This window comes from Rhipicephalus microplus, chromosome 5 (genome assembly GCF_043290135.1).
Source record: "Rhipicephalus microplus isolate Deutch F79 chromosome 5, USDA_Rmic, whole genome shotgun sequence".
In the NCBI taxonomy this organism is placed as follows: Eukaryota; Metazoa; Arthropoda; class Arachnida; order Ixodida; family Ixodidae; genus Rhipicephalus; species Rhipicephalus microplus.
This window is the reverse complement of record NC_134704.1, coordinates 160,958,488-161,030,576: the sequence shown is the minus strand read 5'-3', so window position 1 is coordinate 161,030,576 and position 72,089 is coordinate 160,958,488. Positions and strand designations below refer to the sequence as shown.

Here is a 72,089-nt window from a genome sequence, read left to right as displayed (position 1 = left end):
GCTGATTGATATTCTTCAGAAGTTTCTTGAATAATGGAGGCCATGAAGAAAGATTTATTTATTCAATAAATACTAGTTTGCCTTTGTAATTGTGCATTTCTTAAGGGATACAGTATGAGTATTAGGCAGCACTGATTTCCGTGCAGCCTAATAAAAGAGCCCTGCTACTATATTTTAATAGTCTCCAAACTTCTGAATCGCAACTTACACCTTACATGACGTTGAAGTGAATGCAAAAAAAAAAAAAATCAAAATTATGGAAGGCAAACGAGGTCTATCGAGCTCATGAAATCAAAATAAAAGCCGGTGACATAAATTCGCACACCGATTCCTTGCATGTCGCAATAACCTAGAGTCCTCCTACCATGTTTTTAATGGTGCCCTCACACCTACACTAATGCTGTTACCCTGACATTTGACAGCGAATAATACCGCTTTGCTGGCTGCAGTTTAGTATGCACTTTTCCCACCGAGAAATTAAGATGTCCTGGTGCAGAAACCGAAGGCTTGGCATATTGAAACCACTGCGCTTATGTATGCTTCTGAAGACTTCTCACTGGGCAACACTAAAATAAAATTGTAATGCACAAATTTGTGCATTCTTATTCCCATAAACAGCACAAAACACATTTAATAACTCAAACATAATATGATTGTGCAACTCTTTATGAACTCAACTAGTCAAACTTTCAATTTTTTATAAGAACAATGAGACTGACAAAAAAAAGCCATAAAGTACAGATTGACAAACTTTTGGCAAGTGAGTCAGAATAAACCTACTAAATAAATATATGGGCAGCAAGCAACGAAACACTGAGGTCATGCTCATGGACGAAATGTACATCAAATGTGACTAAAAGACAGAAAACGGTTGTATACTAAATGAAAACAAAGGTTCGAGATAAACCATTAAAATATATACAAGAATTTGAAAAATGCACACTTCACTATAAAATATATTTACATTAATTATTAAAATCTTACAACAACAACACATTATTGTGAAGATAATCTGTAAAGACTATAATATTACATAGAAATGAAATGCAATGCACAACCGCCCGCCAAAATGTGAAGGTGATATAGGTGTCATTTTAAAAAAGCCATTTGGATGGTAAAAACTTATAGAGTTCGCTGCGTTATTTGTTTCTTTTGAAGCACAATAAAGGTAAATGACCTCGCCTTATAAAATACAAAATTATGAGCAAAAGAATTATGTATGGTATACAAGTTGGTTGAAAAATATTTGGAGCAATTAAAAAAACACCCACTGACCTGAAGGCAAAATCTCACATTTTCAACGCTTTTGTGAAGTAAAAAACACGTGCTGTAAATAGCAAATAATGAAAACATGGGGTGCTTGGTAATGCTGTGAAATCAGCGAAGCAAGTACAGGTGAGCATTGAGCAATGTGTTTGCAGTTATTAAAGAAAAAACTTCAGCTGACTAACAGACCTAGGGGTATGAATTTCCGGAGCCCTGTACTACGGCGTCCCTCACGATCATATTGTGGTTTTGGGACATTAAACTCCAAGTATTATTATTGTGTACCAAACACAAACATACTACAGCTTTGATGCAGTATATGAAGGCCGAAAATGGTGCATATATTCTTCAAAAATAGTTTCACTGCTGCAGGCACAAGATTACCTCAGGTACCTGAGACTGATAATGACTGCTGAGTTCTATCAAAAAAGTATTTTACTAACGCTTTCCTGCCGTCTTCACCGTTTTTGCTAGACGCGTTCGATGTACAACTTGGCTGCTCGTAAGCAGCATTCCACAATGCCACTTCCTGTTCCCAATGTGGTTCTACGTGTTCCTGAAAACCTTCACAGATGTTACGAAGAGCACAACATGTCTTAGTAACCAAGGTAGTGGTGGCGAGCTTGCACTCGATGCGTTTCATAATGAAAGGAAACTTGGCTTTCAAATGGCCAAATGCATTTTTTAAAACTCTTCTGTTCTTTGAAAGATTATAGCTGTACGCCCTCTCTTGAGTGTCAGGCTGTGCATTCACATATGGTTTATGCAGGTTTGGAAACAAAGCAAATGCCTGGTCACACAGCACTATTGGAGGCACACAAACTCCTTCGATTGTTGCTGTTGGGCGCTTGAAAGATCCGCTTTCAGTAGCTTTGCAGAGTACTTATCTTCCGTACACAAACGAGTCGTGGTACCACCCTGGGGAGCCGTCGTTTGTAAACCTGAAGTGGTACCGGTGGTTCACTAGGGCCAGCAGGATCATGCTATACCTGCAAATATAACAGTAATATTGCAGACTGCTAATTATCGAGAAAACTTTCACTCACAAGCCAACCTATTTCATTTGAAACACGTAGCATCGACTGTTAATAAATAAATGCACTAAACATAAACATAAAAGGTTAATACAATTTAATGAACAATGAAAAGCCCTTCCCAACTTACCAACCTTTGTTATTGTAGTAGTCCGAAGCATATTTTTTCGGTGGTGGCACTGGAAAGTGGCAGCCGTCGAGCGCCCCTACACCTTGTGGGAATCCTGTGACCGCAAAAAATTCTCTCATATGCTCCTCCATGTCGGTTGGCGAAGGCATCTTCACCCAGTCGTCCTCCAGGTTTTTCAGTACGGTCGTACAGAACTCTTTGTAGAGCAAGTTCACAGTAGAGCGGCCAACCGCGAACAATTCGGTGATGGTGCGGTCTTCGGCAGCAGAGCACAAGTGGTAGAGTGAGACGGCTACTCTTTTTTCGACTGATATAGCCTCTCTCATCGTTGTGTCCACCCGCTGCATGTCGATACGACACGACTCCACAATGTAACGAAACGTGGCAGCCGAGATGCAAAAGCACCTCTTGAAGTATGCTTTCCCAAGATTTGGTAGCGTTTCTTCAAACCAGTGCTGGCTACAACGAAACACCAGCGAGATCGAGGCGTTGTACTCAGCAAAGACGTTGCGGCGATCAGGTTGAGATGGTTTGAAATTATTTGAAGTTCAATGTCCTGAAGTTGGCGCATAATAACTCGCCTCTGCTCCAGAATTATTCGCTCTTGAGCACGATGCTTTGCACGGAAACACATAAGTGCGGCCGCGAAAAAATGAACTCTGCGAACATCATCTTCTGAGAGATGCAACAAGTGCGATGCGACAGGCGCCATTTTCTATTTATGCTGTGGATCTGACCAAGGAGGATACATAAAACTTGCTGGAGTGGAAGCCGCCTACGCGCCGCTACGGGAGAGAGTGAAGCCGCGCCGAGCATGCGGCGGCCATGTTGCCAGTGGCAGAAAAGAGCCGAGCGCTGCAAGTTTAATGCTTCACCGCGCTGCGGGTGAAGTGACTCGTGTGTTTATAAAGCAACGAAAACAAGTAACTCTGGTTGTAAATGTTTATTGCGACTTGTACGCAGCCAAGTGGCATGTAGAGAACTCAATTAAAGTGCATATGCATCAAATCGCGATGCCTAAAGCAAACACATAATCGAAAACATAGGTGTCCTACTGGTGGTTGAAAATTATTGCCCTTGTCAAAAGTGGTCCCACCTTACTTTGACCGATTCTCGTTTTTTTTCCTTCGTCATGTGTTGTATCCTCACTTTTACGTATTGTTCAGCGATTTGCCTGCACAAACTGTAAACCTGATTATCAAGCGTATCAAAGTCTAGGACGTGCTGCTCTAGTTTATGGAACCAGTTTTTCTCGGAGGAAGCTCATAGATTTTTCAGGATGAGGTGTTTTGCTCTTGACTTCATCGTTGTGATGGAATCACATTCAGCTTGTAGCCACCTCAGTCCTCGACTTCTTTACAGGGGCTTATGACATCTTGCGACAGTAAAACAAGACCATCTCGCCTCTTACATTTAATTAAAGGTGTCAGCTCATCTGAGTGCATGGCTGCTATGCACTCTTCACAGGTAGTTGCAGTTTGACCTTTCGAACAATGAAGCCTGCTATCTATGGCACCACGGAATTGACAAAAGCAGAAAAGCTTTCGGGCTAGTAAATGCGATGCGTATTGTCGTGGTCATCGAGCTGCAGGACTGGGGCCTAGCGCATGTCAGTGAGATTGCTTCTTGGTTGTACCATGGCTGCAGGAGTCGTTGCATTCAATACGGAAAGAACATCTTGGGAGCAGTGTCCAGAACTTGAAGACGTGACTTCCGTCTGAACCAATAGACGCTTGTATGCAGCTATAAACTGCGAAGCTGTTGGGTTGTTATGGCCGCCTCATCCACGCATTGATTCAAAGAAGTTTTTGGCATAGTCTTGACTGAGTTTGTGTGTCAGTGTCAGTAAGTATTTCAGCTGACCCTGGCTGACAAGTCTGTCAAACATTCTTTCGGGGCTTGCCATGCATATCCAAAAACCAATGAATCCATTTTTTTCAGTCCTTCTGTCACTGCCGGATCTCTCAGCCCGTTTATGTACGTTCGAATCTCCACACACACAAAAAAAAAACGACTTCCAGAATGCTTCGTTCCCCTGCCGAAGGGGCGCTTTGTACGACCTTGCCAGCGGGTTCCTGGAGTTTAAGATGTCAAAAAAGCCATCAAAAGTTCTAATAAACGTAGATCTTGTGCTGGCACCCTTGAATTGCGGCAGCTTTAGCTTTTGTTCGCAGAAGTCCAAAGTGTCGGCAACTGAGGCACTCGTTCAGTTGTACAGCATATCACACCTTTATTTTCTTGCTTTTCCCATTGGACGTGGACTTTCGTAAGTTTGTTTCCGAGCCACAACCCTTCTTCACGTTGAAGTGCCGTCAATGCCACTTCATAACCCCATTTCACATGCTTCCCTTCAATGTCAAAGAGGTGGTCAAAGCACTCTGGCGCGAAGTGCACAGAGCGAAGTGATCTCAGTCTTTCGCATTCTACTTCTCACGGCGAACGGCCCACTCGAAGTGATCTCAGTCTTTCGCATTCTACTTCTCACGGCAAACGGCCCACTCCCAGAGGCTCTGCGTTACGGGATTTTTAGTAAACCTGTAAAACAAATCCGGACTGCTATGTTTTGCACGCTTAGATCGCGTCAGCTATAGCTCCCTTTAGTAACGAGCGCGGAATGGCTATGTCGAAGACGTTTTCGTGTACGTACAGGTGGAATGTGAGGCCACAACCTTTTTTGAACCTGTTGGCACATCCGTAAATGACGCAAGAGGCAACCATTGTAAACCATTTGTCTTTACAAGCCGACAAGGTGAAACAACAACGGACGAAATCAGCAGCTCGCGAGGGCGCTGAGCACGCTTTTTGCCACTGGCAAGATGGCGGCGGCTGGCTTCACTCGCACAGCATCCCTTCCACTCCAGCAAGTTTTATGTATCCTCCTCCTCCTTGGATCTGACTAGTGTTGGCTTAGGTTGCTACGGCCGACTGCAACGTCGTAAAACAAAGCAAGAAACTAAACTTAGGGCAGGGTAATATGCTGATTTCTACATTTAACGGTTATCTGATGTGTATGAAGCTTATAAATGCTTGTTTAATTTTTTATTTCTATTCACCTAATGCTCACTTGGAAGGTGCTGTGATCGACATCATCAAGTCAAATGTCATTCACTTTGTTTGTGTGGCAGCACCGCCGACAAAAATGTCATTCGGGAACTGAATGCCTTCGCCACCGAATGTCATTTTCTATGCCCGTGTGGCACGGGTATTAGATGTCCATACTGTGCTTAAAGAAAAGTTGCGCCACAAAAATGGCGGCGCTCATGGCTTCTTTTCACTCGAAAAAATAAGTTTTCTGAAGACTAATTACTCAAAATTAATGACTCTTTTGCCAAAAATTATAGTTGTACTATGTCCTCTGAAGATCAGACTTTATGTTCCAATAGTTATTTTCCCTACTTACACAAGATTTAAAAGGTATACACTGGCCCTTCCAGAACCTTTCTAGTTTGGTTATGTTTTTTAATTGCCCAAAATACGCTTAAATATGACGAGTTAACGAAAACTAATGTTAGATTTAAGTTCTCTGAGATCCAAGGAGTCTGCCCACACCTAGTTTTAGTTGATTAAAAGAGTTTTAGTTCTCGATTTGTTTAGATTTATTTAAGGTATGTCGTCTATTGAGCAAATGCCACGTATGGCCCCACACGTGGTCGCACGCAAATGTGCCTGTAATTAGGCTAAATTAGTACCTAATAGTTCGAAACTGGTGTGTACAGAATCCTCTGAAGTTCCAATGAAAGTTATGACTGAGAAAATTGAAATGAACTGAAGTAAAGCTCACATTTAGGGGCAATAACTGCGGAGCTCGTACACCGTGAACCGCACCCTTGGCCGCCTGGTGGTGGACCCAGGTGATTCAAACAGCGTTGCTATGGTAATAAGACAGGTCAAGGGTCATGGGCACCTGTCTGTACACTTACCTTGAGTGCGAGAGACGCCATGATGTCCTCCAGCAAACCTGGTGTGAGCTTGTACCCTTCCAAGTGACGATGTAGGCTGCGTTCTGTTTGCAGAGGTTGTCCAAGCTCCCTGACTGAGTCATAGCCACGTACTCCACAGAAAAATATCATTTTTAATGCCTTTATAACAGTCTTAGTCCATCGAGTCTCCTGCATTGTTGCCATCTTCAGACATTTAACTTGGTCTTCATTCAAGTATTTCTTTAGCCGTTTGCGACGCGCATTATTATGCGGCCATCAGAAAATTTTCACACTGCTCATGTTTGCTTCTGATAGCACCAATTTAATTTAAAAACCATAATCAACTCGATCGCGTAAGTATTAAAAAAATTACGTCATGTCCTCATATGTACACAGCGTGGCTCCATACAACCAAACTTGTACAAGACAAGCAGATGGTTTATTGCATAAAAATATTACAGCTACTGCGATACAAAACAAGTTTTGGGGTCCAAGGTGGTAAGAGAGACATTTTTTATCAACATTCTTCCTTACTTGAAGTGGTATTCACAAAAACAGTCAGAAAGGCACAAGAAAACTTCACATTTTCTGCATCGAACTCGCGACTTGGAATTGCATCCAGGTTTCCGGCAACGCTGTGGGAATGTTGCCGCTACGTGTTGTGGCCAGTGCTCTCTACCATCTAGCTGAACAGAGTTGGTAGGAAGTGGTCCACTATTGTGGCATCCTTTTGGGACGTCCTGCAGATTTTTCGCACTTGGTCGCCCGTGCTTCCGCTCCAAAGTTTTGTTGGAGACAAGAAGGCTCATTGCAATGTCAATTTGAAACTGAAGCATGTCTTTTGTGTTTTCCCTGACCAGGCCTTCTGCAAAAGCATCTCTTAGATACTCGAGCCATGAGTTTGCAAGTGCATGAGAGGTGAGGTGTGAAATGAGCCTTACCAGCCATTTTTTTGTCCTTGCTCGGATGTGGTAAAGCGACATGATAAAATCCAGCTTGTCAAGCCCACCCATGTGGCGGTTGTACTCAAGTATAGCCTGTGGGCACTCCACTTCAATGCGCTCCTTTTTTGAAGAGCTCCAGCTGCTAACAGCCTTAGTTTCCCTAGTGGAAACTTGTGTTGAGGGCACTTTCACAAGATTGTTCTTTAATCGCACAAGAGTGACGTCTCTCGCTTCCATCACCTTGATGTCGGTGCTCCCACGCTCGTACTTTCGCATTTTTCTCCCTTCAGCTGACAACCCATCAGCCTGTTGAACCTAATTGTACCAGTGGCAAGGATTTCAATTGACTTTAGCTCCCTCAGAAGCAACGCAGACGTAAAATAATTGTCAAAGAACAGTTTGAGGTTGCGGTGCTGCGGTAATGACTCCACAAGTCTCATTACTACACATTCCCCTAGCCCAAGGTAGGAAAATTCCCGGTCGATGCCTGTGTCTTTGCCCTGATACAGCTCAAAATAATGTGCCAGGCCATCCGTGCTGCACCGCACAAAAATCTTGACCCCTACAGGGTTCGGGTTGCTCTTCACGACCTGCTTGGCTGGGACCCTCCCTGAAAATGCTACCATGTGCTCATCAATGCAGTTCTGCTCAAGCTCCTCAAGCTGAAGGCACCGGGACCTAATGACATCAAGGAGCGGCCTCACCTTCCAGAACTTGTCATCGCTGGAAGTGTCCCTTGGCTCATTCTGGTCGGTTATGTGCAATGCGCATCGCAGATTTAAAAAATCTGCTTACCCTCATTGCATCTGCAATTGCAGAAATTCGGGTACCGCTTTGCCACTACATGCGGGCACGTGGGAATTTCAGAACTCCTATGTAAATTAAAATCCCAAAGAACACCTTCATCTCTTGAACAGAGCACGAAAGTTCCGTTCCTGTGTTCTGCAAGGCATAGATATTTGTGTACTTGGTTAAGTCCTCAAACACGTCTTTGGTGAAGTACTTCGCGAAATACTTTAGCGGTTCCACTGGCGTGCACCCACCATGCGGCTGGTAGGCGCAGCGTGTACCCCTGGATCGAAAGCCTTTGCGAGCCACTTGACTTGGTTTACTTTTTTCGGTCACGGCTTATCGCTGTCACTGTGATGAGTCTCAGATTCTGCCAGATGCATTGTAGGGCCCTACAGTAGGGTTTTGTAAACGCAAAATGATGCAGCAGCTAGCAAAACTTTTCTCCACATTCTGCTTACCGTTTCAACAAATTGTGCATCGGCGACTTTATCATCTGAAAGCTCAGCGTCTGATACGTCTCCATTCATGATAGCTTTAAGAAGCTGATGAACCGCCGAGTTTACAGTTTTTGGCCTTGTTCGGGCATGATTGCGGATATCTAGAAACAGAAAACAACCAACAAAAGCAGATAAGCTACATTCGCAGCAGTAACAGAAGGTTGACAGGGCGGCCAGGTCCGTGACATGTCCATAGAGCCAATGGGGACAGCAATTTGGAGGTGATGGTAGCGCCGTCTGGGTTCTGTAGGGAAATGCACATTGAAAAAAAAAAATGTATACGATTTGCAACAGTAACAAATATTACAACAAAATTATGAAAATAATACTTTTTGTTTAAAACTGCGTGTTATACTTTTATTGATTTGAATAAGTTTTGTGTGTAAAGAAATCATAGTGCAGAAGATTTCGTTGGTTCCAGCAGCTACCATCTGTTCGCCAGTCGCATCCTACCGATCCACAAATAATCCAACAAGGCTGCTTGCAATCGGCAGCTCAGTGGTGGCTTATGGTAGGTTGGCCATGCTTGTAGAGCGTTTTAAATGGTTTGTAATCGTTTTCATTACCTTCATTTTCTTGAAATCTGCTCGCTCCATGTAGTATGACGTTTGTAGATTGTCATAGTTGCGCGATCACAGAACGAGAATAGTGCACATTGCAGATACACTATAATCTTTATTGCAGCAGCATTTCCATGGTTTCGTCAGGTTCCGTTAATGCGCACACAGTTTGCACACTCAGCAAATCATACTGACAGTATTTGCAGACTGCAGCTCAAATCACTTGTGTATGCCTGCACCATGTTCATTTGAGTAGCACGTCATGCAATATGCACGGGTGTCATACGAACACTGCTCTGGCTGTAATCTGAATGGAGGCTCTCTCAGTATCGAATTTCATGACTGCTATTGGACTTCTTTTGTGGTTTGTGCTACTAAGGCACTCGTGATCGAGAAACCAAATTTCATGCTGGAGAATGAGTCATGTGACACCCATCTGCACGCACAAACAGTCGTAATATGCACATACGTTCTGACAAGGGTATATCAACAAAGAAGTTCTAATAGATTGAGTGTGTTGACTACATGTACATTGTACGATATAGTTAGTCATATTTGCATTATGGAGGCACACCTGGATTAGCGAAAGTGTTCCAAAAAGTTTTCACACAACGAGACGAGACCTGCGTCGAGTGATAGTGCAAGTATAACATGACAGCATTAAAGTGCGGGTCGTGGTCACATTGCAAAAACAAAAAGTGGCCGTGTCATTATCGTATACTTGTTTTACATATTGTCACGTGCGTCGTCACTAGAAGCCACAGAAGACGAGGGTGCGGCAGACAAGGTTTATTAGTAAGGAGGCGTACTTGTGCCTCACGCTTAGGACACAAAAGGAAAACTAACAGGATCGGAGCGGCGTGCCTATGCACAGTTGCCGTTCCACCAAAAGAACAACCCACAGCTTATGCGCTGCCAGTTATTTAAGCGCTGAAAAGACAACACAGAACATGCGCACATCTATCATCAGATACTGCACTGCCTGATACGATGGGCCCATCGGAAGTTAATCGCAGTCCGCTCTAGCCTATCTAAATGACGCGACGGCTGTCGCTCTGTAGTGGCAGCTGCGCAGAACGGCATGGCACGTGGCATTGCTCCCCCCTTCAAAAAACATCACCTCGATGTTGAAAGCAAGCACTGAAGTCATGAGGCACTGAAGTTTTCACAAAAAATAGAGGAACAAGCGCACATGTCTGCTAGCGCGCATAATAGGGTTTCAAACGCACGACGTGAACAATTTCGGACCGCACACGTCGACGCTGTGAGTCTGTCACACTATCCGGGACGATTTCATAGATCAGTGGCCCTACGCGACGAACAATTTTGTAAGGGCCAAAATAACGCCGCAGAAGCTTTTCGCTGAGGCCTCGTCGGCGAACTGGTGCCCATAGCCAAACTTGTTCGCCGGGTGTGTATTCCTGATGGTGGTGTCGCAGGTTGTAGTGTCGGGCATCCGTCGCTTGCTTGGTTGCCGTTCGCAGTCGAGCCAGCTGCCTGGCCTCTTCAGCGCAATGTTGAAATATCGCTACGTCCGAGTTCGGGTCGCCTTCGTTTAGGTGCGGCAACATTGCGTCCAGAGTCGTTGTCACTTCCCGTCCGTAAACAAGAGCGAATGTTGTCTGCCCGGTTGTCTTCTGGGTGGCCGTATTATATGCGAAGGTGACATATGGGAGCACTTCATCCCATGTTTTATGTTCGACATCGATGTACATCGACATCATGTCCGCCAGGGTCTTGTTGAGCCGTTCTGTGAGACCGTTAGTTTGCGGGTGGTATGCGTTAGTTCGGCGATGAGTGGTGTGGCTGTACCGCAAAATGGCTTGCATCAGTTCGCAACAGAAGGCTGTCCCTCTGTCAGTGATAAGGACCTGAGGTGCACCGTGGCGCAGGACAATTTGGTGAACGAAGAAGCTGGCGGCTTCAGCAGTGGCTCGAGCAAGGGCGCGGATTTCTGCGTAGCGAGTCAGGTAATCTGTCGCCACAATGATCCACTTATTTCCTGCGGTAGACGTCGGGAAGGGTCCCAGAAAGTCCATTCCGATTTGTTCGAAGGGCCTTGTTGAGGGTTGAAGTGGCTGGAGTAGTCCAGCGGGTTTTGTTGGCGGTCTCTTGCGGCGTTGACACTCTCGGCACGTCCGTACGTAATGCTTGACGTCTTCTAGAATGCGCGGCCAGTAGTAACGCTCACGGATCCGCGAAAGCGTTCGTGTACACCCAAGATGCCCGGAGGTTGGTTCGTCATGTGACGCCTGCAAGATTTCCTCACGCAATGACGACGGCACGACGAGAAGGTAGGTGCTCTTCCTAGAGTCGAAGTTCTTTTTCACAAGGACACCGTCTTTTAAGCAGAATGTGTGAAGAGCACGTCTAAAAGTTTTGGGTATCTCCATACGTTTTCCTTCAAGATGTTTAATGAGACAGTTCAGTTCAGGGTCGGCCCGTTGTTGGGCGGCTAAGTCGGAAGCGGTGATCATGCCCAGAAAACTGGCATCGTCGTCTGCACACGGTGGTGGTTGCTCAACCGGGGCTCGAGACAGACAATCTGCGTCGGAATGCTTTCTTCCATTCTTGTGCACTACCGATATGTCGAACTCCTGGAGCCGCAAGCTCCACCTTGCGAGACGTCCGGATGGATCCTTTAGGTTCGCAAGCCAGCATAAAGCATGGTGGTCGGTAATGACGGTAAAAGGCCTGCCGTACAAATATGGGCGGAATTTGGAAGTTGCCCACACAATTGCCAAGCATTCCTTTTCGGTCGTGGAATAATTGTACTCTGCCTTAGACAAAGATCGACTGGCGTAGGCGATGACGTGTTCTTGTCCATCCCGCCTTTGAACAAGAACGGCACCGAGGCCGACTCTGCTGGCGTCAGTGTGGATTTCTGTTGCCGCGTTCTCGTCAAAGTGGGCCAAAATGGGGGGCGCTTGAAGACGTCTTTTGAGCTCCCGAAACGCTTCTTCTTGGGGTGCCTCCCACACAAACGGGCTGTCTTCTTTCGTTAGACGTGTCAGGGGCTCGGAGACCTGCGAGAAGTCCTTGACAAAGCGCCTATAGTACGTGCTAAGTCCGAGGAAGCTTCGGAGGCTCTTCTTTTCGCGGGGCTGCGGGAAGTCTCGAACTGCAGCTGTCTTCTCTGGGTCTGGTAGAACGCCGGCAGAACTGACGACGTGACCGAGGAACTTCAGCTGCTCGTAGGCAAAACAGCATTTTTCGGGCTTTAACGTAAGTCCTGAAGCCTTAAGTGCATCAAGTACCACTTTTAACCTGCTGATGTGTTCCTCGAAAGATGGAGCGAAGACTATGACGTCGTCCAAATACACCAAACACGTTTGCCATTTCAGGCCAGCCAATACGGTGTCCATTACCCTTTGGAAAGTTGCCGGGGCAGTGCAAAGTCCAAATGGCATGACTTTAAACTGGTATAGTCCATCTGGTGTAATAAACGCCGTCTTTTCGCGATCCCTTTCGTCAACTTCCACCTGCCAGTAGCCAGTCCTTAGATCCATAGATGAAAAGTATCTGGCATTGCAGAGACGATCGAGGGCGTCATCGATTCGAGGGAGCAGATAAACGTCCTTTCTCGTTACCTTATTGAGTCGGCGATAGTCGACGCAGAATCTTGGAGTGCCGTCCCGTTTTTTCACGATCACTACAGGGGAAGCCCACGGGCTTTGGGAAGGCTCAATGATGTTGTCGTGAAGCATTTCTTGTACCTGTTTCCGGATTGCCTCGCGCTCTTTCATGGACACACGGTACGGCGATTGATGACTTGGTTGCACATTTTCATCAGTTATGATGCGATGTTTTACAAGCGTTGTCTGGCGGATCTTGGGTGACGTGGCGAAACAATCCTGGTAGCTATAGAGCAGTTTCCGCAGCCTTTCATGTCTTTCCAGGGGCAACGCCGGATTCACGTTAAAGAACACGTCGTGTGTACGAGGATGGATTGTGTCGTCGATCGTGAGTACATCGCTTATGTCCGGGATGGTCTCGAATAGTGCCACAGTGGTGCCCTTTGCAAGGTGACGATATTCCGAGCAGAAATTAGTGATTAGTACACTGACGGTTCCTTGAACGATGTCAACGATTCCTCTGGCGATAGCCAAACCTTTTTCAAAGAGCAAACTCTGGTTGGCCTCGACCAAACCTTCCGCGCAGATGCAGCAGTCAGCGCCCACGGGGATGACAGCACTCGAGCGTGGTGGCATAGTGACGTGCTCGTCGAGAATCATTAGCGCCGCTGATAACGCAGGACTTGGATTTCGCGTGACGCCCGTATCTGGTGACAGGGTGATTGTTTGCGCTTGAAGATCTATGATTGCTTTGTTTGCCGAAAGGAAGTCCGCACCTAGAATGACGTTCCGAGAGCACTGGTCCAGGACGACGAAAACAGTAGGGTACGTATGCCCTTCCACATCCACACGAGCTGTGCATCTTCCCTTTGGTGTTATGACGTGACCGCTTGCTGTTCGTACCTGCGGGCCTTCCCACGAAGTCAGCACCTTCTTCAACTGGTCGGCGAACACCGCACTCATGACGGAGAAGTCAGCACCGGTATCAACCAACGCAATTACGTCCCGGTTGTCGATTTTCACTGCCAGATCGGTCGATTTTACCTTGGCGTTGCAGGTCTGTCGTGGTGTACTGTTGCGGCTTGAACGGAACTTAGTGCTGGTATGTCGCTCGTGTTTCTCACATGCTGCAGGTAGTGTTGCTCCACTGGGACTTTCGGGCGGGGGAGGTTCTTCAGGGGTGCGCCGGGCAGCAACCACACCTCCATTGGTTGCCGTCTTTAGTTTCCCAAATGAGGGCTAGGGGATCTTCCCCGTGATGCTCCTGTGTTGGCAGGGTGTGGCGATGGGTAACGGCGAGACGAAGGCGACGGTGACCTGCGGCGGCCCGCTGGCAAACTTTGTCGCTGCAAATAGTCTTCAATCTTAGCTGGCCTTTGACCAGGTTGCGGACGTGAAGCGCCGACGTGAAATCCACGTAATCCGAGGTTCCTATAGAAACAGTTACGATACAAGTGGCCAGGTTCACCGCAGTGGAAGCACAGCGGGCAATGGTCGTCAGTCCTCCACACGTCGGACTTTCTAGGGACGGCTCTCTCGGCAGGAGGTCGGTAGACATTTGGTTGTGGGCGTGGCGGTGGAGAGTACGTCGGTTGGGCGGGGCGCACCGGGTTGCGCGCGGCAGCGGCGTACGACATGATTTGTGGTCCTCGTGGAGCCCACTCAGGCTCCTGGCTTGGTGGAACTAATGGTCCGGTTCCCAGCGCCTGTTGAACTTCTTGTCTGACGACATCGCTCAAGGTCGCCACTTGAGGACAAGAACTCGGGAACATCTTCCGTAGTTCCTCTTGCACAACAGCCTTTATGGTGTCCCGAAGGTCGCTGACGGTTACAGCATTAAGCTCGACTGGCGACGTACCGCTTACCGGAGCAGGGCGTCCATACTGTCTCCGCCGCACATCGAGAATCTTTTCCATGGCGGCTGCTTTCGTTACAAATTGGGAGATAGTTTGCGGTGGATTGCGCATTAATCCAGCAAAAAGTTCTTCCTTCACTCCTCTGATAAGGAATCCAAGTTTTTTTTCCTCTGGCATTTCCGGATCTGCTCGACCAAACAGATGCTTCATTTCTTCGACGAAGACAGCGACGCTCTCGTTAGGCAGCTGGAAGCGTGAATGCAGCTGCCTCTCCGCCCGTTCCTTGCGAGCGCGTCCGAAGAAGGCTGCCTTTGAAGTCCTCCCACGTCCTAAGCACGGATTCGTGGTTGATAAACCAGGTACGCGCAGACTCTTCCAGTGTGAAGTAGACCCACTGCAACTTCGCTTCGTCATCCCACTTGTTGATGGCCGCCACGCGCTCGAACTGTTCCAGCCAGTCCTCGGGGTCGTCGCACTGCGTTCCGCGGAATTTAGGGGGTTCACGGGGTTGCTGCAATACGACGGCTGTTGGCAACTGGGCTTCACTCATCTTGACAGGCCTGGCTTCTTTCGTGGTGGATAGTTTTTCTGGAAGGAGGCCGTGCTCCGGGGGAAGTCCTAGCTGTCGGCGGCTTCTTCTCTGGTCGTCTTCCTTTGCTTGGTTAGGACTGGTGTCACGGCTGCGCGAGGGGTTACTGAACATACCCAGCGCCTCCACCAGATGTCACGTGCGTCGTCGTCACTAGAAGCCACAGAAGACGAGGGTGCGGCAGACAAGGTTTATTAGTAAGGAGGCGTACTTGTGCCTCACGCTTAGGACACAAAAGGAAAACTAACAGGATCGGAGCGGCGTGCCTATGCACAGTTGCCGTTCCACCAAAAGAACAACCCACAGCTTATGCGCTGCCAGTTATTTAAGTGCTGAAAAGACAACACAGAACATGCGCACATCTATCATCAGATACTGCACTATCTGATACGATGGGCCCATCGGAAGTTAATCGCAGTCCGCTCTAGCCTATCTAAATGACGCGACGGCTGTCGCTCTATAGTGGCAGCTGCGCAGAACGGCATGGCACGTGGCAATATTTGAATTACATTGTTGAATGTACATTGTACAGACAATACGCAACAAACATTGGCACACATGGGTAAGCAAATTCAAAATGCTTTTCAAAAGTGTAAATGTGGAGCAGTGCACATGTTGGCACACTTTGCACCAGCCCGATGTAACGCAATGTATTCAATAAGCTTTGCAAGTATTTAAACAGATAAGATACACTGCATAGTTTAGAGTTAGTGTGTGAGTTACAAAAAACATGTCAGTAAAGTGCATAAACAATAAAGTGAAAATAATGCAGTGCTCATCACGAGTAGTCATGTCGTGTAAAGCGTAGACCAAGAGCACAGCTTCTGTATACACCCCTTTCATTTTTCTCTGGCACAGATGTATGCAACCACTGAAAAGGCAGTTTCACAGGCATTTTGATATGTACGTACAGGTATAAAGAACTGGTAAATAGAAACAAAAAAGAAAAATAAGATACCACAGTGGCACAGTGGTGAGTTGCTGACCCGAAAGACGCATATTTTCCAGCTGCAATGGTTGCATTTGCATGGAGGTTAAATAAATGCTGGCAGTGCATGTACAGGTGATGTCAGTGCGCAATAAAGAACACCAGATGGTCAAAATTACCTGAAGCCCCTCAGTTCAGAGTCACGTATTGAAATATTCGTGATTTTGAATCTAATGTGAGTTACTTAACTTGTAAGTTTACGGGTTTTACTTGCAGCAGTACTTTTCCTGGACTTGGTTTCTGTGTTTTTTAAACAAATGTGATGTACCAGTAGAGCCTCTTGCTACAAAACATGTGTAGGAATTCGGTGTTGCAGACAGGGTAACAAAAAATATTGGGCTTTTTGGCATGCTCTGGATTAGCTGCTTGCATAAGTTTGTGAAATGTACAGTGTAGCGAATTTCGCGCGTGAAGTGGTTGTCTAATTGCTTGATGTAATTTATGCACTCTTCAGTGGCCGCTGATATGGCACTGAACAGGTGCTCTAGAACACCATCTTCCTTGAGCAATGCAAGGGACTGATTTTTCCAGAGAAAACTCCACCATCTTTGTCCAATAACATGCTGTTACATGTACAGTCAGTGGCCCTCAGGCCAAGGAAGTTCTTTACAAGTGTTCCAGTGACATGATATATGACATTTTTATATATCATATCACTGTGTTCTTGTAAAGGTGTCTGCGGATCATCACAATCAAAGTCATGCAGTGTGCTCTGGCTAACAATATGTGTGCTGCTTAGTGACACAAATCCAGAAGCACCCTCGATGATGGTGAGGAATGCATTTGTTGTCATTTCACAGTTTTCCTGTGCAGATAGCCGGAAAATCTTTCCAATCCAAATGTGTTTTAGGGCTGCCGTGAATTGGTACACATTGGGTGCCTCATTGCAACCATGCTTTTGGCGAATGGTGGCAAAGAAGTTCTCCAAGGGGTCTTGTTGTAAACGACATGTTAGGAGGTTTGAGAAGCCGAATTCTGTTTGTAGATATTGCCAAAGCAAAAGCAGGGCTTTGATTGTGATTTGCCATCCTTTGATGGTGTGTGGCTGCTTGTCTTGAGGACCACCAAAGTGCCAGCCAGCAATCCAAGTTATGCACTGCTCAAGGAAGGTGTGGTGTTCATAGCCATGTGACATGGCATACCTTAATTTGTCGTCCTGTTTTTTCACTGCTGAACTGTTGAGGCTGTCAAAAAGCTTGTCCATTCTCTCTATGAATTCTGCTGTAGCTTTTGCATCTACGGGAAGCTCTCTAATGGCCATGAGAGTGAGTAATGCAACAGAAACAGATTCACTGAAAACCTGAGTTGCAAACTTCACTCTCATGTCAGTGAAGGGCATCCTGTAGCTGTGCTGATCCCTGAGTTTTTTTGCCAATCTACTCTTCAAATGTTCCTCAGGTTTGTTGGATGCCGAATCTGTGTGACGCGCTTTTTTGTACAAGATTTCAATGTGTTCCCAGACCACAACCTGTGAGCCAATTGTAAGTTTTAGTCTCCTCAAATTGTTCCATGTGCATTTGATCAGGTGTGGAGTGTCAAACTTGAAATATACTCTTCTGTTGTTAACCTCAAAAAAGAGCTCATTTAAAGAATGAACAAGCATTTTTGACAAACTCACATTGTTTGAGCCCTGATCACATATTACTTCTTTTACCAAGAGACCTTTCGTTTCAAGCTGTTGAATTAAGTATAGCAAAAGCCATCGCATCACAAGGGCTGCAGTTGCATTGTGAGAGACGACAAAAGCGACTGGCTGCATCCAACTTCTTGATATGCCAGACACAGCCACAACAAGGGCTGTGTTTGCCACACAAGAAGACCTGCTATGTCCGTCATCTGAAAAGCCAATTACAATATCCTTTGACTGGTCATAAATTAAATTTTGTTTCAAGCTATTTCATCAAACAGCAGACAGCATGCTTTGTCTTGAATTGGCCGATCCTTACTTATAGATTGAATTATGTCCATGGCACCAGGTATGATGCCAGGTGTCATGGGGATGTCTGCCAGCCAGCGTCTTAATGTTCTCACGTGCGGCAAGTGGAGCATCTCCCTCAAGAAGCGATAGGCTTTCAGTGAACGGAAGAATAGGTTTAGTCCAAATTGTTTCATTTCCTTTGACCAATGCTTTTTAGATTTTGGAAAAGAACAGAGCCAAATTAGAGCTTTCACATATTCAAAAAGGTCTCTTGGTAAATGTGGCTCAATTCTGTTCAGTGCCTCAAGTCATGTTATATTTTTAACTTGGTGTTTCCGTCTAATTCTTGCCAATGCCTTGCGGTACTTGTTTTTTTGATTCACAAGGGCATCCATACGTTTTTCGGTTATAGCTGGTGTACACAGAAGCATTTTTTCTGCGGGCTGGTTTTGGTGTGCTTTGAAAACCTGTAAAAATCGCTGCAGTCAGTGGGTTCGTGCAAGCCCAGAGAGGCCACTGGAGCCAGCAGGACCTAGAAAACAATTTTAACCATGTTATTACTGTGATATAATGCATCATGCTGTATGAAATTAAAATAAATCATATAACTTATTGCCCGTAGGTCAACAATCGAATTTGGTATGCTTTTTAACTAGACTTCTTCATGTGCAAGACAGGCAGAAGTTCAAAGGAAGGTGGAAACCAGAAGGAAATGAAAAAATTCATGAACACGGGGTGTCGCTGTAGCCAATGTTTCCACAATTGTAAATTTTTTTCAAGGCTGCTTATTGAATCATCGGCTCCAGCGACACCCCGTGGTAATTTTCCACCTCTATTTTTTGTACGGAAGTATCCTTTAGGTATTTATGAAAAAATTGTGCTTCGCTACCTTTACTACTCTTGCATGTGCTGCTTTGCACCTTTTGAAATTAAAAAAACCGTGGCTGAAGCTCTTCAGGAGGTGGATCAGTTACACTTTGCTCTAACCGTTGCACCACACTCTGCGGGACTGTTTGGGTTTACTACATCGCCTATATTTATCATGGAATTATAGGTGCTTCGAAATATGTCCTGCGGCTGACATATTGCCTCATGAGAATGTTACATTCGAATGCCAAACTATTCTATCAATGGGCATAAAACATGGTTTTTTATATCGATATGCCTTACATGTTATGCCTGCCTAACTGCATCGGGGAATTAAAGCTGTTAAATGTGCAATAGTTTTGTGAAACAACATGTAATTTAGTGAACAGACGTACACTCATCTGGAACACTGTCTGTCTTTGATGAGGGTGGTGTGCCAAATTGTGTGGCCGTGGTTGGTTTGGGCGATGGCAAAGCTGCTGCGGGTGTTGAGCAGGACGGTGTGGCTTCTGGGTGGGAGTCATCGGCAGGAAATTACAAAAAAGAAATATTGAATGAGACATGCAAAGGCGAGAAGTATACATCACAACAATGCATGCATCTGAAATCAAGTTTCCAAACCAGCTTTATATCCTGGTGCTCTGAATAGTTGCTACTCTAATGAAACAACTCTGGTACACAGCCATTGCATATATGCGTAACTATTTTCTTTCCTATTCCCCCATTTTACTCTTTGCTTTGTGCAGAGTAGTAGGCTAGCGCACACTAGCTCAGGCTGACCCGTCTACCTTCCCATAATCTTCTCGCTCTCTCTTTCTATCTGCTTGTGTTCACTAGTACATGACAACATGTCATCATACTGTTTTGCACTCCAGCATGATAATGAAGTCACAAGCAAAACATTGATATGAAGTAAACCAGTGCAACTGAGATGTCATGCATAAAGGAGGAGCCTGTAGTCATATAATAGAGCAAATGGAATCCTTCCAGATGAGCACAAGTAGTGTTTCAGCACAGCTGGAAGGCTGCTGGCAACCCACCAGGGAGAACTAAGTTTTACAGTACATATTCCCAGTAAAGGTGAAAGTGTGGCATCACTATGAGAAAAACAAACTACACTCTCGAATGCACAGATGATTGACAAGTGGCTTGCTTTGATGAGAATATGGTGAAAAAACATGTGGAGTTGCACTTGTAAAGAATCTGTCTCCCATGTAGTGGTAGAGTAGTATGATTCATGGGTCGGCAAAAACGGTGGAGCTCACTTACGCTCACTCATGAAGGATATTTTGGATTAGAAATTCACTCAGACTCGTACTCACCAAAAATTACCCAAGCTGGACTCGCTTGGACTCACGCTCATGAAAATTTTCTTTAAGAGGACTCAGACTCACCAAAATATTGCTCACCAGGACTCACTCAGACTTGCGGCTTGATCGAAGTCTGAGTGAGTCAGCTCATTAGTGAGTTTGCAGACTTATGAGTATGATACAGCGTTTTCCAGTAAAGCTGGCGTGATGAAGCATTAACATGGCTACCGTGAATTGCACAAACCTTGCTCCAGTTAGGTGCTGTGCACATGTACTTATCTTGTCCTTATGCTTTCTGCACGGCACTATACAAGGGAAGCTTGTTTGTGGTATCAGCGACATTGACATTCATTTCTTTTGTTTTCTGTTCTGTCAGCTAAGGTTTTATGTGCATTTCATTTCTTCTTGCTTTGTCAGCACACTTGTCAATTCTTCGCATGGCTGACATTCTTTTTCATCTTGAAATGATCACCTATATAGAGATTGTTCTCACAATGAATAATGTGTATACCATATACCCTGCACATGTTGAAATAACCCTTGTGTGAAATTAGCAGTTCTTTTGAGCATGGCAAGAAGACCCAACTTCTTCCCATGCACATTAAAAATGCAGCTTTTTTACCTCCTGGACCGCTGTCTTCTGCTTCTGCCACGGTTGATGCTCGGCAGTAGTCTGCAGTGACAAAATACTATCAATATTTCAGAAATCGGCTTAGAAGACTATGAGCAAGTACATTTACATTGCATACATTGTAAGTGCTTCCCTTGTTCAAACATAGGGTATTTTGGGAGCAGATCTGTATTAAAAAAAAAATTTGTACCACAGAGTGCATATACACATCGCACAGACCAATTTTAGCCTTAAAAACAATGCTGAAGCAAATAATTCACCATGACATTGCAGATTTTTTTTTTAATCATATGTACTTCCCAAGCAATGCCTCTTTAACAGAATTAGTATCCCTTTTTGTGTGGCTTACCATGCTCGCTCACCTCTTGAAAAAAATCTGTAATATAAAACGTAATAGGTTAGGTGCAATTACAAACTCAAACGAATTGGAGACATTTATGTGGATGTTAGTAAAGAGCAACAGTAAAGCTTAATCAATGCCAACTTCTGTTCACCTGGGTGCACCAAGGGCCTCAGCCTAGGCTCTTGCACTTTCACAGAGAGGACTGCTCCACGGGCTAGCCTTTTGCAAGCATTGTTTGTGAAGCAGTCTCTTGTGAAGTGCTTCGAGCTCAGCCTTGCTTGTGCTCTGGAGAGAACCCATCGTGTATAATTGAAGGATGTTACTTGCACTACTGTCTATGTTTGAGTGGTTTTCTGCCGAAGCTCCTTCTTACCACTCCCGAAAGTCGACTTTGCAAGAACACGGCATCAAATTCGATGTGCAATTTGAAATGAGCCAAGTCCGAAGTTATAATGCTAATATTGATCAACTCCCCTCTACTTTTTTAATTATTTGTGCCCATAAACTTTATCTAGTTGACATGTAAAATATGTTGTGTAATAGGTTTTGCAGCGTCGGGTTTTACTTTCCGTAACAAATTGCTCTTCGAAGTCTTCTGTAACATTTTCATTAGCACGCCTGAGGACATTGACAAAATAAGCGAGCCATCTGCCCATGAACTACTTTACGAGAAGGCTCGTCTCATCTTTTAGCTTTATTTCGTTGACATGATGAGTGTACTGTGGGCATTGCACGGGTGCTTGTGCAAGGGACTTTCCCCTCTTTAGGACTGGTGCGAAGTTTGATACGGAAACATTATGGTGGACTTCTGCTCTAATTTTAGAGTTTCTACCACCTGCATTTTTTGAATGTAGAAGATCTTGGTTTATGTAATCTTTAAACGGCAAGCTGGATGTCGATTTCATTCCTACCACACAGTAGTCCTTCTAGTCATACATGTCCCAATGTTTTTCAAGCTCTAACACAGTTCCATGATTCGAAAATATTGTTTGGTAGCATTGGGGATTCAAGACATTGTGTTTTCTCACGTCTTCCTCAATACGCCCAGATATATGTTTTCTCACGTCCTCTTCAATACGCCCAGCTACTAGTGTCTGGGGGTAAAAATCATTGATGCTATACTGCTGATGGAGCCTCATTTTTAAGCCACCAAATAAGAATGCGGAGCACACTGTTAATGTTGCTCCATCCTTCACAGCCATCTACTACTAATCGTACCTCTTTGATCTCTTCATATTAAGTACTTTCAAGCGTGCATGTGTAGCACTGGAAAATTGATTGCTTCGTCTGGAGCATTCATTTTTGCTCCACATGCAAGAGTGAACGGCTTCAGTGGGTATTGTTCCATCCACCTGGTGTTCCACCATGCAGAAGTGGTACTGATAGAGCTGGCGGATGTAGCGGGCTTCCTGGTTTGGAACTTTGTCCAGCACTTAACTTTGTTGACAATCAAATGAGAAAGTGCTCACGTCTTTCCTATTCTCTCATAGCAAGAAATAAAAAGCCTTGTATTTCAACCTGTGCACACGTTGCTCTATAATTATTCGCTGCTTCTATGAAACATCTCGTCAAGTTATCATTTCGTATGCATTTTTCAAGCATACAAAGAAAATGTCTGTCCTTGGTATTCTGAAGGAAAGATTAAACTTCGAAAAATGTGGTGGAAAAAGCCATACTTAACCTGCGTATCATTGGGAGCTTGTTGGTTATAAATCTCCCACAGGTTTTGCATGCTCTTCAGCTTGACTGGAAGGTATAAATTCTTTGTTTTTTTTTTACGCCGTAATGCGCAAAGTCGCTTTATAAATCCCACCACAGCTCACCGTTTTTTGCAGTAATGCCTGAGCTTTAAGCTTTGATTCTCCCCATTCATGCTTGTGCTTGATATAGTGAGCAACTGTGCAGAGACTCACGACAAGCACCATGCGAAAAATTTCACGACAAACACGAACATCTGCTTTTTTCAAGCCGTACCTTGTAAACAACAGTGAAGCTTCAATAAAGACCCGCTTCCTTTCGTCTCCTTTCTTTTACTTCACGTGGTGTACAGCACATCAAAAGTAACACCTTTTGTTTCACCGTGCAAGATTCATTGAACCTCTCACCGAAAAGTTTCACAGATGCTTTGGTCACAAACGTGCATCATAGTTTTTTCGCGTGTTTACATTTAGGCAGCGGCACCTTCTTGCTTCTCTGGCAGCAACCTTGCTTTTGTTGACGTTTTCGTCGACGACTGGTGACAGAAATACTCGCCGATCTCTTCAATGCCATGAAAATTTATGATGACTCAGCCTCTAAAAGCAAAAAAGCCTCTTCCAAAACCACCCACAAAACAAGCAGAGAACTCGGGCGGGAACTTGCAAGGAGGCTGCTATGCTTGTTGGATCATGTGTTCACATACGTTTTGTGCAATTGACATAATAGATTCGGTTCATTTTGATCCATACAGCTCACGGATCTGGCTTGTTTTCGTTTTGAAACAAATAGGTAAGCATACATAGTCGGTTGTATTTAACCCATTTTCTTCTGATAACTGTTCAAGAAGAAAGTTGGTAGTATGTACGTGCCAATGCACCCTTATGTGAGCTAGTTTCAGTTTCTGGGTTTAGCTCATTTCGAAAAAACCCCTTAGTTGTCTCCACGATAATCTTAGCAAGAGTAGCAGCCTTTACGTTCACTGTTGAAAGAACAATGAGGAGAACATTCCAAGGACTTTTGTCCAGTTTCCTGTGGCAGTAAAAATGTTTGAGAACGAATGTGCCTTTTGGAACCAACCTTCTAGTTTCTGCTCTGATCCTTATGAAAACTGGCAAACTAAGAATGGTCCCATAATGCTTTTATGTGACATCACAAAAGCTTCCTGCGAGACAGGTTAGGCTTTATTGAACCTCGTGAAGGGCCTAGAATGCAGTCATGACTGCTCCTTGCATGTTTTACACTTCAGCATACTCTAATATTAGGGCTTGTTCATATTAGTATGCCAATAGTTTTATTAGATTTTGTTTTGGGCCACCTTCTCTATTAATAGGCTGACCTTTTTTACTTTTTTGTGACAGTGTTGCATAGAGCTGTGCCCATCCTCTCCTTTACATGGTTGGCACAATATTCTTTGTTCAAGGGTATAACATTAAAACCGTAACTCTGGTCCTGACACAAAGCCAGTAACATGCACTTGTCACCGTCAAAATCTATGGTCATGTAGCGCAGGTACTATTTTTGTAGAGAGTGCCAAAACACTACGAGGACCGCCATAACTGCCGTATGGCCAGAGTTTGCCTTTCTGGCAAATGCATGCACAATTCCAGTCACTGTAGCCTTCGTCGCCTTCTTTGGGGCCCACTGTACATCCATAACAGTAATTTGACCGGACAACATTATCGAGCCCCAGTTCCATGTAAAATTCAATTAGAGTGCCCCCATCGATGTAGGATTCATGCCGATGGATTATCCATGTCCAGTCATATACTAATGCCACATTTTTAGTGGGTGTTGCATCCATTTGGCTGTAGACTTCACAAACGGCTGGAATAGCGTCAGAAAATACATGCTCCATGGCTTCTGTGCCAGCAGGCCAAATGAGGTGCCTTTGCGTGCGGCTCTTTACAACTATTAAGACGGTGGGTCTTTTTGATGTCTTCGAGCACCTTGAAAGGACCTTCCTACGATGCGGTAAGTGATGGCCGAATGTCTTCGTGTCACACAAAGGCATGAACTAATGAAGAAAGCTCCTTGCTTATGAAGACATGATAACTGAAAAGTAGTTAGGCAGGTGTATTTTGTAAGCTCTAACATAAGAGCTGTCAATGTTCGATGTAGGCGGTGACAGTTCGGTTGCAGTAGAGGTGAAGAATTTGCCAGGTTGGTGAATTCTTTGACCCGCATTTGTGTTGTGCTAGCAATAGGGTTCCTGGCATTTCATAGCACTGGCACCGTAACAAGTGTAGTACCAATGGTAGCAATCACTACTGTTTCTTGAGTGAAACCAGGAGTGTGGAGGTCTGCTGCTGCGAGAGTGGCGAAATGTCAAAGGCCCCATCACTGCTTTTAAGTACTACCAACCATAGGCCAGCAGCGGTGACGTGAAAAACCATTCAATTTGGCACGGCAAAAAAAAAAAAATATTTATTTCTAGCTCGAAAAAGTATAAGAAAGTAAGAGGAGAAAAAGAAAAAAAAAGAAAATTTACAATTACGCATGCACCGAGGAGTATCATTTGGCTGAACTTATGTGCAGCACTCCTTTTCCCTAGTAGCCGTAGCGTTCCACTGGCTTTTATCGAGCAAGTTACTTTGCTCAATAATAGTTTTGTTCGAGGTACGGCCACCGTAACCTTGTGTCACATGAGCAATCACAGAACGTGGTGTTACAGTGATCATGTATTTGCATGTTAATGTCTTCTTATTCAGAGAATAGCATCTCAGTGTGCACTGAAGCCAATCTGGCTGTGAAATGGGTATTTCTGCGCAGTCTACACTAATTTTAATATTACTGAATTGTTTGAACTGGTCTGGTATATTTTTCATGACGTCTTTCTTAGATGCCAACATTACAAAAGATGACAATATTTGAGCGATCATCCCGATCGTTCATGTTATACAATAGCTGCATGTAGTAAGGTAGCATCCAAACACTTCTTTAAGGAATGTGTTCGAGATGTGTTTTAACTTGATAAGAGTTTGTACAATTCTTTCTTCAGCCATCTGACAGCTCCTGCCATGTATTTGCTGCACCTCAAAGTGACATGCAACTGTAGCGAGAGAGAAAGACGGGACGGCGGCCAACGCGGTCGTGTCTTCTCTCTTCACTTTATTCCACGCCTGAAGCGGAGCCGCGGTGGTTGTCCACGTCCGACGCGCCAGGTGCGTGAGCTCGTTCCAATCCTCGCGCAGCTCGAGCTAGCCTCAGCTGCACGAGAGGCGCGGCGCAGTGATCCAGAAATGATGATGGCTCCCCCCCTAGCGCTTTGCGCGATTTGAAGGCATATGAAAAAAAAAAAAGAAAGATAGTGACAAAAGCTATATACATGAACGACAATCTATAAAGTGTTCATTTGAAAAGTCCAGGTTGTCAACGTTGATGGGCCATCGGTAAGCAGCGGGTCTCTGGCGGGCGACACTGGGAATGGCGCAGCGGACGAGGGTGGCTACGCAGGCACGCTGTTGGAAGGAGCGGGCGAGGGTCGTGATGAAGGGACACTTTTGTCGATAGCGAGTACCAACGACAAGGCGAAAAATGGTCAAGGGCCGAGAACACACACGGGCCGTTTCGGTGCGGTCGATTGTCGCGCGCACTCGGACACTGATGCTTAAAAGATGGACTGTAGCATGAGCGTAGCACGGCCAGTCCAGAGGGTCTAGTGTTACTTCCTTGTTGGAGCTGGTGGGAACATCGACGGGGAGTGCCGGCAACCCTGGTAGGGTGTTTACCGTGCTGGTACCGTCGCTTCTGGTTGCACATTACCGGCTGCGGCGGCCGCCTGGTCGGCCGAGTAGGGTGCAGATAAGTTGGAAACGGTGCGCTTTGGACCGATGAAGTGCGACATGGTTTATAGTGATAACTAGCCAGCTCAGAGGGCACTGATAGATTGCTTTTTCCGACCTTTGACGATGTGTAACGCGCAGGCGTACGCCGATGAGTCGTCGCGTTGTTCTAGCTAGAACCGACGTTTGGTGATGCGAGATCGAGCGGCGGGTATGTGGCGTCACAGTTGTCATGGGCCGTGGACGGCGTTGAAATGTTCAAGCACGCGTACGTAGTGGTAGGCGGATGGTTTAACTGCGCATCTGTTGGGGCATGCACGGTGTGCTCCACCTGTGGTGAGCCAGGCGTGCGGCCCTCGGGATTTCCTGACATGGTCACAGTATTATGCACGTTCAGCCGTGCATGCTCAGGGGCTTGAACATCTGTAGGACACATCGAGGATGATGTTAGTAGGTGCTGGCAGTCCACGAGGTTTTGAGCAGCAGGCACCGGTGTGCAGGGGAAACTGATGGCGTGCAGTGTCACAGCGGGCTCTGGGTCCATAGTGTGAGTGGTGTCGCGGGCCTCCACAGGTGCCGGGACAGGCGGGCAGTCTGCAGGAAGGTCAGCTGGCCCAGCGGAGGTCGTCGAATCGCCCGGGACAGACAGTTCAGCCGACCAAGTCTCTGCAGCGAATGCGACGGTGCACGGGGCAGCGGCCGGTGTCGAATCTATGTGGCCAGTTGCCGGAAGGGGAATGGTCTGGACTGGCTGTGGGGCGAGAGGCGTCCTGGAAGGTGATGAGCCAGGTGCAGTTGTGTCATTTTTGGGAGGAGGAGCATGTTTAAGGCCGTAAAACTTGAGCACGGCATCTCGCAAGTGATCGTACGGGCGAGGGCTCCAGGAGAAGTATGTGAGGTGGTGTTTGAGGTCATGTGGAAGATGGTATTCCAATACCTCGTACATGAGCTTTTGGATCCAGATGCCATTGTGATACAAGGCTGCCGCAAACTCCTCGAACCACGACTCTAGGCGAGAGGTCCGGAACGGGGGCAGTGGCGGGTCGAATTGAGGCTGCCAGGCTTGTGCTGACTGGTTGCATTCAGCCCAAATGTCGGGAACCTTGGCGGATGGGCAGTCGGGCGCAGGACACGCGACGCTAGTGGCCAGACGAGAGGTTAAGTCTCGTTTATCGGACGTTGTTGAAGGCGAAAGCTTTGAGGTAGGGAAGTCAATAACGGGCGAAAGGTCACCTGTGCCAGACTCCGATGCGGGCGGCAAGGTGGTCGTCATGGAGTATGGTGGGGCCACGGTGTCGCGTGCCGTCGCTTTCGTGGAAAACGTGCAGGTAGCAAGCGTGCCAGAAGGACCATCGGCCGAGGACTTCGAAAAAACGCACTTCGTGGTGGGCAGGTTGTCGGCAGTAGGAACGACTTCAAGAACCCCGTCGGATCTGTGACCGGGTGCGAGGATCACTGCGCTAGTGGCCGGACCAAAGGTGGAGGGAGACGTTGTCGGGGAAGTTAGGTTGCGGTCAGATGAGAGCTTCGGGCCGGAGGGTCCAGCACGCTGCCACGCAGGGAAAACCTGAGAGTCGCGGGTAAACGGCAGCGGGTGGTAGGTGAGGCCATAGCTGGCAAGCACCACAGAGCAGAGGTCATCGTAAGGCTGCTGGCTGGAGGTTGAAGTGGCAGAGAGATGACGCAACTCTACCGGCAGGGCGTCATGAAGAATGGCGTGCATCAGCGGCTGGTCCTAACGCCATTCAACGCAAGAACGGCGTCGAGCTGCATGAACCATACCTTGGGGCAGGTAGATTGGAACGGCGGCACTGGCGGGCAGAGTTGCGGGAACATGGCAGCGGGCCGCTCGGCAAAGGGCGTGTTCTCCGGGTCACCAATGTAGCGGCAAGAGAAAGACGGGACGGCAGCCAACGTGGTCGTGTCTTCTCTCTTCACTTTATTCCACGCCTGAAGTGGAGCCGTGGTGGCTGTCCACATCCGACGCGCCAGGTGCATGAGCTCGTTCTAATCCTCGCGCAGCTCGAGCTAGCCTCAGCTGCACGAGAGGCGCGGCGCAGTGATCCAGAAATGATGATGGTGATGATGGCACTACACAACCATGCTTTCTAGCTGTTCCATAGATGGGATTCTTGTGTATGATGTAATGTTTTTGTCATCTAGTGAGTCCACAAATTTATGTGCAAATGCCCCATAGTGCATTTGAGAAGCCTTGTCCTTTCTCAGCAGAGCACTGCCACCAAAAGCCATTTCAAAAGCACACTTGCAGCGTCTTTTCTTGCAGGCTTTTTGACCACGACCCTCAGGAACTCGAATATTGAAATAAATAATGTTTCAAAGTACCGCTGTAACTTGGAACCTGGAGACAAATCAATCACACACACACTCACATTATTGAAAGAGGGCTAGAGCAAGTAAGGTTACGGGACACTTGATGGCACTTAGGCTTTTAATTCATTAGGTGTTAAACTAGGAGTCATATTTACTCATGAGACTTGATAAATTTTGTTCACCAGTGTTGGTAAAGATTTCACTTTGCTAGATGAAGGCTCATGTTCACTGTCACCTTCAAAACTGTGTACAGTACTTGGTTGGGCATCATCCTAATTTCTCTAGGACAAATGACCAACACTCGATGTATTCATCAAATAGCGTGCACTTTTTGCTGGATCACTGCTAAAAAAGGCCAGATTATTTCTTGCATTTTCATGACTAAGGCGGAGAAGGAAACAACTTTAATGACTTCAAAAATGGGTCGGTTGAGGGAGGGGTGAGGGAAGAAGAAAACTATGAGCCCTCAAGCCGCTCTAAGTGGCTGAAAGTCCGTGCGCTTGGGCGACCCCTATGGCCCAGCGTACAATCGGGAGTTGGTCATCTGGTCGTGAGCTGCGCAGAGCAGCCTCCCATAATTTTGCTAACCTCTACAGGTGAAGTACCCTATTCAAGATACGAAGGCTTGTCATCTGAACTGTTGCCTTGAGGTTTTGACACAGCACTCGCTTGCTCATTATCCTGAGCTATAAAAAAAGTGCTTTCTTTCATAAAATAATACCATTTACTCGTTGCCAAATCTCTGCTGCCTATATTAAGTCTGCTTACCTGTAGAGACCACCTTGCCGTCCTTTCTAATCATTCTGTGCTGAGCTGTTGAAGGTGGGCAGCTTTTTCAGGGTCATGCACCGATGACTGTGGCAGATTCTTACTAGGGACAGCAGTCCGTTTTAGTCATCTTGTCACACATAGGAAATCTGAAATTATTTATATTATATTGCCCAATTTAGCTTGGTTTTACTAACAAACTGGCAAGTATTAAAAGCATGCCGTTTTAGAGAATGAGCTTTACAGCGTTCAAGAGCATAGTTTGCATGAGAGTACATCGAGTGTGGGGTTTACCCCCACCCCACCAAACAAAAAAACTTTTCGTGCATATATATCGTCCTGAGACCCAGCGTGAGTTAAGGATGAGGATTTTTGGTGAAACTCTCAAAATTGACTTTTCTTGGTACAATGTTAAAAAGTGTCATCCAATTTTGTGGCATCGTACAGTGCTTTGGAGTGGCCAATCATCCAATGTATTGGACATTGGTGGAGTGGCCAATTGTGCAATATATTGGACATTGGGTCTTAAGGTGTCCGTTGTCGGTTGATGATATTGGAGCAAGCATGAAAAAAAATTGTTTCATTTGGTATAGAAATGAATGCACACAAATAAAAACATTGTAAACTTTTTATTGGAAACATCATACAAACGATCCACTAGAATGGAGCTTGATTCCAAAGCAACTTGTGATTCCAAAAAACTTGTGCAAGAAACACTTTTTGCATGACCTTCATAATCACAACAATTTCATAAACATTGCACCCAGAAAAATATACATAAAAAGGTAGTACTCTCCATACAATCCCAACATCACTTCCAGTGTGCTTTCTCAAAGCAGTGCCTTTCTTTCATGATGCAAAAAGAAAAAGTGTGCATTTGGTACAAAACATTTAGTCTTCATTGAGCAGGCCTCTCATCTACGAGTAGCATTGGGAATGTCGGCAAGTCGTGGCATGTGGCCCAGGGTTTTTGTTCTCACCTCACTTAGAGGCAGGGGAGATCGTTTTTCTGGAGGAGACTACAGTGCGTCTTCATCGTCACTGCTCAATAGACCATATGCGAAATTGCTTTGTGCTCTGGCAACACTGTGCAATTTGACCTCGCCGCCATTTTTATGTGGGTGAGCAGTCGACGGCAACACGTTCGCTAGTACGGCCGTACGATTCCTGAACACTTGCTTCACTGCGCTGAGCTACTGCGATGGCCACAGCAAGACATTTCCCAGTGCCCGAACATGTGATGTGGATAAACTGTTTAGAAAACTTGCCGCATATATCGAATGACACTGTAGAAGACTTTATAAAGCAGGCTCCAACGTCATCCAAGCAGCAAACCAAATTTTATGCCTTCACCGTGGAAGCGTACACCTTACCGTCGCGATTTCCTTGTTTTTCTGTTTTATCGTTTTGTACAAACATGCATTTTCGCCTTCAAGTGAGCTGTTGAGCCTAGTGGGTTCCTCTAAACCTACCGGTGCTGCCTCCACTTCATCTGGGCTATGCATAGGCTCATCGTCTAGCACTCCTGGGCCTAAAAACGAGTTTTGGCTTCTTACTTGTGGTGAAGCACGTGGCTTTGGGGGCTTCCGTTTTTTTGTTTTCCTTGAAAAAAGCAAAAACTGACGGAACTGCCGAGTCCCAAACGCGGCTGCGGCTACTCCCAACGCTTGGCATAAAGTTTGATGACCTAAAATGCTTCGAGCAGACCTTCGTTGACTTGCCGACTTGAAATTCCGGGCCTTCATCTCTCTCGATCGCAACAATCCACTTCTTGTATATCATTGCATCTTTCGGGAAGTGGTGGAAGGATACCTACAAGACATAAGCAAACAAAAATTCAGTGCGACGTCATGAGCTAGGTTTCTCTTAGCTGTTGAAACGATGTTGTTTACAAACACAGGCGCTATCACAAATTCATCGCACAAGGAATAGAGGTCACACTTATACGTGCACTGCAGGACTAATGATGCACTTGTAATGTGACCCCCCCCTTAGTTTTTTCTGTGCACACTCCCCTTTCCTAGCAGCCTTTCCTAGATATGGCCCTTCACAGCAAGCCTTAAGAAGCACGAGTCACTTGTGGACACTCGGGGGAATTTAAATCAGTTATTTTTTATCTCTAAGTAGCTTCAAAGGTTTCTTGGAGCTATGAGTGTAAGGCAGCCAAAAGGCAGAATCCCATACGGCTAAGTTATGGCTGTCTCCACAGCTGTATGTTTTATAATGCAACATGAAACATTTTTCAGGTGAGGTGAGTTGCAACAACAACAAAAAAAAAAAACAGCTGCAACGCCACTGAGCCAAAGAGACTAAGATGCAGAGAATGAATCCTGTCTCATCAATAAATGGGACTGCCACGCTCTGAACTCATGCAGAACGTCATTCAGTCAAGCCCTGGCGATACTCATGGTACCAGTTTTTCAAATCTACGGCAGTGCGCACCGCTAACTTTTCGATTTTATTTCGTTGGTAATGGAAAATCAGTGAGAGAGGCCCCAATGAAAAAGTTGGGTCCGTGCATGATGGGGTAACTGAAGTTAGGCACCTGAGCAGATACTTTTCTGTTCGAAAGTGGGCATAGCCCTTATCTTCCGAATGACTGTTTTATTGCTGCGTGGTGGTCGGAAACAAGGGAGCTTGAACGCAGACAAGCAACCGAGCTGCCTTTCTAAAATGCGGGTACGGCATGTTACTCGGAGTAGTGGAAGCGCTGCACGTCTCTGTGCGCAATCACCTTCAAAAATAGCATTTCTACGTCGTCTGCCTACATGCTGTAATCTCATTACAAAACAGCTTGTCCTAACAGTTCGGTTCTATCACACTAGTTACCCCAACAGCACTGGTGGACTCTCCATTCGACTGCAGGGAATCACTGGGGCTCTTCAATTTACCTTCTCAGACTCCCCGCACGTAGTCCGCAGGGAGTCCGAGGCTTCCCCGAAGTCATAGGAAAATGCCGCACAGCTTCTCAGCGAGTCCGAGATGGTAAATCGAAGGGCACCACTGTCGTGTAGAGGCCCGACGTAATGAAAACACCTTGCTGCAAAGCTGACAAACCTATAAAAACACGGCCTGTCTGCGTAACACAGAAAATTGGTTAGTCCTGCATTGCTCTCGCTGCTTACACAGCGGCACACAGCAGTGTACTTACATTTCGCCAGCAACAAAATCAGACTGCGACAGTTGAAGCATCGAAACGCGTACGTTCGCATGTGGGTCGCCCGCGCGTAGTGGTCAAGCCTCGCCAGCATCAAAATGGTGGATACGGTACCTGCTGCATTCACTAGATGGCGGTGTTAACTTCACATATTGCCTATTGGCTCCTCTGGGCCACAAGCATGTCAGCGACTGACATACGAAAGTCTAGGAACTTCAAAATGTCTTGTTTCTGTTTGCGCAAGCTGGACATGTCTTGCATGTACAAGATTCAAGCGTTGCAGAGTGCGATGTCAAACCGGTGAAAAATACAGCGTATCGTCCACTTCTTCACACGGGTTTCCATACGGTAGAAGCTTAGCATGCGGTCGGCCATATTGACTCCTCCCATGTTAGCATTGCCTTTTTTCTTTGGCACACAAGCGTCTGCAAGTGTCTTGTGGTTCTTTTCCATGTAGCGACGACACCAGTGTAACCGGCTTGTTGTCATACCACCTGACAACAACCTGTTTATTGTCGTTTCGCACCCACATCTCTGATGCGCCAGGACCCCTCTGTTTAGGCTGTGATTCCGATGAAAGCTTCACTGTTTTTGGCACACGGTTGTTCATAACTGTGCCGGTTGCTTCAATCTCTTTTTCGGCCAGCTTGTCGAGTAGCCCTGAAGAATTGAAATACCTCTCGAAGTAAAGCTTCGTTCCTCCAGTTAGACTTTGTGTCAGCCTGAGTACTGCAGATTCACCAATGCCTGAGCTCCTAGGGTGAAGAAGCGACTAGGCCAGAAGGACTAGCCAGCACAAAGTTTTTGAACCCTTCTGGGTTAGGTTTCCTTGGAACAAACTGCTGCAGGAGGGTACGCCCAGTGAAAGGTATCATTTGCTCGTCAATACTCAGAAGTTCATCACGAGGAAGACTTAGACACCTTTTTTGCACCTCAACAAGCGGCCGTATCCTCCACAACCTGTCCTGCGCTGTCGTGGCATCATCTAACTCGAGGGCATTCACAACTTCGAGTCATGACCTAAGTGTGAAAAACGCTCTCTTGTCATGTTGCTTGCAACTAAAGGCACTTTCGTTCGTTTTGCCCTGTACATACGAATTTGAGTGTACCCAAGACACGACATTGTGATCAAAAGAGCAAAAAATACTTTCAGCTCATGAGGGGTTGTGCAAAACCTTTTCCTTGTCTCGGCCACATGAGCAGTGTTTATAGCGATAGGCATCGTCTCCCGCACTTCACCCGAAATGTATTGTTGAAAGTACTCGAACAGTCGCCACAGGGCTCACATTTCACTGCTGTGTGAGTGACGAAGTCCGTCATCCATGCCTGGGGAGAACTGCAAGTAAAGTGCGTTCATTTGATTATTTATTTGTTTATTCACTCATTCATTCATTCATTTCTTATTTTTTCTTTACAAATCATAGTAGCCGGAGGGCATTACAAGAAGCTGGTACTGTGCTAGAAAAGACGCTTATCAAACGATGTGGGCGAAATATTTGTTTTGAAGTTAAAGTATACTCGCGTTTTTGTCACCAGAGATAGTAAGTTATACCTGTCCATTGTTTTGCAAAGTGCGGCCCTTTTTGGAGCTGCAGGTACAGTGTGTACAGGTTCCTCGTCACTGCTGTCAACATCCGGTTCTAAATCTTTCTCCAGGTCATCCCAAACAGCAACTTCCTCAGGCACTTCTTCATCGCTGTCAGACAGGTCGAAGTCAGATGATTCCCTGGCTGCAATTTTTTCGAGTGTTGGCTCGGCCGTTTCGTCACAAATGCGGGGCCGGGTTCCTATAAAAAAAAACAGTAATAACACTTCTACCAAAAAAACAAGAGAGCGAAATACAGGCAGAGTATGAAGTAAATAAAGACATATTGAAAGAAATGAACGGGCAAGAAAATGGCGGTTCGGTCCCGTTTTTCAATAAATTGTACATCACATTCTCATGGAGATGTAGAAACTACTGATGCAATTGTGTGCTCGCCTCGCAAACTAACGCGTTCTGAGTACGTTATAGTTTCTTTCTGGAGGTAGAAATCATGGCAAAACACTCGAAAAGTATAAAAATCTGACTTTCGCGCACGTCGCCGTAAAACGCTGCGCCACTGAAGGCTGCCATCTTGACTGCTTCCCACCAGGCTTGCTCTTGACCAATTCTCATCCCACGCCGCTCGTCGCACTACTGGTTGTCCTATTTGTTGGTCAGCCGGTTTCAGGGGTGCCAGAACAGCCATTCATTTTGTACTTTCCCAAAACCGTTGTCCAATAAATTGGACAAAATCTCCATAGCGTGGTCTCAGGATGATATGCATGCTACACACAAACATACGTACTGAGTGATACGTATGTAATCTCCCCATCAACCCGACACCCCCCCCCCCCCCCAAAAATGTACGATCCTCGTAAAAGAATAATGAATTTGGTAAATTCATAATTTATTGAAGTAAATTAATCTTCAGTTAACCGTGTTAGGCTTTCGGCAATAAGCGATCATTTATTCAGTGGAATGGTGTTAAATAATTACTCAGAAACAAGGTGCACTGTGTCGGAAAGAAACCAAGTGATGCGCCCACTAGTCAAATGCTCCAAAAGCTGGAACAAGTGCTTCCTGAAGTTGCTCTAAAAATGTTCCGAGTTAAAATTGTAATGAGGCCGTCACGTATAGGTGTATGATGGCCTTCTTGTTGCATGAGAATTCTCGTTGCCACTGTTACGTACTACCGGCCATAGGCCGACAGTGGCGACATTAAAACCAGCTGATGTGACAGGGCAAAAATATGAGCGTTTATTTCCAGCTCTAAGATAAGATAGAGAAGCTGGAGGAAAAGAAAAAAAAGAAAAGTTACAATGATGCACGGTCGTTGTTTGGCTCGACTTGCTATCTGCAGCAGCAGTAGCGATAGAGGCAACAAGCTGGTCCACTTTCTCTTTAAGGTGAGAATGCCGCATTTTGATGTTGGGTGTCATGGCAGTTGCCTATGCAACAGCAGGGTCAGCGTGACAGTTATTGCATATTGGGTTGATGAACTCTGCTAACTTCACTAATGGCATCTCACCACCAGCAGCCAAGACAGGAGCAAGGTTTTGCTCAAAATCTACTTGGGAAGCAGTGATTTTTTGAAGTTTTGCATGCTGTCATCGAGTTGCTGGTGAATTTAGTGCAGCATGTGGAATGGTCGTCTGTCTCCAAGCTTTTCAGCATTGAGGAGTTCCTGCAGGTGGCTACGCTCCAAAACCGTTTGCAAAACACAACAATGGCTTTAAAATGTTCGTAATGCTCAGATGAGTGTGGCACGCTTGAAGCATCGCCGAACTCGTCTGCAACATCAGAGGGCAGCGCTAATACAATATCCGAGTGCTTCAGGCATAACTACGCATTGTGAAGTTCTGTGGCGCAAGTTGAGTAACGCTTCTGCTTGAGTACTCCTACTTGAGCCAAAATAGCGGCAGTTGCACCTGCATGCTGAAATCTGCTTCAAGGAGATAGGTTTGCACTAGGCTTACCTACGAGCTCAACTGTGTAGGGACGCGACATTCTGCACTGTCGCTGCCTGCAACGACGCTGCGGCCGGGTTCATCATTTTCTTCAACCCGGCGCAGAAACCACGCACGAGGCAGGATAACAACAATAACGTGTTAATTAACCCGAAATGCAGCACAGTACGATACTCACAGGCTTGCAGGCCGTAAGGAACTCCGCAAGACCGAGCAAGTACGCTTGCCTACAGCGCAACGACTCACGCACAAGGGGCCAAAGTCAAACACATGAGCGAGAAGCCACCCGCTGAGCAGCGCGTCACTTTCGTCAAGGCCTGAGATAATCTGCAGTGACGAGTGAATTGTCGGGCGCATCTTAGCTTGTAGGAGAGGAGGATGTCCCGTGCGGCCCAAAGGGAAATGACACTGCGTTGTGACTTAGGCCTGCGCAACATCACCAGCGTAGCGGGCCCGGACATGCCAGCACGAGACGTAGCCAACGATTGGCTCGCCCAGACAAAGAGGCCTGGTGGCAGCGCCTTGGCAGCCATCTTGGCGATTTACGGTAGTTTTGTGCGCCCAGGCTGTGCAGACGGCATGCGCGCGGCAGCTGGGGAATGAGGCGCAAGGTAGGACGGCGCTCTCAATCCTCACATTCCCCCCTCCTAATACCGAGGCTGCCCTAAAAGACACAGTCATAAAAAGATCCACCATTCCCTTTATTCTATTTGAAAAAAATTGAGGTCTAACTCTGAAGTACTGTCCATGAAGTCGTTGGGGGCCCCGGTGACGTCGTTCGGCGGCGTCTTGGCAGGAACCAGGGAATGCGGGAGGGCGGCGAACACCGCAGCAGCAATGGCCGCCTTGAACGATGAATCCGGGATGAGGGCAGCTACGACCGCCTGGACAGAGCCGGTCGACAGGGCAGGTTTAGGGCCCAGGCCAGGCAAGACAGGCGGCAGCGCCGGGGAGGACAGGACTGCGGGGCCACCGCCAGACTTGGCTAGGTGAATCCGCGAACGGAGGTGGGAAGCCTCGTGCGCCACCAGAACACCGCAAGCGTCGCAGTAGGAGGCCTCAGGGTCAGGTGGCATCGAGGAACCCCCACGAAGAGTTGAGCAGGTGGATGTCACGCGCGGCTCAAAGAGAAACGGCGCTGCGTTGCGACATAGGCCTGCGCAACGTGCCAGCGTAGCGCACCCGGACATGCCAGCCCGGGACGGAGCCGACGCATAGCTCGCGCAGACAAGGAGGCCTGGTGGCGGCGCCGTGCAGCTATCTTAGTGATTGACAATGCTTATGTGCGCCCGAGCTACACAGCCGGCATGCGCGCGGCAGCTGGGGAACGAGGCGCCAGGTAGAAGGGCGCTCTCGATCCCCACAGCTTCAATGTCCACGGCGAGGGCTCGATTGTCGTTCCCCACTGCTGACTGCTGTTGCTGTGGTCACGTGCCATTGCCCACTGTCATGCTCGTGTTAGTAGCCTTAACATCCTGGTTGCCAAGTTTTGGTGTTTTGATGCGCGTTGCCTATAGACAGATTGGTGTAGGCGAGCAGCACATGTACGTCAGTACATGGTGAACTCTGCAGAGAGGACATGATCTTCATTGCGTTGCTGTAAGTGGTAGTGCACTGCGCTCAAGGCGCATGGTTTATGGCATTGAAAGTGATAGTGGAGGCGGGCTGCTATACAAGCCATACATGTGCAACCAGCCGGGATCATCTCTTTGCTCATTTTTGCGGGAATTCAAGCAGTTCAGGGTATGTCACTAACAGCTTGCGACCAAGACGCTTTTCTTTTTACATAGCTCAGCTCTTGGTTCGTGCAGGACACCAACAACTTGCTGACCAATCCAGATTGGAGATGGCTGTGAGATTCCCATAATTGTCCATAGCATGCAGGTTGCACTGCTTGAAATTCAACTGATAAATTCAGGGTGGGAGAGGGGCTGTGACGCATTTTGTGAAGCCCCGCCGGTCTAGCAACAGCTTTAAGGCAGATTCGCAGGCTTCCACATTAAGTTAGGCCTGTGACGCCTGAAAGGCCTCCAAGTAGTACATTTAAATTTTTTATTAGTCAGTCAACCCTGCAGGGTTGCATGTGTACTGATGTTCAGAATGACTGACAAAGTTGTAGAGCGTACATGAAAGTTTGATAAAGAACAAACAAGCGTATACCTAATTAAAGCAAGGCAATGGCAAAGTATACACTTGTAACTTGAAGGAAACAAAAAAATGGTCCATAAAAAGAACAACTAATAAACAAGCTAGGTACTAAGTGAACTAATACTGTAGAGAGGATGCAGAATGCAGTAGAAAGAACATGGGACAAGTAGAGAGAATGTGGATTGTTAATAAAATAAAGAAAAGAAAAAGATTGGAGCAAACACAAAGAGGAGTTATATCAAAAGTACCTCTTGTGCAACGCAGCACACACTAGCTCAGTGGTAGTTGCAGCTGGTTATAATAAAAAAAGTGGTGACAAAAAAAAACAGTAAAAATATTCTGTATGCACCATGACAGTTAGTGGTGCCGTTGATTGTTTCAGCAGCTTAGGTAGATGACGAGGGCGTTCGTGGTTGCAGCCAACTCGATTCGTTGCGTGGTACGCTACACAATAGCTGCCTACGCGAGATTCACAGCCCCGATGACTGCCCTCTTCGCTTGTTGAACGTCGGCTGCCAAAGCAGTCAAATTCTTTAAAGGTGTATACATTCCCCCTTCACACATGCACTCCCTCTAATACTGGTTATTTTGCAGCAAGTCAGCAGCAAAACTATTAGAGGTGCCATAACCATTAAGTCATTTTCCAAAAGTTTCTTTTCTAACACAAAGACTCCTTCAACGAAGGGGCATGTGGATGACAATTTCAGACATCTCTGACAGGGGCTAGCAAGATTTTGCTAGTTCACGTTCATCGGCAATACAAACTTCTATATGCTCCCTGTGATTTATTATTATCCACCTCCTGATCCGGTGGCATTTGACAAGCACATTCGTAGTGTATTTGCACAGATGATCAGAAATCCCGGATACAGCATTAAATGCAATTCGGTCGCTGTATCTCCACTCGCAAAAACAGTACCATCATTTGGAGCTGCTGCCAAAAGAGTAGCAGCAGGTTTGCTCATCTGTACTTTGGGAAATTTTCGTTGCCTTTGATGCCAAGTGAAAATAGCAGTATTGCTCTCCGCCAAGGTGGAGCAAGCTCAGCGGGACATGACGCCTGCAAGGGGACAGAAAACAGTTCCTTCCACCGTTTTCATGGTATGAGTGGCTCAGCAGCATTTTTCATAAATGCAGGAGAAGATGCAAGCCCCGTGAAACTCTTTGGATGCTTCTCTGGTCACCAATATGTTGTATCGTTAGTGACCAGACCACTGGGCAGTGGGTCACAGTGATTCCACTTCTGCCCCAAGTGTGTCAATAAGCATCAAATTGAATTCAGTGCGTTATCTTGACAAGGTCGATGCCATCCTGACAAGGTCAATAAAACTGGTTTGCGTTGACCTTGTCAACATAAACCAGTTTTCAGTTTGAGAGGGGGTGTCTATCACAGGCAGTCACACTGCCAGTGCATCAAATCATGCAGCTCGGTGTTGGAGCTGCCAAAATGACAGCCATGGATCAAGAATTATTCTGCTGAATAAACGATACTCGGGTACTCATCCCGGTTCATGATGCTATTATCCGTGCCGGCGCAGCTTCTGTCGTAAATATCTATTTGACTGCAAAATGTTTTCTCCGCAGAGGCTCGTGACGCCTAAGTCATTCGCCCAGACAAGATTTGCATGTCTAGAGCAGGGCTGCGCAGAAGCCTGCCCCACTCATCCGTACTGAACTTGAAGTATGTTGATTAGACTGCAGGTCTGCCTGCAAGGTGGGCAGGTGTTGTGCGATGTACGTAAGAGTAAACATCAGGGAGAGTGACCATACAGGGATATGTGCCTGTCTGGAAAAGACGGAGCTAAAATGAAACCAAAACAGACCAAATGTACAAACTACATAGCTGTCAGCACTGCCATTTGGTTCATGTCTGGGTTAGAACTGTTGTTCTTGTTCGCTAAGTTAAAAGGAAACTGAAATGTGCTCACTGTGGGAACTTCGAAAGCAGATTGCTTACTTAAAAATGGGAAGCCCTAATATTGAAGACGGGATGGTGTGTGCCTCAGTAAAAGCAAGTCTACCTTATGTTAGGTGCTGCCAGTTTGCATAGCGGCCAATTCCTCTATTCTCATGGGTGAAGGCATGGTGTCATATATGTCCAATATAGGATGGGTTCGCCTGTGGCACTCATTCCCACTCATGAGCTTGTATTTCATTTGTTTGTCATGCAAATGTGCTATCTGGCCGCCTGCATGCTCTACTTGCCACTTTAGGCTCATGCAAGATGCTTCTACCATATCTGTCTGAGAAAGCGTGCAATTCGATTGGACCATATTTTAATTGTGGCAGCTGGGGCCTTAAATTGCCTTCAAAGCTCATCATTTAGCAGTCATTACCAAACCAGCTACCATAGCAGAACTTTGTTAATGATTGTAAAAAGTTGTGCTTCCCGTTAAAAAGGGGGAAAAAAACCAGTCACAGCAAAAGCTAGAAGAAGGGCCTTTCAGAGCCTTTTCTAAAAACTTACCCAATAACTGCTGCAAGCACACTTTCTGGGTACTCACGACGGCATTAGTAATAAAAGTTTTTGGGTAGTAGGCCGGCATTCGCTATGCTATTTTTCATCATTCTTCTGAGAAACTTCGTACTCGCTAAGCATTTGCAAGGAATTTTGCACCAATTGTTTATGCATTGGCTGACGACGGTGAGGAATTAAGCCTGAAGTGGGTATGTGCTGTAGCTAATAGGCGAACAATAACAAGCTTTTTTAATGGGTTGGAGCATTGGATGACCCAATCGAGTATCTCCTGATTATCACCAGATTCATCGTCTGCGTCGTCAGAATCTGAAGATAAACACTCAACATTAGCAATGTGACTTTTTTCTAAGCTTGGTGCAACATCGCCCAGTTGTTTTGGCCTACGCGACACAGAAGATGGTAAGGTCTGCTGTCGCTGCAGTAAAGTTTTGTTGTCCTTCTTTTTGCTTGTGGATAAGCCCACACGTACTGCAAGTCCCCTTCACAATAGACGTCACTGAGTCGTTTGGCTTCGTAGGCTTTCTTGTTTTTTTTTTTTTGCTTGCTGGTTTCTTTTGCATTTATAATTTTGTGTTTTGTAGAGCTAATGCAGCACTGTCTCATTCCCACATTGAGGAGGGGGGGGGAGGGGGGGGCTTGGTCAATGGGCAAAAGTGGTTTGCTGCCTTACAAAAAAGAAAACTAAGGGACGCTGGATTCGAGTTTTGTCATGTGGCACAGCGGGCAAGTCGCTATGTAGTTCGTTACATGTGGAAACATATCCGGTCAAAAGTAGCGCCGTAGTTCTTCAATGCTTTCTGGTCACGAAACTCCACCCAAAGGTTGATATAGGGACAAAATCTCCTGCTAGCGGCGCCACCAGTCGTAAGGGGGCCACAAGCCGCCCCCAGGGCTGATATTATATGCACACTATGCCGACGTTTCGACGTGATTATGTGCGTGCTGTTCTTCCTGTTACCTTTTATTAAACATCACAGAACGCAGCCATGCCATTAGATCAGTATAAATGTGATCCAGTGTCGATGACAAATGAAAGCTGTTTACTTAACCCTTTCAGACGCCACTCGCTATTTCCATCTAAAAAAATTTTTTGTGTTTCAACTCTATATATTTGACCAAATAAGATGAACTGACAGGCTTCCGACAAAAGTACGAGCGCAGTTTATTTTTAACAGTCATGTACACAATTGTGTACATAGCGTCATAGAGGTCAAGAAACAGGGAAAAGTCTTTCAAGTGTGAAATTTGTAGTAGCAGTTACAATCCTTGGTCATGCAGAGCGGCACTTCACATTTCTTGCAAAAAACTCTTGATCTTCCTTTGCAACCTTCATACTTGCATCTAGAAGGAATCGTTTGGTCCCGAGCTTCTGGCCAATGATCCGTTCCATCGTAGCGTGCATCCGAGCTAGGCCGTCGAATGCGGGCTTTCTTCTCCTCATGAACATCCGCCGGTTCGACTTCGTAGAAAGGCCTTCCACGCTTTCTTGTGTTTGGTACGCTGCTAATGAGAGCCTCAGTGATTTGCAGACGGAAGTGCAGAATATCAAGCAGCTTTGATCGCCGTGTGTGTGCATTCAGGGTGCATAGCGACCACGAAGAAAAAAATTCAAGGGTTTTTAAAGACTTTCAAGGCCCCAACTAAGGATTTTCAAGGACTTGAGAAATAACATTTTTCTAAGACCGTAGAAAAACAACAATTTTTACAGCATGGAAGCAGATATTTTACTGTAAGGGAAAAAATGCAAGCACAATTTTCATATATGCTGGTTTCATTGCACTGTTTTCTGCTGATTTCAACATCCATTTTGCTGATTCACCTCACAATCTTACTGCACACACATACCCACAAAAGGGGACTAGGTTTCATTGTACTGTTTTCGGCTGATTCACCTCACAATTTAGACGCATTGCACACACGCACAAAAGGGGACTAGGTTTCATACCACTGTTTCCTGCTGATGTCAACATCCCTTTTGCTGATTCGCCTCAGTATCTAGGACGTATTGCACACATACACATAAAAGGGGCCTATTTTCAAACAGTGGACTCGAGATATTAAGTACCCGAAGCTTCCCTTCAGGTTTTAAGTTCCAGAAGCTTCCTCTTCAGGCTCTCATCCATGTCTGCAAGTTCCAGGGACTTCTCGTTTGCAGTTTTTTTTAAACTGTTGGACTTCACAATCAAAGTAATGTCGCTTGTGGCTTCCGCCCGCAGAGTGTACTTGCCGGCACAGGCTGTTAAGTCAGTGATTGTTGCTTCCAGCATCCTCTTCTTTGTCTTGATGCTCTCTACCTCTTCTTCAATGTGGCTTCTCTTTGATGCTTTTGTCTGCTCCATCACTTGTTTTTTCGTATCCTCCAAGTAGGCCCGATAACGGTTGTGTGCGGCTGCGACAGACTTCCGCAACTCCTTCGTTATGGCAACGTTCAGGATGCCACCAGCCTTGCTTACAGCATCACAAACGATTCGCTGTGACACATACGAGATGTCCTTAAGGTTTTCGACAGAGACCTGGCGGTTGACGCTGAAGCCTCTTTCAACAGTTGCCTGCCCGTGGCTCAAGATGAGAAGAAGCCGGATAACCTTTCACAAGTGCATGTAGGATGAGTCACCCTTCAACAACTCAAGGTAGAACTCGTCCAGGCCAAGAGTGTGTTTGTCAAACTGCCGCAGGTTGTGTTTGTTTTCTTGCAGAAGTTCTGTGTATTCCCCAAGGACAGAATCGCACTCATGCTCTCCCAATCGACCAACTGCAATAAGTGCGTCTAGGACCTTTCTGAAGCCTGGAAGGCAGTCATCTGGCTTTGAGGCCATTTGACGGGGATCAAGAGATGACAGGTTTCTAACCAGATGGTATGTCAGTGGGCTTTTCTCCATAATCTTCTTGATTGTGCTTACAAGGAACTGTTTGCATTCCATCCTAAAGGCAAATACATCTTTGGCGCTCACCTTCGCGGCTTTGAGTACTTGTTCAGCAGCGTGCCCAATATCAACTTTCTCTGATGATACATGGTTATTTGGGTCTGCGACGTCCATCTTCAGCATGCCGACAACTCCTGTGGAAGCGGACAGCACCGAGCACTTCACGAATCTCGCAAGAAGCTTCCTCACGAGGCACTCGAGATCTCTTTTCAAAAAGAACACCAGTGGTTTGTCCAGCTGATATTCCGTGAGGAATGGTTTTAGAATCATCGCGATGCCCAAAGCAAACTTCAGTTTGACCAACAGCAGTGGGTCCTGGCAAAAGTCGCTGAGCTGGATGAACGATGCACACTTTGGCAAGTTCACCTCTTTCTTTTTTGCACATGTGACGTACTTTTGCACGTCACCCCAGAGAGTTATGGCACGTTCAATGACGGGAACATTTTCTACCCAGCGATGAGAAGCGAAGTTGAGAGGAAATGTTACTTGGCCTGTCACAGTAGAGAAGTCTTCCCTTCGCGCTGGCGCATCATGAAAAATGGCACTGAGGCTTGATAGGAGATTCTCTAGGCCCCACTTGCTGGCAACAACGCCCACCCTGTACGCGTTATGTATGGTATGAAGTCCGCATGTGCCCAGGTCCAAACACTGAACTTGATGGTTTTGCTGCAGGTATTCTTGCATTCCTCTAAAACACTTCAGGTTTACATTAGGGCCATCCATTGACAGCTGAACAGCTCTCGCCAGTGGCAAATCTTCCAGGGCACCCAGAAGCTTCTCTTGAAGGTCTTCGGCAGTTGAATGTCCCATGAACACCGACGTATAAAACCTCGTGGTCACCCGCTCGGGCATTGTGCTCCAGTAGCGCACATGAATGTCCATTTGTTTCCTCTGCAGGTAGTCGTTCAAAGACTCGTCGAACAGAACGGTCTAACCGTCCGACTGCTCCAATTCGCATTGCAGGCATGAGAGAAAAAACGGTCTCAGACCATGGCACACCATGTATGCAGATTTCCTCTCACTGCAGGAAAATGCCTTAGCGATTTCACTGTCCGGGAACATTTTCTTGAAAAGGTCCCCCGTATGTGTGGACGATTTGTAGGAGTAGTGCGCCGTGACCATTTTCAGGTTCCACAGTATCTCCGCGTCGACCACTCTCATGAGCTTTGCACAGGCTGCTCACATCCGACGATGTTGAACTTGAAGGAGTTGGCTCGACGCGTTGCTTCTGAACAGCTGTGAAGTGGCTCCGCACAGTACTATGAGCTGTGGTTGCTGTCATGTTCTCCACATGCTTTGCGCTTTTCATGTGACTTTTGAGGGCAGACTCCCCCATTGACGACACGTCGAATGTTTTTGCACATACCTTGCACTTAGCTCGATGCGAGTTCGATGTGTCCGGAGAAATCCACTCTTTATAAGCAGCACCGGTTAACCACGCGTGCTGGAAGTTGCATTTTCCCGGCATATTGCAGCTGCAGAAGACGACTTGGACTATCCACAGACCATGTTTCCCACTACACCGGTAGGGTAGGCTTAGCCAGAGTCCTTCAATGCATTACTGGTCACGAAACCTCGGCGCTACTTTCATATAGGGTCCGCGGGTGCCACGACTGGCGCCACCGTCACACTGAGGGGATCCAGCCGCCGCGCGTGCGGCATATTTGCCAGCTTTTGGCATGAAAACGCTCGCTGCTTCTGGTCTCTGCGCGCTGGGTTTCTTTTTTTCTTTTCGCAGTTGTTAGCGATGAATCGCCCAATTATTGTACATACCACCTGCCTCCAATGGGGTTTTATTTTTTCGAATAAATCGCCGCAGACCTCGGCCACGAACGGCAACTGCTTTCGCGTCTTTGGGCGCAAGCGCTGCGCCGTGTTTACCAATTTTAAAATATCTTTTGTTTGTTTCCTTCAAGAAAACTTTGTAACCACAATACATACGGTAGCTCCGTAGCTGCGGACTGCTGCGGGCCTATCAATAATGCAACGAAAAAAAAAAAAAAACTGAAAAGCAGGTACGTGTCCTTCAGAGTAGGCTTTTAATGAATCTGTTGAGTGCTCTGGAATGCGCTGAGCACCCAGATACCCCACTAATATTCTCTTTTCAATGAGGTGGTACAGTAACATTTAAAAGCGCTGCATAAAAGGAAAGGATCAAAACACGAAATGATGTATGTTGCACTGTGTGTCTTTCCGCGAACCCGCTTTTCAATCCTTGCAAAAAAGGAAGCGCAAGCTTTTATCACATGCTACAAAAATAAATTTCAATATTATGAAGGGAGACAAAAGAGCGTGGTGCAGCGTACAAAAATTTATTGTTTGCGCTTTGATGTGTAGCACACGGACGAAACAGAATATTGCCACGCAACAAGGACAAACGTAAAGTTCTACTGAATGAAGTTTATTAAAGCGAACTCATGCTCTGCAAAAGACTAGAAGGAAACGCAAACGTCAAAGAAGCAGTCCGCAGCGTGGCCTGCACAGAAGACATCGATAAAGTGAGTCACGCGGCATTTGCTATGCATGAATTGCTCTCGGGACGTCATTAATTTTCGATCCATGAAAATAGGGTCGAGAATATTTTCGAGCAAACAAGAAATCAAGTTAGTGACAAGGTGACAACCTTTCCATATCAACAATATTGCCCGACGCGACGTACAAAAAAAAAGAGCAAACGGGCGCTTCAGTTGAAACACCAGATAAAAAACCGGAAGCGGCCACGCATGGTTACAAAACAAAAAACGAATCCTGAGCGATAGTTCGTAGAAATATTAAAAGTGAAAGCACAAAGACACCAGAAAGTTTTTTTTGCATGCGAGCCTGACCACAAGGTTATAAAGTTTGCAAACAAGTAAGGAAACACAGCTACTATTTTACTGATCAAACAAAAATCCGCCTATAAGTGAGCTATACAATTATAGATCCAGGAGGCTCGCAAAGGGCTGCTTTGCTTTTACACTACTCCTTCAGTTTGGCTTTCTCCCTCCACCAGCTGGGCATGTTGCTCGCTTTGTCACACGTGACTGCTTATTTTTTTCGCGTGTGAAAAAATGCAGGCGGCACCGAAGAAAAAGGTGTAGAACTTCAGCAGTCGTCCCAACAAAGTGGGTGGGGCAGCCGACAGCAGCTGAAGCTGTACCATTGTCTAGCAAAACCTGCTCAACAATGCCCATGTACACACCCACCAGCACACGCAGTTTGCTTCATCGTAAATTCTTCTACATGCTCTTCAGCAATTTGGAGGTGGTTTAGCAGTTTGGTGGAGGGGACCTGAAGGTAACCTCTCGACTTCACAAGAATGAGGTCACTTGGTGATCGTTGCAAGCCTTTTAAAGACTCCACGCAGTCGGTGCAGCACATCTCAGAAAATTTTTGGACAACATAGCCGGCAAGGTAGTCTAAAATGCACTCCTTTGGAGACAAGTCCGCGAGGGCCTCTTCCTCACTCTCAGTCGGCTCCAAAAGAACGTCATCCAGGAGAATGGCCAGGGAGTCAACCTGAAACGAGAATTTTCTTTGTTTACATGCATGTTCGTGGAAAAATATCATGCACAGGTAAATGATGAACTCTGTGCATATTCTGAGTGAACGTCTGTTTAGCAGCTCTTCGCCGAAAAATATATCCCAGATGGAGAAACTATCAATAGCTCTTTTGTTTTCAATATGGCATCGCACATGATTGACAGGAGCAGGTTCCTTGTTGAAGAGGTCCTGCAGCTTGAACAGCAACTGCGGCCCGTCACCATCAACTGATGCCCGCTTGGGTGGGCGGACAAGGTTGTTGACCGAAAGCATTTGGTATATGAACAGGAACTGTTGAATCGTTGGTTGCCGTCCGTCACCAGCAACGTGTCTCGCAATGCCAAAAAACCTCTGAAAGTGAGACAACAGATAGTGAATGCAGAAATAAAAAAGCTTACATGTTTACCTCAAGAGGATCCTGTCCGAAATTTCCAACCAGCACATATAGAAAACCTGAGGCCAGAAGGTTCACCACAAGTGCGATAGTACTGAGTAGGGTTACTCGCAGCGCTTCAGACGTGGGCTTGGTGAGGAAGCAGGCTTGCCTTTGCTTCGGCAAACTCTCAATGTAATCACAACAGTTGTTCAGCCATGTCACGTTCTCTTTAAACGTCTGAAAAATATTCATGTTACATCTGTAACAATAAATAAAAGCAGGATACCCATAAAAACATATAAAGTCTCGAGTGGTATTTCTCACTGCAATGTGCTCCACTTCGTTATACTGCACGTGCTCTGGCCTCCGAGAATTCAAGCAGTCAAACAGGCCGTTCATTCGTCTGGTGAATGCTGCGGTCACCTTTGAATCATGCAGCTCCTTGCACACATCTTGCCTGCTGTAAAACTCCAGTGCAGCAGCTGTAGATTCACTGAACAACTGAAGATAAAAAATCAGTAAGGTGTGGCTGAAGGAGTAGTTTCCCAAACATGCTACCTGCTGCACAAGAAAAAGTCATAATATTACTTGCCTGAACAGCAAGTCTAACACTCATTTTCTCACACTCATTGTCAGTTTAGGCACAGCTCGGAGTCCAGCCTGGTCTTCCTCATACCCCAAAAGGGACTTAAAATGATCGTGCTAAACGTCACCCTCTTGCAGCTTGAAACAAAATTTCAATTATTGCTGTAAACAATTTGTACAGCAAAGTATAGCATAACCACACCTCGTTTTTCTTACCAGAAACTTCCCAACCTTTTGAAGGTTGTTTCTTATGCACTTGAAAATGTGCGGTGGGTCGATGACAGTGTAAATCTCTCTTGACGGGTCACAGGGGTGTTGAAATGATGTTTGTGGGTTTTTTCTGTCCCCATGTATGCCTGGAAAGAAGAAATTTCAGCTGTATAACCATATATTACAGCAGTACTCTACGATTGTTACAGGAAAAAGTTGTTACCCAACGACCTCAAAGCTGACCGGTTGCTTGTAGAATTGTCGCATGTCACAGCCTGGACAACAGCGCCAGAATTTTCCAAGTGCACAATGCACTGCAGCAGCAATTTGGCCACAACAGAACCAGGAGCAGCGCTGGAAGCGCAGAATGTTCCCACAGTTTGCGACCAGCCCCCAAGAAAGGGCCGAAACAGGAACACCAACACATGATCAGCGTCTTTCTCGTTATCCCCTGTTCTGGTGTGTTCAGCAAAGTTGACTTTTCCAAGCAGGGCCATATCAGATTCTCTGACATGCAGGCTTTTGCGAACACTCATCTCGTAAAACATGAGTACTCCTGCAAAATAGAAATGGCCAAATGGCTTAGGAACAATGTCAAAAGTCACAGGCACTGCTTTTGATTTTAAATATAGATATTTCTCCAAACCTCGTCGTTCTCTCTCTGGGACCGCTGCAACCTTTTCGTTCAGAACAGCAAACAAGTTTGCATCAAACCCAAAGTCAGCTTTCAGGTTCTTCATGTAAGTATACAGAGTGCGGGGGTTAGGGAGAGGTAGAAATTCGTTCTCATGAAGGAACGTGTACACAGACGTCGACTTAACCTTCAGAAGGAGACAGTCATAAAGCCATTCTTTCCTGTACCTAAAGAGAAAAGTAGGGAACTGTTCTCACATTTCGAAACATGCTACATAGTGGGCCTTCAGGATAAAAAACATTCGTGCAGTGCATTTGGAAATACATGCATGTACATGACACAGACAAGATGCTTTATATGCATGCATAATGTGTGTGCACCAGACACCAAAAATAGGAGAGGGGGCTCATAATACTGAAACACATGCATTAAATAGTAAAGTTGTTTTATAATGGATTTCACATGCATTTACAGTAGCGAAACTGCTAAAAGGATACAAGCACATTATACCAGGTTCATGCGTAGGTGCTTCAAGAATACCCCATTCCATGACATGCTGTATGCTGCTTTCGAGCTGCATGTGCTGAAAGCCCAATGAACAGTAGGCACAGAGGATCATGTTCAGGATAAATACATGCGATCTGGCGTTTCTCTGGCATATCGTATGTTATGCAACCTTAGCATTTGACACGTTGCAAACATATGCAGCGCATTCTCCAACCTTGTAGTATGGGCATACGAAAATGTATAAAACTTCATCCGTCTGTAATTGTATTCATCCTCAATAAGCAACAGACACTGCAAAGTGAGACTGTTGGCACGTTAAGGATAAAAGGAATGCTGTGGAAAGCAAACACAACTTTTATTTGAAACTGCTGGAGTAATAAAAAATAGGGGGTGCTGAAACAAAATCGATGTGGTGACACGCATATGGCCTGTTGAATCAATATTCTCAACATGCCCGAGGAATGTTAACATTAAAGTGTATTTTCAGCGAAGAAGCATGGTGGGGTAATCTAAAGAACCAAATTTGACACTGAAATACACCAACACTGCTCCCAAACATCCTACACGCGCTGGCCTGTTTTCTAAACTTACCTGGCAGCTTTCGCAGACTTGGCATTCGCCTTCATCACGCATTGATCAAAAATCAACTTCGTGCGGGTTGACATTTTTTGAAGGCTTTCTTCAAGTTTTTTGTGCTTGCTCGCTTGCACTCTTATCTTGGCCAATTTCGTCTGACACAAGGTCAGCTGTTGTTTCGTTGCCCGAAGTTGGCACTTCAGCAGTTTAACCTCGGCGAGAGGGCTGGTGAATTCATCTGTCTGGCACGCCGAGTCCGAAGCGCGCGTTGGCCCCTCGCCGACAAGATCTGTGGGCAGTGCAAAATCTGCAAACAATTTCAAAAATCGTTTCAAATAGCGCATTTTCAGCTCACACACTCCTTCGAAATTTCATCTATATAATCACTGCACGAGCAAGAAAGTTAAAACAACATTGGACGTAAACTCACCTTCATCACACGACGCGGCACCCGATGTGCCTGGTTTGGCGTGAACTTCTGTTTTACGGGCACATGAGGACGACTCACGACGTCGCTTCGCTGGGGACCTTCTTGTCAGGGTCCGTGACCGCTGCTTCGGCTTCGTCAAATGCGCTGGCAAGCCGTCAAACTTCCTTGGAATGGCACAAAGCTTCAGAAGGGGCTTGTTGCGCGGAAGTGACACTTTTTCGCCATTCACCACAAATTCATCTGCGCGGACGATGTCACTGTCATCGAAATGCTTTTCGCACACTCTCACATACTTAGAGTCGAAGCAAAAGTCAGCCGTTTCTTGCCTTGGAATTAAGCGCTTCCATTTCTCGCGCAGCACGCCGTCGCTGGGTACACAGAACAAGGAAACTTTTTCTGTTCTGCTCTTGTACCCGGAACGACATTCCGGGACACAACACGTGTTCGGCATCGTCGCTGCACTAAGCCGCATCACAACAGCACGATATGCATGTTTCCCACACAAAGCAAACAACTCGCAGCGTCGTTCGAGCCAGCGCAACGCCGCCCGACCAGCCCGACGAATCCCCTCAGTGAGATGGTGGCGCCACTGCGCGGCAACCCAACGCATCATATGAAGCTCTCCCATTGAGTTACAAAGCAGTTTCGTGACCAGTAAAATTGAAGGACTCTGGCTTAGCTGTGGTCGTCGCTACCGCTGCAACCACGCCAGACTGTCGTACTGCGCTGTAGAGGTGTGCGCCGACTGGTCGGCGCGCCGCCGCCGAGAGTTTTCGCCGCACCGCCGCCGCCGATGCAAACTGATCGGCGCGCCGCCGCCGCCGCCGTTTTTCATCGGCGCGCCATTTAAGCGCCAGTACTGACTTTTCACAGATTTGTCTTTTTCTTTTTCATCTTGATTAATAGCTTCGTCTCACATTTTATGTAACCAGCAAAAACCAGGCTTCTTACTTATCTTCACCCAGCTTCAGAGACCGAGAATACCACTATGAACAGGGGCACAAGTTCGGCTGCTGCTGTATGAAATGACATATTGGACAATTGACAAAAATTAAATGTAACAATTACAGTAAAGCATAGACGCTGCCACCTTAGGCTTAAAATCAATTTTTGCTGGTTTTCTATGCCGTAATTAGCAATAATTATGGTAACACGACGTTGAATGTACTGGCCCAGCGTTTTGATGCGTGCGGGTTCCCCGTAGCACTATTAGAATATTCATACAGATGCAAAACGGCATCATTATCAGTCCGAGATGGCAGCCTATGTTCGGGCCCGAAACAGGGCGTATATACAAAAGAAATTAAGTACTAGCAGTGCAGCACGAATGCAGCACGTTAGATGAAGAGCTACACAAAGCCCCGAAGGATGAAATCGAAAGGGACAAGCTTAATGAAGATTAAAAGCGTCGAGGCATAATAAATGCTTGAACCTACTCAGGTTATATGATCACCTGTCCGCGGTGTTGAAGTTAATAATTTTCAAGAATAATCACTCATGTGCAGCGTCTGAACATACTGCAGAAAATATTCACCATATGTCTTATTCTTTAACCTCTGTTGGTATCGGCTTTTCCAGTCGTCAGATATCCGGGATGAAGATGCCAAGGCAGTAAGACGGCAAGAGAGAGAAATAGAAACAAGGCTGGGGGATTAACCATATCTTGGCATCCGGTTTGCTGCCCCACACTGGGGATGGGGAGATAAGGGCAAGAAAGGGGGTGTAGAGAGAGAGAAAAAAGAAAACGCATGGGCACTCAGGAGTAGGATGGCAAACTTGACAGAGGATTTATTACATTCTGTACAGACAGGGCGAGAGATTTCTTGTGAATGAGCTGGGTGGCTCATTATAAAGTGCGCGTTTTGACTAAATCAGGGAATGGGTCCAGAATGCGCTGTTGAATCACTGGACACACACACCATTTCTGACGGTCCCGCTCACTCTCGCTCAAGTCAAGATTTTTGATTGGGACGTGGCCACCGCACTGCACCTGTGACACCAAGAAACCATTGTGGTCGTCTAGTCGAACGTCTAATGGTGTCGGAATGCCACCTCACTTCCCGGCTAAGAAGGAAAATACACGGCGGACAGCAGGCTGGTAGCCCTTCGGTGACTTGTTTGATGAACAAAGAACACGGCTCTCCCCCGTCGGGCCAGGCGCCGTGCGTAACATCTATCCAGTGGTGAGCAGAGGCGTAATAAGCTTGTCTGAGACCACCAGTTTAAAAAAAAAATAAAATAAAAACTTGCCAGTAGAAAGTTTAGAAAAGACGGCTGTATTCGTCAGTTAATACGGAGCAGACACTTGAGCGACATGTCATTTATATAATATAGTTCAGCAAACAGGTTTTCATCACATCACTTGAACGGACCTACTGGCACTGGGAGAGATGAAGAATAATTGTCGCGGACAGTGGTGATGTACTTTTGTTGCGAAGGTAAGGCTCAGAATAAACCAAACATATCTTAACATTATATTCAGGTCTTTATAAAAAAGTAAGTCAAGTTAGAAAGCTCCTCAGGTGGCCAAGTAATAAATTACTTCACCATATGTTATGGTGAAGTATTTTGCAAATGAATAATGCAACCGTTGTTTAATTGATATTCAATGACATGACCGCAATCAACGGTGTGTCGTCGCTATAAAAACTGGAACGTTATTGGCAGGCACGAGTGGGCGAATGCAGCGGAGAACGAATATGCCATGTAATAAAGCGATGTGATGTCGCACATTTTCGCCTGTTCAACTTAGTGCCCTTTTGCTTGCTCGTGATGTATTCGAAGCAGCTAGCCAACACTCGGGTAGAATTCGAGCAGAGTAGCCGGGGCTGATAAGAGGAACGTTTTTATACACTATTTACACACTAAAGGTAGCGTTACACTATATGTTAATGGTAGCATCACGGAAGCTTGATGGGAGCTTCTGAGAGCTCGTTCAGAGCGTCTAGGTGCTCGCGTTTTAAGCCCTGGTCTTCCTAAATTCTCTGCAGGAGAAAACAATAGACCGTTTGCAATAATCTGCAAGGCAGATTTTCTGTAAGGTTAGTTTTGCTACCCAAAATCACTCGTTCACACTCTACTTTTCTTGCTCATTTTGTTTCTGCCATTCCCTTTTTTGAGATCTTGCTGTGCTCGCTTGCCTTCGCTGGAATTTGGAGCGGTGACATTTTGTTGTACTCGCGTGCATTCGCAGGAATTCGGAGAAGTAAAGGCACAATGAGAGAGAAAAGTAGTCTGTGAACGAGAGTTTTTGGATCGAAAACAAGTCTTACAGGAAAGCCGCCTTGCAGATTACTGTAAACTGACAGACTGCATGTCCATTCAGTCCAGGACAGTGGTGGGGGTGGTAGTGGTTATAAGAGGAGAAAGGCACCTAATTTCTGCATTATGGTCAGGAGCAGGGCGCAGTGCCGAGGGCAGTCCAAAGAAATTGTCGTCTTCATCTCCGTCCCACAAAGGGAGGGGGGGGGTAGTGGTTAGAAGAAGGCGCCTAAATTCTGCAGCCCAGCAGGGAGCACCGCGCAGCCTATAAGGATAAAAAAACGAGAGAGAGAGAGAAAGAGAGAGAAATTCGAACACTGCCTTCTTTTCAACCCAGGAAAGGGAGAGTGTGCACATTCATTTCGTCACATGGCGAGGGAGAAGGACAACGTAGGTCACAGCAGAGTGCAATAACGTTGCATCGCACGTGCAGAATAGGGTCTGCAGCGCTAGGCAGGCTACGGGCTCTGGGAATGGAAGACTTGAAAGCACCACAGAGTGTGGGAAACATACCTGATGACGGATCTCAAGCTCTTGGCTAATTGTTCAGCGCGTCTCTTGGCACGTCAAACAAATAAAGCAGCCTCGATTTCAAACAGCTCTTCCTAGGCAGTCAGTCAGTCAGGCGTGTCCAAAGAGTTTTTGCCGAGGGGAGCCAACAGCCCTAAAGAATTCGAAGTATGACTGTCGTTTTGTGTTGAAGAATTTGAAGTATGACCGTCTTGGCGCACCTCGAGAGCATTGACCCGGAACAAATTTGGGTAGGCTTAGCTGGAATCGTCTCCTGCGTCCAAGTGGCGCCGAGCTAGAGAGGCCGATCTTAACATCTTATACAGACACACGCACACAAGGACGCACAGTTTCACTCCTAGAGGGAAATGGAAGTGGTCACAATGACGTACGTAATGTGCATCTACTAAAAAAGGTGTGCAGTATATGCCATAGCTTGTTTTCTTTGAAAGTCTTGTAATTTTAGTATATTTTCAATATATAGCTGAGGTATGAGGCAGTTGTTAGTCGCATATATTTGGGTTAAAATACTACAAATATTTATTCGCCGTGCATGACTTCTGGAATTGATACTCCTGAATGATGTGCCAAGAAAAAGGAAATCGCTTTAACATTTTTCAAACTAAGTTTTCACTTGGGAGTGCATGTTTTCTGTCTGCACTTGTCCATGGTTCATGAATGTCTAGCTCCGGTGCCGCTTCTATAGAATGCTGTACAATAAGCCATATCAACGCAGTGATAGGATTTCCTACAAACTACCAAGCATTCGATCACCAGACATTTTCCCTCTGGCATATTTTGATTTAAAGATGCAACATATTTTTCCTGAAACCCCGGTCATGCACTGGGGCAAGGTGCACAGATGTTGCATATAATTCTTGACCATCGCGAGCGCGAAGACGGCACGCAAAAGCCTCTATGCTATTGTCTGTACGGCAGGTGTTGGCTGCACCTATAGTAACACTAGTCACGTGAAAGTGAGTCAAACGAAACCCTCTAGTCTTGAGGGTGTTGGGTTAAACCACTTTGCCCATTGGTATTTCTCATCATGGCGTATGTCTATTCACTGAGTGGTGCTATGTGGAACACGCGGAAGTAGTGCCAATCTGCTATTCGATGCTGGTATAAAAATAAAACCTTCTTGTATCTCTTCTTCAATGAGTCCATCAATTAAACCTATTCTAGGGGGCTGCATATCTATACACCTGACATACTTGGAAAAGTGAAGTACATTGTAAGAGGCCACTTAGCGCTAATTGAAGGACGTGCAGACCATCCCCATCTAGACTGTGGTGTTCTGCAGAAAGGTGTTGAGCCAATAACGTGCCGCATCAGGTTCTAAATTTAACATTGATGTTTCCTGACATAAATATACTAACAGCGCATTTGCTAGCAGCCTGCCCTGTACCGACTGTAAGTTTTTTCAAAAAAGCTTTTCTTTGTTTTTAGTGAGTGAAATAATTTTGAATTGGCGTTCTACTGATTCCAGTCCTCACATGTGTTTATATGAAGGTGGTTGATTTATACTTTAAGCAATGCATCCTAGCATTAAGTGCAAGCTGATCAAACGCGAGAAACATCTAGACAGCATTTCCAGCTCTCTAATGTACTTATTCAAATTATTTCTATGCAAGTATTAGCTTTAGTCAACGAGGAATTCGAATACTTTTAGAGTGCACCTCGTGGATATCTTGTGACACTGTGAAATGATACCGACATTTCAAGAACCTCGTTAATTACACCCGAAGATTTATAAATTGGTACAGCACAACGATCATGCAAAGAATCCGCGAAAATAAAAAAAGTATGCTTCGCGGCGGATAAGTTGCAATTATAAACCAACACATGATTAATGGTTAATTAAACATGATCCCTGAAATACTATTCAGTTAGTTCATAACTGTGGCTTCTCTGCCATGCAACACTTTTTTTTATTTTCATGGATTCTTTGCTTTTGTCGCACAGGTTGGTATCACTTCCCAGTAAGCGGAGAGCTGCACGTGATTTAAATACACCCGGGTAGGGTTCGTGTTTTTATGACTAAAGCTACGATAATATGGCGCTAGAAACGCCGAAAATCAAAAGGACGAACTATTGAAATGCCGAAATTTAGAACACCAAAAAATCAAAAAGCCGATTATACAAGACAGCAAAAGTGTAAAATGTGAAAAAATCAAAACACCGAAACATGCAAAAGCCGAAATATCAAAATGTCTGCGTCACCTAGCTACAGTGGAAGATGAAGTATCTAGCTAAATTAGAGGTTACGCCAGCCCACTTTTTCGCCCTCATTTCCAGTTGTCCCTTTACATTTATCTCAAGCCTTCATACAAATAGCAAACTATATACTTTTTCACCTCCAATCGCACATCATAGTAATTTCTTGCTTATCGCAAACAGCTTGTGTGCAATTCGTTGTCGAAAATTTGAAACGTCATTGTCCGGGTCGCCCAGAGCAGCATCGAGCGATTTTGCGTAACCCTTGATTCTTGCTCTGTAAACGGCGGGGTTGTCACTTCCTTGACGATGGCTTCGAGTCTGGCTTGCTTCCTCTTCATGGTAGCAATGGGCCGAAAGTGCATGGCTGTCGTAGATCACTTTCTTCGAGATTGCCATGCGAGTACCTTCTACAGGAAGGTCGGTAGCCACTCTGGAGTTGCAGTCTCCTCACTTTTCGCATCTCCAATAGTGCCTAGAATACATCTTCTTGTCAAACACATAAACATAACCACAACTGAAACTAAGTATTGGTTTTCCTTTTTGGGAACACATGCCGTCACATCTTCGTCCATTTCCCTCCGAATCGGGAGTATTCGCGTGCATGGTTCAAAGAATTTTCGGCGATACGTCCTTTCAGCATTTTGATTTTCTAGCATTCGTCGTTTTAGGTGTTTCGATTCTAAGGCATTTAAATTTTTCAGCTTTTTGGCATTCGACCTTTTGATAAATCGGCGTCTTGATTTTCGGCATTTTGAATGAGACCCAACCTAATACTTTCTAATAAATTACTCCAATCAGCCCTCGTGTCCACGCAGCATGTACTTCATGCTAGGATTAATTGTTACAAGGCATGGACACGTGCAAGCACACAGATAACTTAGATAAGGCGAAGATAACTAGTGTATAATTTTCTCACCTAAAGCAAAACGTAAACAAAAGCTTTCAGTCAGTACGCAATGAAAATCACTACTAAATGAACTGTTCAGTATATTTTTACTTGGACCATGTCAGCATTACTTATGAGCAAAAAAAAAGATTTTTTAGCAAATTTTGTCGCCAGTTGTACTCACTATTTTGCATTACGTACGTTTAAAATTATTTTTCGCCTACAGGAAAACTACTCCACAATTCTTTAATACAATCTATTTCTTTTCACTATTATCTGTCTATGGAAAAAATCTCCAATATGGGCCATATTTCTCTTCCTTAAGGCAGCAAAAAACACCCATGAAAGGGTTTGTGAAAATTATTTCAAGTTAAAAAGTCCCCTGTGCAATTGGACAAACTTTTCTCTATTTTAATATAGGAGTGAGTTAGTAAAAATTTTATTGAGAATGTAGAATGGATTTTTTGGCAATACACTTTACGAGTCAAGCTTCAAGCTTCGAGAAAACAGTTCGCATGCGTCTTACGATACTGAAAAATGTATGTCAAGAAACATTTCACGGGAAAACCCTTTGCTCTAAAAATAGATGATCCTCCGTTTTTTAAAGCTAATCTCTTATGGTCGAGCGCCAAGGTGTGGAGAGATGGCATGAAATGGCCCAGTGATAACACTTGCCACATAAAGCTGTTTGTTTGCTCCAGATTGAGGTATAAAGTTAATTTTCACTTGGAGCCCCACATGGTGTAAATAGCGTCTCATTGTGGACCCAAATTACGATTTTCTTAAGCCCGTGTTTTTTCTCACAAAAGCAAAAAAAAACTTTAGTCCTCTTAAAATATAGGCATAATATACCCTCCCCAGAGCAAACATTTTCTTACTCAGGTATTTATGCATAGCGCAACAACACAAACAAATAAATCAGGGGCAGCGTCAAGATTATTTTACCGATGGGGCACCCATGATAAGTGAGTTTCTTAAAGGTGGGCATGGAGGCAGGCAACTTAGCCTGTGTTGTGACTACGTTCCCTCTTGAGGGGGGAAATGGGGGCGAGTGAAAATTGAGGGGGGGGGAAGGGAGCTCCAGCTCCACCGTGCTCACCCCTTGCGCCACTACCTGGAAGAAATGCAAACAGAACATTTTCGCAAGATTTCTGGATGCTTGTATCACAGAAAAACAGCAGCAATATAGTTCAGCTTTTAACACCAGGCACAAACAATTTTGCTAAACATGAAAACCGAATTCGCCATTCAAACGAGCAAGGTATAATAAATTTTGCAAACAACATTCACACTACACTCTGCAAAAACGACAAGATCCCACGTACGGCATAGGTTGGCAAAATAAATGGAACTCACTCAGACTAACTCAATAACCATATATAAAGATATTTTGCTTTGGACCCACTCGGACTGAGACTATCGAAATTTCACTCTAAATAAACTCAATCGGACTCAGACTCACCGATGTTTTTGTCAGCCAGATCCACTAATACTTTTCTCAAATATACCCACTCATACTCAGACTCATCAAAACGTTCCTCCAGCGGACTCACTCGGACTTAAACTCACCAAAATAAAACAAAAATATAACTCTGGCAGACTCATACTCACCAAAATTTCCCTGAAAAGGACTCGCTCGGACTCATAAACTCTCCAAATGTTTCTAAAACAGACGCACTCACACCAAAAATGAGCGATATTCCACTTGTTCCGGCTCGTACAATAAACGTAGAAAAAGCACCATTAAAAAACACATGTGAAAGAATTGCAATTGCAGAGCAACCTAGAAAAAAATATACATAATAGCTTTCAACATACAAAAACAAGTTATTTACCATGCCTCTAAATATCATATAAAGAGAAAATTAACATCACACGCAATTTCCGTAACAGGCACATGCGCGCTGATAGCACTAAATACAATGAGTACCACATGAATTGGCTGCTGTAAGTACCTGTGCTATTTTAAGATTTGGTGATACTATGCTGGTCAATACATTCGCCCACGCTTGTAATTTGGTCATTGTGCGAAATGCTGTACTATAAAATTTTTGTCAGCAGAAAATCTGAGAACCATGACTTGACAGGGTTGCATTCTGTAATAGGTTTGTTACCTGTCCCGAGTTTTGAATCAGGTAAGGTACATTCATGGTTCATCATTCATCAAGTCTTCCTGCAAAACACTGCAAGAAAAGCTATCTTCATTGTATGCACTGATGTTAGTGCACATGTACGCGTTATCCTACATAAGCTTAGTCTTGATACAATAACACGTCAGTTGCAATACAGCACCTGTGTTTGCGTCTTTTTAGGCAGGCATGATTGTGTTGTATTGTGTGCTGCTTTCTCAAAAATAAAATAATGACTAGAATATTAGCTACCTGCTGAGACGAAAAAACAAGATGCAACATTTTTTTCCGTCAGTACTCCTCTTTCTACCCCCCTCCCTCCTCTGCACACACACGCACACCAGAGCTATAAGCGTCCAAGAAGGAATAAGGGCTGTTTATGGTTGTGCACCTGTCATTCTTTCTCTAAATGTTTTAGTGTGAGGGGGTTTGTCGGAGCAGCGAGGATATAACGTACGACTGGAATCAAAGGTGAACGTTCGACATAAGTATGTCTGTTTTGAACAGAAACTGAAGGAATGAGAACTCCAACTAAAATATATTTAGGGAAAAAAAAAAACACGATGTTTCGAAGCTGGTTCGGCTTCTTCCTCAGGGGTGAGATATTGGCTTCAAAACGTCGGATTTTTTAAATATATTTTAGCTGGAGTTTTCTCATTACTTCAATGTACGACTAGAAGTGGGGATGGTGGTAAAGAAAAGGGTTGCCGTAGTGGCTTTCGCAATACTTCATTAGGCGAAATATCATCTTTTTTTGTCTTCCTGTGGAATCTCCTTGCCTTCTCATGACTCTCGGCTAAGCTTTGTTTTGTGCTTGGCAGCTCAGGGTGAGGTGAGTTTCCGCGAACCTTACCTTCCTTCCAAACCAGTTACTGCATGCAAGCTTTCTCTGAATGGATGAATCTGTGGTTGTAGAAAAGGTAAAAGACACCATCTTTTCTTGCGAGAGCACGGCTCAGTGGTTTGAAGGGAGGGGGGGGACTGGAGAAAAGAGTTTAGAAGTAGATAGAAGGAAAATGTTTGGAAGAACGTGACGGCCATGGCTGCTAGAGCAGAAAGAGAACAGGGGCCGTTGGCAGGGCAGTCCGAATCGCATGACTTGGAAATGTGGAGCTGCAACCACATACGCACATACCTATGGTCATTCCCATGAAAAAAAATGTTCTAGATCACCTTTCTTGGGCAAGAATACAGAAAACTGCCAAACGAGAAAACTAAAATGAATAAAGAAATAACCGATAATCCAACCACCAATTGTCACCACAGCTGGGGAAGGAAATAAAAATGTAATCCGTGACCTCGGCACCAGCGGCTACTCAGAGGCATTTATTCGCAGAACACTGTGTATAAGAAAATACGCGGGAAACACGACACCAATGCGGAACGAAGGCGCGTGTCGACCCAAATTGAGCGCAAAGAACAGCGAATGGAGTGCAATGGCAGAACACTGCGACACCACTCGCAACACGTTTTGCCCCATACCAGTCCCGACGGCACGGTGTACAGCTCGTTGGGTTGTATTGTAGTCTTTCTGAATTCCTTGAAGTGCACAAAGAGCGCGAAAGGTTGGGTACGAGGAACTTGAACATAGAAAACGACTTTGCCATCAAGCCTTTTGCAGTGTGTACTGGACGAACGCAGCGACGGGTGACGAACGACAGGAATACAGTTCTTATGCGCTTCAGAAATGACTATGAATGGAAACGTTTTTGAATGGGAATGAAAAAAAAATCTTCAAAAACATAGGTGTTGCTATGTCGGTACAACAGAACTGCAGGCCTGTTGGAAAAAGATGGCAGCAATATCTCATAAAGAGACTGGAGAATTAAAAGCCTCTCTGATTGCCGAGAAGTAACAGAATTCTTCAATCACTTACAGCTTGAATAAATTTATTTCCACGAGTGATGAAGGATCACGTATGGCGTGAACGGTGCGTTTCTGCCTCCTCCCTTCCTGAAATATGGCCGCGACAATTTTCATGGTAACCTGAATTACGCAGCCACTGTTTTAGTTGGTAGCAAATGACATGACAAAAACCCATGATCTGTGTCATCGCTACAATTTAACAAAACTTGAAATCCTGCCAGATGGCGCATTGCTATCGGGAAATTTCGAGCGCTAACTAATGTCTCCACACGACGTTCACAAGCACCCGTCCTGTCTCTCTCATTCTTGTTAGCGCCTTGTTTGGCGCTCACAATTTTCCAGATCGCCACACTTATTCAAAAAGAAATTGAAGTGGCATCTCAGGGCACAAGCAGTTCAACAAAATAGAGAGAGAGAACGGGCGCTCGATTGCTCGCGAATCGCGCTGTTTTCTCGTCTTTGAAGCCACATTAATAATGAATCCGGAGCTTAGCTCCTATTCTCTGTTGATTAGGTACATAATCATAGATCAAGCTCAGTGTGGATTCCAATGTCATGTAATAAAGGTGACCTGGAGTGGCACATGTGTCACAACATGCTGCAGAACCCAATTCCATGCCTTCGTACCGTCATGCTCGTTTAATACGAACGTTTGTAGATTGGACTACAGAAACAACATGAAAAGACCGAGAAATATTTAATTCTTCCGTTCGTTAGTAATGTACTTCGTTATGTGTTTTTCTGTTCTCTGGGAGCATATCACGAGAGTTGTGTAGCATGAATTAACATAAATTGCTGTTTCTATTTCACCACAGTCGTTGAACGGTGTACTCTATAAACACATCATCTACAATAAACTTCGTGCCAGCACAATGCATAAAATTCTCAATTACATCACCAAAAAAATACACGGATTTCACTGAAAGAAACTCCTAATGCCTCGTTAGATATTCAAACGTGAAATTTAGAAATAGCACCGCCAAGAACGGGATTAACTCCATGGCCAAATTTCACTGCAAAAAGCGCTCGAGTAACTGCACCTTGCAGGTATGCAATATACATTGCATGAGGTTTTAGAAGTGTGGTGACATTATTAGTTCAGGTTACATTGTTTTAGCGTTGAATTAGCTTTTTAGTCACGTTTACTGTGCTTTTAAAGTTAATATTTCACCTCAACGGTAATTTAGTGACGTCATTTCATTTCCACATCCTTAAATGAGAGTTATGAATAGTTGATATCCAAGCATTTTATTAAAGATATGTGACTGGTCTTTATCAAAGGACCAACCCTAGAATGAGTGACGGGGAGGGGAGGGGGGGCGGGGAGATATCAACAGTTTATAATTTGAAAAATAAAATTTTCGGCTTTACAAGCCAGAACGTCAATACGACACCAAGGCACGCCATAGTGGGAGGTTTTAAATATTCGAAACCATAGGTCAGCAAAATAAATAGAGCCTATACATAGACTCTCTCAGTAAATATGCTTTTATCTTAGGACTCAATATAGGGCCCAGCCTATAGCTGAAATTTTAGTCACATATAGGTCACTAAAAATATTTTTCTCTGGAAAGAATTTTCGTAATAGACTGATTTCAATGGCGTAAATCAGCCCGACTTTTTTTTTTTTTTTTCGAATTCACCTGAGATAGTCGACAAAACGTTTTGAACGTTTGGCGGGGAACGACCGATCAAACTTTAAGTCAATACCTATCACTTTTCGTCTCCACTGTTTCTTTATAAGTTCATGTTCTTCCATTCTTGACATTCAACTTCACAGTATTTTAACAAATCCGCATCATATTGGTTCTATAGAAGAAAACAGCTTGTGGTATACGCATCTTGAACAAAACTTGGGCGTGCATTTGCCCCCCATATCACTGTTTTGCATCAATCATTTCACCGTTCTCATTTAACTTACAGTATTGCCACGTGGTTGCGACGGCACAAAAGATGGTACTTGGGTTGCCCAAGACGACACTTTTTATTGAGTGAACATGTGCCTGGGAAAGTACAAAGTACTAAAAATTCACGCTTTACGCAGATAGCGGTAATCAGAGCATTGGTCGTCCGTAATAGGATCTGCGCAAAGGTACGTCATTTATACACGTGGCATCGAACATCATCCATATCGTACCTGTCTCAAAATTATATGAAGATTATAAAATAATCTAGAATTTTCGCAGACAGCCCAGCGTGCTTTGCGCAAGGCAATTGTTAATATGTAGTGTTTAACGTCCCAACACCACCATATGATTATGAGAGATATACCGTAGTGGAGGACTCCAAAAATTTCGACTTCCTGGGGTTCTCTAACATGCACCCAAATCTGAGCGCATGGGCCTACAGCATTTTCACCTCTATCGAAAGTGCAGCCGCCGCAGCCAGGATTCAATCCCGTGACCTGCGGGTCAGCAGCTGAGTACCTTAGCCACTGAACCGCTATGGCGGTGCCTTTGCGCAAGACAGTGACATAAATATACAAGCGAGCGTTGTAGTATAATAATGTTGCAATAAAATTTCAGCAGATGCAACAGCTTTCACTGTGGATGCCATTTTAACACAGAACAGTCAGCGGTATGACCACGCGTTGCAAGGTGGATCGACGTCTTTGGGTAATTTCAGTAGGCTAAATTTCTACCTAAAACATACGGCGTGACGACAGCACTCACGTTGGCTGTAAACTTTAGCGAAACAAAGTGCACGCTTCGGTGGGATAATATGCATAAAGAAGCTGTTGTGTATTCCTCAAAGGTCGAGATTTTCAATGGTTGAGCAACCCTTCACTATAGCGTGCTGGGTCAAAGGAATATATCCATGTAATGTTTACAGCCAGCCTATAGACCGCAACCACAACTGACGGTGTGGGCTGACATCACTCTAGTAGGTCTATTTAGTGTTGGTATGTTGCCTTTGCCCTAACTCCGGAATCATCAGTTTTAATCAATGTGTCTTTGCTGCAGAAACCTACAATGAGAATTTTTATATCTCAAATTCATGTTTCACACATATTAACCCAAGCAAGTATTATACTCAAAATGTTCACTTAACGACAATTATTTGTACAAATGTACAGAACCTTAGCAATGTTATGTAGAAGCTTAATGATGCCTGCACATGTGATGGCTTCTGACTCTGCAGTGTCACAGGGTGAAACCATTCTTTTTTCATTGGAGCATCATACACAAAGTGAGGTTCAATAATCCATGGTATCCACAAATAAACTATTACTGAACTTTGAAGAAATTTACGACGATCGGCCTTTTCTTGATCCTTCAGCACCTCCAATAAGGCATGTCGAAGTCGGTACTGTTGGCTCTATAGCCACCAAAATGGCCCGCCACGCGCCAGTAGGCAATCATGGAGGCCTACGGAGGCCTACATTGGTGCCTTTTTATTGAAGGGGGGGGGGGGGTGATCGGGAGATGTCGTGGGGAGAAGAGGGAACACTTGCAAGTTTGTGACACCAGATGTGGCTTGCAGAGGCGTAAGTCTAAAAAAAATCACGAAGGGGGACACACATCTTGCAATAACAGCCATTTTGTTTTAATATGTTGGAGGTTTTATTTTTGTTTATATAGGAATTAAAATCATGCCTAGAAATCAAACTGACAAACGAACATAGGTTCCCAGCACACGTAATTGCATTCTTCTATTGAGTTTTTTCCGGAACCAGTCGAGAGTGGCAGTTGCGATTTTAATTGTCTCACACAGCTGATGGGTATTGAGCGCGGGTACACGCTACAAAAAAACATTAAAAAGTTGAATGTTTTATACACACTTATCAAACATCCTTATTTTTGACGTTTTGTAAAAGAAATTTTAAGGGAGCGCACTTGCAAGGGGTGTCCCCCTCCCCTGACCAAGCACAAAGGGGTCAGGGAGTCAATGTTCTCTGCAGGTGTGGTCACGGCCGGACTCGACGCTCCTTCCGCACGCTCCTTACGGCCTTCTCAATACCGGCGTCGCGCATATATTTTTTTCTGACGTGTAGAGGGCAGCACCACCTCACTGTAAGCTCCGCCGGCTTCCCGCGTCGCCGACTGCGACTTTTCTTGACTGCGTTCGATGACCTCGGGTAAACAATGCATCATACACGCTCAGGCACGCTAACTGCACTAGCGTAGCAAAAGTTTATTGTTGCGTGCCGCTGTGTAAGTCACAACAAGAGAAGACACCGAGTGTGTCGTACCACCAATTTCCTAGCGATGAGGAACTGTGTTCGAAGTGGAGGAAAATTGTTTCACGTGAAAACCTCGTCATCAGTGACAAGTCCGCATCGACTGTAGTGTGCAGCAAACACTTCACGGAAAATGACTATGTTCCCGGATATCGTATTCGGAAACTGCGTCCAGGAGCCGTGCCCACGGTCTTCGATCAGTATCCTTCGTATATGGTCCCGGCTACGAAGAGGCGGCGTAAAGAGCCTGCAGCGTGTGGCCCCTCGGCCATCTCGGCTCCTCGACAGCCGACGAAACGGAAAGCGGAGTCATCGCCGTCTACCTACGGGGAGTGGATACATCGTGAAGCTCGTCAGTGAGTTTGAGTGTGATGCTTGTGTTACGATGCTGACGACTACGAACAAAGCTGATCCTTTGTATGTTCTGTTGCACAGCCAGGACAAAAGTGCACTCCACTACCCAAACCGTATGTTTTTGACACTGTTGGACAACATTGTTACTTTCTTTGAAAAAGCTGCTAGCAAACTTCCGCGTACAAAAGTGCATAAAGTGCTGCAACTTCTTGTTACCCCACACCTCGAACAATCACCCGTCCTCCTCTGCCCAGAGGGTGTAGACAGCAGCCACGCAAGGCGCACAGCTCGTTTAATTGCGGACAAATTCATCAGACTTCTTCTCGTTAACTACACCAAGATGGTGAGCGATAGAAATGAATAACCACTTGCGCATGTGCACAAGCCGTCTAGAAAATATTTCAGACTGTGATGAGTATGTCATGGAGGTTCGCTTTATTTGTACCATGCATTTTTGTTTGTGTAAATTTGTATTGCTAGCGTGGGTTTGAAAGAAAAAGGTATTTGTGCTCACCTCGCACAAAAATTGTTTTTTTATTTAAGTTCTAGTCCACCTTACGACAAAATAAATATTGCTTTTTCTCTCTGAATTTTGTGCGCTGTAAAGGATTACTGTTGCTTGTGACAACACGCGTGTGCGAAAATCTGGGAAAGCTGCCGGAATGGTTGCGACTGGGTAAGCGGTGCTCTCAGAGGTCGACTATACCATTTTAACCTCGTCACATGCAACGACCGAGCTGTATTGTGTGGATAAAACGTTCATCTTCAAGAATTCAGGCGCCGCAGTTGGTTCTGTTTCTCGTACTCAGCGCTGTTATAATGGCCATAGCGCTGTGGAGCGCACACGGCGCCCGTGAACGCGCTTGGAGGCGGCGGAGCATGGATGGATGGATGGATGGATGGATATGGCTGTACCCTTTAGATCGGGCGGTGGCTAGCGCCAGCAAGCCGTAATACTTAATGAACCCAAAACTATATTTATTTTTTTTTCCTTAAAAAGTGAGTTTGAGGATTCGTACTTTGCAGTGAAGAGTTTAATTTTCATTCGTGCCTTGACTTTAGCCACCAATCAGATAACCTCCTTCTAGTTAAGTCTACTTGCTTAAAGTCTATTTTGCCCTCCCGGTCCCTAAACCCCAGTGCTTTGAAAAACTATGCGCCATCATCCTGAACTATAGGGTGAAGCCCTTTACAGAACATTATCAAGTGTTCGGCAGTTTCTTCTTCCTCTCCACACGCACTGCAACAGTGGTCTAGCAGCGCCACCCTGAACTTGCGGCGGCAGGCAGCAAAATGCCTCATTGCGAAGGCCGTAAGGGGAGCACCGGAGAAGGAGTCAAGTCCGGCCGTGGTGTGGTCAACGGGCGTGACCAGTATGGATTCTGGAGTATACACCCATTGGTGCAGGCGTGTGTGCATCCGCCTTTGAGGAGGAGACGCCACTGACTGGTAAAGGGTGCGACTAAAGTCTAGTAAGTGAGAAAGGAGGAGTGGGGCAGTAATACCATACAGGTGTTACTGCTAAAGGACCCTATTGTCACTCCCAGTTCGCGCTGATTAGCTGGTTGAGGAAAGACAAACGAGCATCCGCTTCACTCATTGGACACCATCGAAAGTAATAATCGGCTCAACTAGCTTTCTCTCTCTCTCTCAGTCGATGGCCTTAGGCTTTACAAACGCAGTATGGCACAGCAAAAACAGTGAACTCGCAGCGTGGGAGTAATCGCGATTTCTGCAGTCTCGAAAGCACTGCCTGTGTGGATAATATAGCCGATATGTCTGAAACCGCACCCGTCCCAAGAGATGAAGCTAATGACGAGATGGAAATTGCCGGCCCCAGTATATTTAGGATGCCAGTTGGTAATTTCCGCATAATACCGTTACACTCGAAAGTGAAGACTAGCTATGTCTGGCAACATTTCGGGCACCTGACGTATATCACCAGAGGAAAGCAGAAGAAAATCGGAACCGACTATTATTGTGAGAAGTGCTTGACGAAATCATCGAATGACGACGACTCAAAGCCATTTGAATCGTGAGTAAAGCGTCTTTGGTTATTTATTTTGATAAAATGTTTGGGCTTAGCCCTTTGATAATTTCATAGTGAGAGTTTATTATTCTTCTGTTTCTGCTGCAGATGCAAGATAAAACGCTACGCGTCAACAGTGAGCACGTCGAACATGCAGAGACACTTGGTGAATGAGCACAAACTGCAGGATGACAGCCAGGGTGCATCTAGGGTGACAGTAAAAAATTACTTCCAAGTGGTTCCGAGGCGTAACACGGCATCATCGTCTAGGAAGAATTTGCTCGCCAGGGACCTGGTTCTTTTGATTGCCAGAGACCTGCTGCCTTTTAACTTGGTCAACGGTGAAGGATTACAGGTGGGTGTATAGACAATAGCGCCGTGGCTGCATTTAGTTTTTTTTTGTCGTGATTGGTGTGAACAAAGAGTGATTTCTCCTCTATAGGACTTCTTCATGAAATATGGGGTGATAAAGGAGCTCCAAGAGCTTCCTGACCGAACCACCTTGTCGAGGTCAGCGCTGGATGACGTGTACCGGTCAATGCACGGGCAGGTGAAGAAGACAATGGTTCAGGGGCCGGGGTTCTGTGCCGTCACGTACAACCTGTGGACCGACAGCTACAGGCGGCGAGCCTACATCACATTCACTTGTCACCTTGTTAACCGTAAGTTTTTTGCTTATGCTGCAATATATATGAGCACGTGTATCAACACAAATGTGCGAGAGGTGTTCATGAAGGACAATATTGCCGTGCAGAAAAGTAGTTTCGTTTGTAAAAGCTGTATGGGTTGTACTTTTCTTCGCTTTTCTTGTAAGCACTTTTGGTATCGCGTCCTAGCTTTTTCAATGCATCTGCATATGAATTCACAGGAATAGCCTTGATATATATATATATATATTTTTGTCGAAGAATGCCTTGTCAGTATTGAATGCTGCCTTTAGTTTTTGTGCTTGGTATATTAACATCCCGGTCGTGACCAGGCCATGACCAGGTCGTTACATTTTACGTGGAATAACACGTTGCCCATGTTTCGTTGATCATGGCCATTTTGTCTCCGTTTATCTCTTGTGGTTACGAATTCTTTACTATTCCAGTAAGCTCCTAGTTCTTTAACTTACTCTTCTACAGTCTATTTCAATGCATCATGACAAAGACCTTTCCTTCATATTTCATTTACTTTGGCTTGTACGACCCAATTCCATTTTAATTATTACGAAACTGGCCCGTGGCGGCATGAGTGGATATGTAAACATTTACTCGCATGTGGCTGTACACCTCAGCGCTATAACAAAGCGAAAAATTTGCTCAATATACGATTGAAGATTTCTTAGTGCTGTAACGTCACGAGTAGAAAGCTGGTGCCTGAGTGTTTGTGTTCCGCCCATACCATACCTTGAAACAAGCACGAGATTTAGAATTTATACTGGACGTACTAAACACGAAAATGTGCCTAACTTGGTTGTGGAGAGAGGTGTGAACCATGAATGATTAAATGACAACAGAATATTTCTTGTGATAATCCTCATTTAGGTTATTTTCACCAGGTTTTTAATACTTGTGGTTGCTGTTTTTATTTCAGAGAACTTCGAGCTTGTATCTTTGACTCTGAGCACCAGGCATATGAATGAAAGGCACACAGGCACTGCAATAATGAATGAATTTCAAAGGTGCATAGAAGAGTTTGGTATGGAAGAAAAAGAAGTGTACGCAGTTACTGACGCTGGTTCCAACATGAGGCACGCAGCGGCTCTCGCTCGCACAGAACACCACTTATGTATAGGGCATGCCTTGCATAATTTGGTCATCAAGGACGGATTCGGAAGCGTCCCAGAACTTCACAGCTTGTAGATCAACTGTCGTGAAATTGTGAAGACTGTGCATTATCGAGCTTCGGAGCTTCAAGAGATTGCGGACTCTGAACTGAATGCCATGGTACAATCGTTGGTAAGCACTGCGGAAACGCTCGAACACGACGAAAACGATCCAGTACTTGACGAAGGCTATCAAAACAGCGAACACTCGTACAATGCCGCTCCAGTGGCATGGGAAGGAGCAGTCACCATGAAGCTTGACACGCCTACCAGGTGGCATAGCATATTGGCGACGTTCGAGAGCCTCCAAGCCAATAAGGCTGAGCTTAGAAGGTTGCTGGCTAGGCTAGGGCACCCATTCCCGGGCATTGAAGACTGGTGTGTTATTGAAGAAGTTGTAAAATTTCTGAGCCAATTTAAGTGCACAGTGGAGCTGTTTTTGCAGCAAAAATCCAGCACATTTAATTTGCTCATAGTCATTAGAAGCAAGTTTCTCACTTCATTGAAAGACACATCAGGAAGTAGCGACGTGCAAGAAATGAAGAGAGAGATGTTGCAGAGGTTTGAACACAGGTTTCCCCTTACCGATGCTATGGTCACGGCATCACTTCTTGATCCCAGATTCCAAAACCTACATGCCGTTGAAGAGTACCTAGGACAAAAGAACACATCAAAACTTGAATTTCTAGTGAAGCAGGTGCGTCGCCATATCAAAGGATGCGATGTCATAAGGCATGCACCATAACAGTGATGCACCATAACAGTGACGCTTTGACGTCCTTAGCCCGGCGTCATTCCAATACACCACAGCATTGTACAAATGAGATCAACTCAGAATGTCACGCACTGTTAAGTAAGCCTTGCGCCCAAGTAAACCACGTGCTGAAGTTTTGGAAAGACACCCAGAACGAGCTGCCGTGGCTCTCATGCCTGGCTAAGAAATGCTGTGCATCCCGGCCATGAGCACCCCAAGTGAAAGAGTCTTTTCTGTGGCTGGTCTTGTGCTTCGATCTCGAAGAGCCAATTTGCACCCGCTAACTGTAGATAAACTTTTGTTTATTCATGATATTTACAGTCACTGCAAATCTTGCCTATGAGCAAAATTTTTATACAAACATTGTTTTTGGCCCAGTTGGTTGGTTTGCTCGTTTGATGCCTGTTTTCAAGGTTTCTTTGGTTCCGAAATAAATATTCTACATTATCCACAACATGCTGTGCTTGTTTTCTCACTTACACGTAAAAAAAATCTGGTATGACTGACACAGAAAGTTGCACCGAAGTTGAATTACGTTGTGCATCATGAAAAATATCTTTTGAGAAATAACTGTGCATCTGAGCAAATATTGCATTTGCTCTCATCTGTACAAATGACCGTCAACAGGATTTTGGCTGTTGTCTTGAGGGCGGATACTAACCCTTCTTTCAACTTGCATCACGGCTGAGAGAGAGGGGGGGGGGGCGTGTTGGTGTCGCTAGAGCGAGTAGCAAGTGCTGGCGTGGCTTGAGGAGGTCAAGTGTCTCTTTTGCACCACCCGCCTCGCCCATGTCTACACTTCATTTATTGAACACTGTGCTGATGACTAGTTCACTAAATATGCGCAGATTTGTTTTCTTCCGCTGCATAAAACGTTCTCACATTATGAAAAGTAGGTATTTTGGTATTTTTATTCGTTTGAAGGAAAGTTACCTTCAAGGAACGACAGATACTGAAAAAAGCTATTTCATGCAATCGCAATAAGAAAGTTCGTAGCAAAGGCGCTTCTTTTTTCGTGCAGCATATATTGTAAAAGTAAGATCTGATTCGGAACTAGCGAACGTATACCTCACCGAGTGACGTGTGTCGGTGCTTGCTCATGGTTCAATGAAAGAAGGCTTCATGAAGTATGACTTAGCGAACAACAGCAACAAACTGCGGCATCCTAAATTAAAAACAAACAAGCGAAGTGCTGCACATTTGTGGTAGAACATGGACATAGATTGAAATGCGCGTTATTTTTTTATGAAA

General features: G+C 45.3%; 2 protein-coding genes and 1 pseudogene across 2 annotated transcripts; all 3 read right to left on the bottom strand.

The window, feature by feature from the left end:
• Positions 1-42,658: 42,658 nt before the first annotated feature.
• On the bottom strand, positions 42,659-44,944 carry LOC142818005 (uncharacterized; annotated as a pseudogene).
• Positions 44,945-46,295: 1,351 nt separating this feature from the next.
• Positions 46,296-49,347, bottom strand: LOC142818007 (uncharacterized). The gene is made up of 5 exons (XM_075896152.1): positions 48,916-49,347; positions 48,222-48,838; positions 47,928-48,134; positions 47,675-47,872; positions 46,296-47,497 (listed from the first exon to the last, which is right to left on the bottom strand). Exons 2-5 carry the CDS (start codon positions 48,294-48,296, stop codon positions 47,159-47,161), a joined length of 819 nt encoding a protein of 272 aa, XP_075752267.1. The 5' UTR covers positions 48,297-48,838; positions 48,916-49,347; the 3' UTR covers positions 46,296-47,158.
• Positions 49,348-50,420: 1,073 nt separating this feature from the next.
• LOC142818008 (uncharacterized) lies at positions 50,421-51,290 on the bottom strand. Its single transcript, XM_075896153.1, has 2 exons — positions 50,840-51,290; positions 50,421-50,716 (listed from the first exon to the last, which is right to left on the bottom strand). Exons 1-2 carry the CDS (start codon positions 51,288-51,290, stop codon positions 50,421-50,423), a joined length of 747 nt encoding a protein of 248 aa, XP_075752268.1.
• Positions 51,291-72,089: the final 20,799 nt, after the last annotated feature.

Bases quoted from the DNA above. Each gene is read 5' to 3' on its own strand.
- LOC142818007 (XM_075896152.1), bottom strand. From the start codon at position 48,296: ATGAACGGCCTGTTTGACTGCTTGAATTCTCGGAGGCCAGAGCACGTG. The intron at 47,873-47,927 runs GTAAACATGTAA...TCTCACTTTCAG, and splicing joins TCGGACAGGATCCTCTTGAG to AGGTTTTTTGGCATTGCGAG. The intron at 47,498-47,674 runs GTGCGATGCCAT...TTCTCGTTTCAG, and splicing joins AACCTGCTCCTGTCAATCAT to GTTGACTCCCTGGCCATTCT.
- LOC142818008 (XM_075896153.1), bottom strand. From the start codon at position 51,290: ATGCCGAACACGTGTTGTGTCCCGGAATGTCGTTCCGGGTACAAGAGC. The intron at 50,717-50,839 runs GTGAGTTTACGT...AATTGTTTGCAG, and splicing joins TGCCGCGTCGTGTGATGAAG to ATTTTGCACTGCCCACAGAT.